This window comes from Panthera uncia, chromosome D1 (genome assembly GCF_023721935.1).
Source record: "Panthera uncia isolate 11264 chromosome D1, Puncia_PCG_1.0, whole genome shotgun sequence".
Taxonomy (NCBI): Eukaryota; Metazoa; Chordata; class Mammalia; order Carnivora; family Felidae; genus Panthera; species Panthera uncia.
In genome coordinates this window covers 72335690-72406924 of record NC_064808.1, presented here as the reverse complement: position 1 = coordinate 72406924, position 71235 = coordinate 72335690, and the positions used below count along the sequence as shown (strand labels likewise).

General features: G+C 47.7%; 1 long non-coding RNA gene across 3 annotated transcripts; it reads left to right on the top strand.

The window, feature by feature from the left end:
- The first annotated feature begins 21386 nt into the window (after window positions 1–21386).
- On the top strand, window positions 21387–62472 carry LOC125938370 (uncharacterized). 3 transcript variants are annotated; one of them, XR_007462687.1, is made up of 3 exons: window positions 21387–25244; window positions 40942–41018; window positions 61710–62472. It is a non-coding gene; the product is annotated as an uncharacterized LOC125938370 (long non-coding RNA). The 3 variants fall into 3 exon arrangements; XR_007462686.1 differs by lacking the exon at window positions 21387–25244 and adding an exon at window positions 26722–29144; XR_007462685.1 differs by lacking the exons at window positions 21387–25244; window positions 40942–41018 and adding an exon at window positions 56549–56687.
- Window positions 62473–71235: the final 8763 nt, after the last annotated feature.

The window sequence follows — 71235 nt, the reverse complement described above, 5'->3', positions numbered from 1 at the left end:
GGGGGGGGGGGGGGGCGGCGGCGGTGAGCACTAGGGACCGGAGGCGAGTCGGTGCGGGGTGGGCTTTGCCTACCCTCTACCTCCCTTGGGACAGACCCTGAGAGAGGGGTCAGGCTCAGAGAGTTGGGGACACCCCCGCTGGCGTCTGAAGACCGGATGGGGGAGTTCCTGTAAGGACTGCGGGAGGGAGCTGATCGTCGCTTCCTCCACTGCTTGGGTCAGGTACCGCCCCTCCCCATCTGTCAGGTTCACCTCCCCGACTGCAGTGCTTTTGTCCTGGGGAAGTTGAGGAGGGATCCCTGAGTGGATGAGGTATTTAGGGGTTCCAAGGTGAGCAGGACAGGACGGTATGAAATCCTAACTGTCGCAGAGAGCTGGCTGATCTCCTCCCACATCCACCCACCCCATTCCCTCTCTGGAGGACGCGTCAGGGATTCCCTGGCTTGGGCTAGCAGGTCCTCAAAGCCCAGCAGCACATCTACTCAGAGGGTCCTGGATATCCTGAAGGGAAATATGAAGTGTCCCTTTATTCTCTGGCTGAGGCTCGTTATTTCAGAAACAAGTGGTTCTGGAGATGTGGGATGCTTTATTAGAACAACCTGTGTGGTGCCCCTTGGCAACAGCCATGACTCATGTTGGCTTTTTTTTCTTTTTTCAAATAAACTTTGTATTCAGCACACAAGTGTGCTAGGTCATTTGCGACTGATAGAGCTGGAGACCCACACTGTGGGCCTTTTGAGCCCTAGTTCTAGTCCTAGGGTATATTACCAAGGAGTATGATCTTTGATGAGTCCTCTCTGGGCCTCAGTTTCCTTTTCTCTGAAGTGGGGTATAAAGACAGCTAGACGATCTGATGGAGTCAGAAGAGAGACTGAAACGTTTCTCCTTGTGAGACTAGATCAGTCACACAAAGTCAGCCTCAGCCTATTATAAAGAAATTAGGGGGCGCCTGGGTGGCGCAGTCGGTTAAGCGTCCGGCTTCAGCCAGGTCACGATCTCGCGGTCTGTGAGTTCGAGCCCCGCGTCAGGCTCTGGGCTGATGGCTCGGAGCCTGGAGCCTGTTTCCGATTCTGTGTCTCCCTCTCTCTCTGCCCCTACCCCGTTCATGCTCTGTCTCTCTCTGTCCCAAAAATAAATAAAAAACGTTGAAAAAAAAAAAAATTAAAAAAAAAAAAAGAAATTAGGATGGACTTACGACAGATAAGATGCAAGGAAGATTGCAAAAAGCAAAAGAGAATAAAATCAACATAATTGGTACGAGATGTCTAGTGTGAATACTGTTGTCATGCAGGCAATTCGTGTACATGGCTGGCCAGCGGTCTTTACTAGAAAGTTGCTAACTCTTCTTTAAAAAAAAAAAAAAAAATCATGTATGTCTTACCTGCGGACCTGAATTTTTTCTTTGGTTTTAACCTCCAAGCCCGGAGTGGATGCTCTGTTTGGCTGGTTTTGCTGGAGCCTTATTTGAAGAACATCCCCAGGATGAGATCCCCAGCAACTCTTGTGGCCATAGTACTAAAGATCTCCTTCTGTCTGACACTGGGATCCATGTATCACCAGACTTCTGTCAGCTTTTTCACTGTGGCTTGAGAAGTCGTCAGCTGATGCCTGTTATGTCTGGCATTTCTGAAATTCCCAGATTTCTTTTCAAGTGAGTGTAATTCATAGACACACGGTTCATTAGATGCAGCACATTAAAAATAACCTGAAATAATAATGTGTCCACTCCATCCTTATCCCCCAGACCCCCTGGGCAACCTCTCACTAGAACTTCTAGGTCATCCGCTGGCTATCTTGTTTGGATGCTGGGCCAAACAGCACATTAATGATTAAGCCATGATGCTGGAAGGAAAGGAAGGTTTTTTTTTTTTTTTTTTTTTTTTTTTTTTTTTGTATTTTATCATAACCGAATGCTCCTTGTCCTTCTCTTCCATTAGCTTTCAAAATCCATATCGGGTTTGACCACATCATTTTCAGTAATCCTTTTTTTGTCAGTTTCTTGGAAGCTGCAGTTAGTGGTTATCTCTGAGTTTGAAGTGGTAAAATTATATCTTCTCCAACAAGTAAAGGCTTAACTAATTAGGTTGGATTTTTAAAATATCTGTAGTGTGTATATATATGTGTGTGTGTGCCTGTCTGTGTGTATGCTATTAAATTAATGAAAATTATGATGCTAATAATAGTAACTATTTGAGTCACTACCATTTATCAGACACTGGGAGGTGAGAAAACAAACCTCAGGAAGAGCATAACTCTGTAAGTGTTGTAGCCGGTTTGCACTATGATCTTTGAAACCGAATAGCCTTTTTGTAATAGTGGAGAGGAATTCTTAGCTATCCTACAGGGTTGTGATATTAAATGAGATAATGTATGTGAAAAGCAATGTGTGAACTGTAAAGTAGCCTCCAGCCCAGGACAGTATTTTAACATAAGCACTTGGGGACACTAGAAGCTTGAGGCCGTGAGTCTTGGTATGTATGTGGCAGGCCTGGGTGTGCCTCCTGAGCCCATCCCCTGACCCCTCTGAGCCTGGTCTCCTCATATGTAAAATCAGGATCACTGCGTTACATTAAATGAGATATATTGGGCGGGGGGGTTGCTCAGTAAAGGTTGGCATTCACCCTTTTCTCTCCCCTTGCTTACAGGCACTTGGGATAATGGGATTGATTAAATCTTCCAGTAGGAATTGTCCTCAAGGGAAAAAGGCTTTTATGGTACATTTGTGTACTTATGAATAATTCTTCCAGCTTTTGCCTTCCCACCCCAACGCCCAGTGCACACAGTGAATATTCCAGGCCCTGCCATCGTCTAAAAGGGAGAACAAAACCAGAAGCCAGAGAGGACAGTCTTTGATAGAAGGTTGAAGATGGATGAGGCTAGTTTCCCTTTGCCAATTTTGTGCCCTGTCTCCTTTTTATTCATTTTATTGGACAGGGAAAGGATACTGAGTTTGAGGAGGTTTCTAGCTGGAAGGAGGCAGTGGAAGAGGTATAGTGTAAGGTGGGGCCAGGGCGGGTAAGGGCTGGGCAGGAGACCGGAGAGGCGAATCTGACCGTACAAGCCGGAAAGTTGGTGTGGGGGAATCTCTGTTAGGTGTAGGATTTGGCTAAGTACGGGGCCAGTTTCCATCTCGTCCTATAAGGCTCTCTTGTGGGGCTTTGAAGTTTTTGTGCTCTAGGCAGATTTTGACCGGTTGTGGTGGCATCATAAATGAGTTTCCATAGTAAGTTGTATGCTGAAAAGGAAATTAAATTCCAAGAGGGTGTTTGTTGTGACTGATGCCAGACTTTTTCTGAGAATTTTATTAAGATTCAGCCCGCCTATAAAAGCACTTTTTAGTTCTCTGAAGATATTAATTAAGGAAGAGTTTTTTTTTTTTAATAGAAGTGTCTCCTTTGTGAGCTTTTGAAATGTAATCTTCCTAATCTTTGAAACGGATGAAGTCCAAAAAATCATAGAGCTATATATTTTAAGACATTTCCTCCCCAAAGTAATATTTTCCTTCTCTTCCCGTTCCTTCCCTCCTCTGGCATTATTTTGATAGTTAATTTTGGTTTCTTTCACATTTGGTTGTTGATGACCGTTCATTTCTAGATCTCTAATGTGCCTCCTTTGCCCCTGAGTTTGTGGGTAGTCGTTCATTATGATAGAGGTGGCAAAACACAGACTCCTGAGCTGGCTGGGAAACAGGTCGAGTCAACATCGTCATGGTTCTTGAAGAGTGAGGCTGTCTGTAACTTGGATTTAATCCTCACGGCAGCTCTGGGGGGTTGATTGTGCTGTCCTCAGCGCACAGATGAGGAGATGGGCCCAGGAACACGTGTGCGTCCACGTAGCCAGCCAAGGGTTAGCCCGGGTCTTCGGTGACCTGTGTGACTCCAGGACCCGTGCAGGCAGAGGCCTCACCATCTCTGACAGGGTCGGACTGTGTCCTATAGGCCGGGGGTTCTCATGTAGGGAGAGCGGGTCAGGTGGGGCGTGAAGTTGGGACTGGAGAAATGAGTCCATCAGAGTTCCTGGACTGATGAGTCCATCAGAGTTCGTGATGGGGCATGAACTGGAGACATGAGGACAGTGGCGGTGGTGATACTGAACGGGGACATGTCGGGATGATAGCGCTTTGTCCCTTTGGGTATGGACACTGAGAGAAGGAGGAACCAAATCCTAGCCATTCTTATCTCTCCTCACCCCTCCCCGTTGGAGCTCTGGTCCACATGCTGGGCATTGGAGACACTGACCCTTGGTAGACTGAAAGCAGCCTCTGCAGAAACCAAAATTGCCCCTTTGGTCTCTTTTGACAGCTAGGGAAAGGTGCCCGACTGAAACCTGAAAGTGCCTTCCCCTCTCTTTGCCCATCACCTAGCCTTAATCATTTCTGCCTTTCCAGGAGCATTTCAGAGGATGGAATTCAGGTTCCTCTGACACTGATACCATTCAGGGAAATGCTGGTTTGAGCATTCAAGCAAAGTGAAAAGCATCAAAGGGAAAAGGCCCCCAGAGAAGGAAACCTACCTGCGCCCCACTCTTCCCTGGTAGACTCAGTGGACCCACCAGGGCCTCCGTTCTGGCTGTTCCCTAGGAGTTGGTCTGCCTCTAGGTAGGGGTGACTTGTGGTCACCAAGCATGCAGGGGCTGGCCGGGGAATGGGAGGGAGGGTGGGTGAGTTCACAGTGGTGGCCAGCTCTGAGAGATGAGACCACCTCTCCCCTGAAGGGTGCAGACTCAGCAGGGAACCACGCCATACTCTGGTGAATCGGTGAATCGGAGACAGAGCAAGGGGAGATGGCTGGTCCTGGTGGCTGGTGTCCACATGTTCCTGTCAGAGGATGCAGTGTCTCCACGTCAGGAATATGCTGGTCTCATGCACTCTCCCTTATTTAGTGCCAGCCTCTATGATAAACTTGCTTGGGCTCCCGTTTTCCAGACTGCATAACACCCATGCCCTTTAGTTTCTTCTTGCTAGGCTAAGCCAGTTGATCAGGTTTGGGCTTTATTTGCGCTTTGTCCTCACCGTGAGGAGGCCAAGGGTTACCTTTATTGGACTGCTGCTTCCTGGCACCTGCCATCACAAGTCGTCTCTGCCTTGAGTCCCTGCAGAAGATTCAGCTCCCTGACTTTCTGCTTGATGGTCACCTCCTTCCCTCCAAGATGGAACCACTTTTCATTGCCCCGAGGGCACCTTTTGGGGTCCGCCTTAGCTGTGGACAGTTAGAGTGCCCATGAGTTTGTCTGCTGCACTAACAGGGTACTTGTTTAATGGAAAAACATTTTTGCCTGGGGATGGCAGCTGTCACACCTGCTTCTTGAACATTATGACCGAAGCAAAGCCCCTTTGTTGGTTTTCGTTTTGCTTCGTGTTTAGCTGTGCCTGTGTGTTTGGGGTGTGTGTTTGTTTTAATTATTACCGGGAAGCAAAAAAGATATTTATCAAATGTTTGGATCTACAGAAGTGCTACTGCTGGCAAGCAGAAAGAATAAATATATATTTAGCCGGGCTCCCATTGATTTATCTCTCCTTTTTTCCACATTGTTGCTGTTTTGTTGGCAGAACCGGCTGATTTGTATACCGGTTCAGTTTGGATTTCAGTAGCGAGTGTTGAAAGATGCTTGGGCTGTTTGCCTAAGTGGAGGGGCTCCAGGGAGTGAGTCTGGGGTTGACCATCTCGGCCCTCCCTGTGCTCCCAGGAGCCTGGCGCACGGGTGACTTTGTGGGGAAGGCGGAATTTGGCCAGGTCGCTTCCTCCTAGCAGCAGTCCTGGCCTCTCCTCTGCTGTCGGAAAGAGGGAATAGTCCCTTAGTTTTCTTTTCTCATCCTGTGGGGGTGAGAGGGAGGAAAGGGTTAGGATAGTGAGTTTTAGAGCCCAGCAGGCTCAGGGTAGGCTCAGCCGAGATGCAGCTTCCACAGAACTTTTACAGATGTTTCCCTTGTCTCCCACCCTTCCCTTCTTCCCCGTTGCTCCCGATCCAGTCTGCCCTCAGTGGCTTAGAAATTGGACTTGAACTTCCTCCATCAGTCTTGGGAAGACCTTGGAGCGGGGCACCCAAACTTGTTCAGATGGGTGCGGCTGTTGTGCACCAGAAGGAAAATCCTGTTTGGCCGTTGTTCTCTTTTAGTCAGTTGAGTTGCTTTTTTCTTAGATAGTAGAAGTGACACATGAATCTGGGAGGCCCTTGCACCCCTCCCCCACAGACGGCCTCTCTGCCAGGTCCTCAGAAATCACCAGTCTTAGCAGTTTGTTGTGTATCCTAAAACTGCCCGTCAGCCCACATAGACACAGATGCATGCAGTTTTGTTTCTTGTGTGAGCATACACTGATTCCACCCTATCTCCTCCCTGTATCTTTCTCTCTTCACCTAATGTATTTTCTAGATCCTTTTCTGCGTGTGGCTCTTCTCTCTTAGTTTGTCTCTTTTGCATCTACAAAATATTTTATAGCACAGCCTATGTCCTGATTTACCAGTCGGCCCACTATTCGTAGACGTGTAACCTAACTCATTGGTTTTGCTACTGTATCTTCATACGTACCTGTCGTTAGGCACACATACATGTGGTTCTCTGGGAGCGGAATTGCTGTGTCAGCGGTCGGACACGTTTAAACTGTTCCAGCGTGCTCTCAAGGGCTGGACTGGTCTAAATTACCAGCAGTGTAGGAGGCGGCCCGTTTCGCCATGCGCTGGCCTCCTTCCAGGTGAAAGAAATGGGTAGTGTTAGTAGGCATCGCATTGCTTATTGGTGAGGCGGTGAGACTCATCGTGTGGTGTTTGGATCTTAGTGGCCAAGTTCGTCGGAACCTGGGAGGGTGAGGGAGCCACGCTCTCAAGGACCGACACTCTGCTCACACTCCGGTGTGAGCGTCCGGCCAACAGGGGTGTCAACGTGGCCCTGGAAGCAGACGCTTCAGGTTGCGCACTCTCTCTGCTTTCCCCAGAGGCTCGGTTCTGTCATAGAGCACTTTCATTTCGGTGTAACCTGCCAGAGTATTTCCGCGAACCTCTCCCGGAGGAGGCAAGCGTGTGTAAGTGGCACCTTGAGACCGGCGTCTGCATTGCCAAGGCAGGGATTCGAGGCTGGAGAGCTGACCTGGGAGAACATTTAAAGATTGTGTGCCGGAAAATCAGCTGCTCTTGTTTCTGGAATGGCCTCCATGAATGTGGGGAAGCAAGATTCCGTGCACGGCGGGTCTTTTCCTCCAGCATGTGGTGGTCTCCCTCTGTCCTGGCTCCTTGTGGGGCTATCACGATGGTTTACCTCTTAGCGGGGTGCTTTGGGGAGAAGCCGTGGTTCCTTGGAAGATGTTCCGGGGGCCTGACCTGGTGGAGGAGGCATCTAGAGACCCCCACGAAGGAACTCACTGGGCAAGTCCCTGCAGGCCGAGCCATCTGGTGGGCTTTGGGAAGCTCTGGATTACTGGCTGACAGTGTTCTTTACCCGCCATTCAGAGGGGGCCAGAGAGGAATGATGGAGGAGGCAGCCTAGGGTGGTGCAGAGGCTCTACGGTCAGCCAAGCTCGGTGCCAGCCTCCGCTTAGCCACTTATGGCCGTGTGAGTTAAACAAAGTTGTATTTCCTCCCTGGGCTTCAGTTTGCTCATCTGTAAACCCGGGATAATATCAGTGCCTGCCTCACAGGGTTGTTGCGAGCATACAGAGAGTGATATTGGTAAAGCTCTCAGCACATTACCTAATAGGTAGTAAAAAACTGTGATATATGTCCCCTTTCCTTAATAAATGTTTATAAATGCATGAATGCATATTACATTTGCTAAATATAAAAATGCAACTGGTGTAGCGGTTGTAAAGGGGGGGTCAGGAGATCAGTAGTGGCTAGAACCAGATTGGGGTCACTTAGGGCTGTGGGAGTAAAGAAAGAGGGAAGACAGGGGGCTTTGGTGGGGAAATTTTGGTGGGGCAGGACACCAAGTGTGACTTCTCTCCTTACACCAGACCTGCTGTGAAACCCCAAAGCCCTCATGCAGAGACCTTTTTTTTTTTTTTTTTTTTTTTTAAGGTAGACTGAGTGCTGGGGGCTCCTTAGTCCAACTTTTCCCACTTGTCTGGGAGGAGGCTGAGTGGAGGCCGAGAGGTAAAACGTCTTCCCCATGTCACACTGCTGGTAATTTCAGAGTGGAGATGGGGTCCAGGTCTCCTCCTCTGTGGGGTCCAGACTCTTCCCCCTCTTCTCTACACTGCCACATACTGCCTGCTTCTAGGTGTGGGAATAGAGAGCTGCATTCATAGGTCTGCCATAGGCTCCTCCCGAGCCCCTTGTGAGATGAGTTCACTGAAGTACAGAGAGGGAAAGTCAAGTATGTTACGTTGCTAATGGTGCTGGCCCCCAGTTGGTGTCTGTGCGGGTTTCATACCCCTGATCACCTATAATTGCACTCCTCAGAGAGTGATGTCCACACACACACGTGTGTGTGTGTGTGTGTGTGTGTGTGTGTGTGTGTGTATGCGTATGCATGTTTGTGTATGACAGCAACTTCATTTGAAATCCCCAATATGCTTGAGGATTCATGCAGACCGGAGGTCTGAGACCTGCAGGTTGAGTATGAAAAAGGCTGTACGAAGACCGCCAAAGCAGGCGAGGCCTCAGAAGTCCAGAGGGAAAAAGGAAACTTCACTCTCGGGAGCCAGGCTTAGTGTATGAGTTTGTTGTCTGTAGGCCTGGGAGGAACAGAGCCGCCCGGCAGGGACAGGGATGGGACCTGGGCAGACTGCATGCTTGCAGTTTATGTTTACTTATTTTGGGGAGAGAGGGAGAGACAGAGCATGAGTTGGGGGAGGGGCAGAGAGAGAGGGAGACACAGAATCCGAAGCAGGCTCCAGGCTCTGAGCTGTCCGCACAGAGCCCGATGCGGGGCTCGAACCCATGAACCGCGGGATCATGACCTGCTGAAGTCAGATGCCCAACCGACTGAGCCACCCAGGTGCCCCAAATGCACCCTTCAATTTTAGGTGAGGACACTGAAACCCAGGGGTAAGCCACCCTGTTCAGGGTCATATCCCTCGTTGAGGGACAGCAAGCCCAGGGCCTACCCTTCCTGCCCCTCCACATGTGCGGTTAGTGATCACTGCGTGTGTCAGCTATCCTGAGGGCTATTGTGACACCGAGCACTGGAGGAGCTCAGTATCATTTGTCAAATGAGCAAACAAGGTCCCAGTTCAATTCTGGTCCTGGCTTTTCTGTCTCTAAGCAAAGTCAGAGCATTTGCCCTCTCAGTTTTGCCCTCTGTAGGATGGGTACAACATCTCTGCCTCTCTTCTAAGCTTATCTTCATTGACTCAGAATTCATTCAGCAAATATTTATTGAGGAGTGCTTATTGAGTGCCAGACCCTCTTCTGAGTACTGGGCACTTTGCACTGAACAAAAGAAGCTAAAATTGTGTTCTTTTCTAATGAGGGGCGACAGATAAGAAATGATTACAATTCACGGTCTGTGTATGACTTTTCTGGGGCTGCTGGGATCAAGCCCCACGAACTGGATGGCTCAAACAACGGTAATTCATTCTCTTACGGTTCTGGAGGCTCCGAGAGGGAATTCAAGGTTCTGGTGGTTGCAGGCAGGCTTTGGTGTTAGTTTATGGCAGCATAACACTGCTCCCTGCTTCTGCCCCCATGTGGCCGTCTCAGGTTTTCTGAAGAACACTAGTCATTGCATTGGGCCGCCTGCACTCCAGTGTGTCGTCATCTGAAATGATTACTTCTGCAAAGACCCATTTCCAAATGCAGTCATGTTCTGTGGTTCCAGGTGGATATGGATTTGGCGGGCGGAGGGGACACTGTTTAACCCAGAGCAATAGGTGAAGTGGCGATCACCACTGAAAAAGCAGGAGGTGTGCCAAGGACAGGGGTCTGGTGGTGAGGTGTCGATCAGGCAGGCCCTGCTGAGAAGGTGGTGTTTGAGCTTCCGTGTGGAAGGGGGGGGGGGGGGGCGGCGCCGAGCTGCCGTGTGGAGGGGCAGCAGAGGCCTTGAGGTGGGTACGTGCACCTGCCCGGACCGTGCGGGATGGTGCGGGGACAGTGTGGCCCGAGTGCCTCAGTCCTTTGTGCGCGCGTGTGTGAGACAGGAGAACGTGAGGGCCGAGGGGTACGTGGGGGCATCCAGGATCTCCTTGCAGCTCTTTGCCTGTCTTCGCGAGGACTTTGGCCTTTTGCTCTCTTGCGATGGGAGCCACAGTTGTGGTTGGAGCATGAGCTGAAGCAGGACTGACGCGGAGCAGCTCACATAGGGAGTGTTCCAGATTCACATGGCCATTGCAGGATGTGTGAACCCACCCAGATATTCTGTGGCAACTGTTTTCTCTGCGGTTTCTTTTTTAAGTGTCAGGGTTCTGTTGGTCCTTGATCCACTGCCCTTTCCAGGCTGTTCTTGGTCCTTCTAGATGTCTTTGACCCACCCACCTCCCCACACTTAAACCACAAGCACATGGAAGAGAAAGTAGGCAGACAAGGCTGGGGGTGGCCGGCCCTGTGTGTGTGTCAGCCCTGCTGGGAGCTGCTTATTCTCCGCTAGCCTGGGGCCTGCCTGGTGAACGCTAGGCCTGCGTTAAGGTGTTGATCACCCCGGCAGATTTAGAAAATGCTGAGGTCAGTGTGTGAGCTCAGTGTGTTCAGCTCCGCGGATCCTTCCGTGGATAAAGTCACCACGCTGTGAAAAGAGTCGAGTCAGCTCCCTTGGGCAGGAGGCCGCATTTGGCCTTGAAAATACAGGGCAGGGAGGCATGCCCAAAAGTACCTGTGGAGAGACAGACGAGCCATCCTAAGGTCCTAGCCCAGGGGCCTGGGGCCCTGGCTGCTGCTTGCTCTGTAAGTGGCCCACAAAGTTTTACCCATTGTTCTTCTTATTTGCCATAAAAACACTTAGGCCTGCCATCTGGACATCATAGAAAAGGAACTCCAGGCGGTGGCTTGTCTTCAACACGCCTGGCCTGATGGCCCGAGGCCTGTGCTGGTTTTTGGTTCGCGGGGCTGCTGGAGGAATCCTACTTCGGATTCTTGGCGTCAGAGCCGAAGGGAAATCTCCTTATCTGGCTGATATTTAATTTCCTCTTTGGGCCTCGCAAGGAAAGGGCCTGGCCTGTATGTGATGAGGGGCCCCCGAGAAGTGGGCTGTGCACGGGCGGCCCGATTTCAGGCCCTCTTCCCTGCCTCCACCTGCCGGGGTAGTGCCCCAAGCAGCCCACAGGGAGGTCACCTGGGAGGCGGGGGGTGGGGGTGGGGGGGCGCTGCCTTCCCTCTGGGGAAGCACCACTTCAGAAGATAATTCTGTGTGAGCAGAGATGGTGATCAAACTCCCCAGTGCCAGGAGCAGCCACTCTTCTGTAGGATTTCAGGAGTTGCCTTTGGGCACCACTGGCTCATTGCCCCCATCACCCCCCTCCCCCTCCCTTGCCAAACAAAACATACACCCATACAAAATGAAAGTTGCGAAGTCTCTTCCTGGCTAGAAAATGAACATTAAAAGGTGTTTTGTGAGATTGTAATTCCTCCTGCAGAGTTATTTCTGGGGGTGCTATCCCCAGCACATCAAAAGCACTTCCTGGGAGGAGGTGCCTTTTAAATTCTGCAGCCTTCTCTGCCAGACGCTGCAGGACGTTTGACTCAAGTAGCACCCCCAGAAAGTCTGGGGTCTGGCCTTGCGAGAGGTGGAGGCCCTGCGTGAGTGGGAGCCGGAAGAGCTGTTCCCATGAAACCGCTTCCTTGTCCTGTTTCGGGGCAGGGGGTGGGGGTGGGGCTTTATCTCTGTGCTGACATGCCCCAAGCACAAGCACGTACTAAGTAAATACTTGTTGATGGGCAGGATCTCCTGGATGCCAGCCCTGACCTCTTTTGCTGGGCTCTGAGCAGGCAGCAGTGTGCTGTGAGTTAGCCCAGAGCCCCGACATCTCCGTCTACTGGACCGTCTTACAGCCATGGCCTTGGGGACGTCGTTTGCTTGCTTCCTTGGGCCTCAGTTGTCTCATCTTCCACCCGGGGGTTGGATGAAATGGTTGGAATGAGAGCCTTCTTGGCTCCCCTCCTTTGGTGCCTTCCTGCCCCCCCTGCCCCTGGGATGCAGGGGTCCTGGACTGATCTGCCTGCACCATTCCCCCTGGTCACAGTGGGAGCTCCCTGGGGACAGCAAGAACATGAGCTCTTTGTCCCTGAGAGCCCGACATGTGCAGCACTTCCATAGAGCTCCCGTGTGGCCTTCGTCCTGCTTGGCCAGACCCCCGCAGCACTCACTTTCGGGGTGAACTTTGATGGGGGAGGGAAGAACAGCTGGCAGGGGATTTGGCCTGAATCTCTAGCCTCGCTCTGGAAGCAGGTGTCTCCAGTGGTTCACCATGAGTTCCTCGTTCCTGTCTCAGGTTTCGTGCAACCTTTACCCTCACTTTGAACAAAGTCCCTTTATTTCTGGCTGTTGTTATGAGAATTGTTTTTGCAGTTACTGGTAAGGCAGAAAAGAATGGATCATGACTACAGAATTGTATAAGTTTTACATTCCAAATTTAAGAACTGTCTGTGCATAGGAAAAATACTTTGTGGAACTTTATTTCGGAGATTATTCCTGGATTTTGGTATAATAGGAAATGTTTTTAACCTATTACCTTTATAATAAAAACTATTAAAATTACGATAAGTAATAAATAAATTAGAATTTAATATGCGATAGCCACTGTAAGAACTTGCCATTATATCTTATTTAATTCTCACTATGAATCTGTAAGATCCTTTTTTTAAAAATACACGTTAACCTGGGGCGCCTGTATGGCTCAGTCGGTCAAGGGTCCAACTCCTGATTTCAGTTCAGGTCATGCTCTCATGGTTTGTGGGATCAAGCCCCACATCAGACTCGGAGCTGACAGCACAGAGCCTGCTTGGGATTTTCTCTCCCTCTCTCTCTCTGACCCTTCCCTGCTACACTCACTCTTTCTCTCTCTCAAATAAATAAATAAACATTAATAAAAACCCCGTTAACCTATTTTTTAAATTGTGGTAGAATATATATAACATGAAATTTACCTTTTTAACCATTTTTAAATCTACAGTTCTGTGGCATTAAGTACATTTGCTGTGGGATCCCTTTCTTTAGCTCCTTAATGTTATAAATGAGGAAGCTAAAACTTAGAAAGCAAAGTTGCTTGCCTCAGGTCACAGAGAATAAGAAGTTCCAGAAGTAGGATTTGAACCCAGGACTCTGAGACTCAGCGCTCTGGGATTTCTGGTTAGTGGTTATTGGGCTCCATGGTTTCTTACCTTGCCCCATGTTCACCACTTCTTTGCAGAAAACCAGCTCACTCATGTGCATCTCTCGTTGAAAAGTTCTAGCATTGGGTTTCGCGTTTTGTCAGGGAGGTAGCTGATCAGTCCGGCTCAGTGTGTGTGTGGCTGATGCAGGTGCCACCTGTTGATGGACACTAGGGTTGATGAAGGTTGAAGTGTATATGCCACTGTGTTGGGAAAGGGTGGGTGTTGGACTTCTTCCAGAAGGTTTTTGTAGCGGGGGCCCCAGGGCTCGGGTACCTGGCCTCATCCGGTCTGAGCTTGGAGTTAGAAGGTCTCTGCGTTTTAGTGCTTATGTTGCCTTGTGGGTGACATGCTTTGGCCTCAGTTTCCTCATTTTTTAAAAAACGTATTTACCCATTTTTGAGAGAGGGAGAGAGGGAACCAGCAGGGAAGGGGCAGAGAGAGAAGGGGACAGAGGATCTGAAGTGGGCTCTGTGCTGACAGCAGAGAGCCTGTAGTGGGGCTTGAACTCAACGAAACCAGGAGATCATGACCCGAGCCAAAATCAAGAGTCGGACACCCGACTGAGCCACTCAGGCACCCCAGTTTCCTCATTTCTAAGTGGGTGGGAAAGACGCTTGTTTGGCTTGCCTGCCACGATTGTAGATGATTACATGCCACGATGTGGGGGAAAGTGCCAGGTAGACTAGGGGGCTGTCAGGCAGCTTTCTATAATGGGCATTTTGAGTGTACCCTGGTAGAGGGGAGTGTCTGGGGCCGACCCTGGAGCCCTGAGGAGGATGGATTGGAAGGTGAAGAGTGGCAGGTTTGCCTTGCTCTGTTTTCTTTCGTTTTTGCCATCAGCTTGTTTCTATCACTATCGCCTAGCTGGTGAAGCACCAGTGTTCCATTGTTTGCTTAGTACTACAGGTTGGCGGGCTCCGAGATTTTCTAGAGTGTGTCTCTCTCAAGGCCCTTGGATTCACCCTCCCCGAGACTCCCGTCTCTGTGGTGAGATGAACTGTAACGTCAGAGATCATTTTTGTAGCCATGTGATCATTGAAGGTATACAGCAACGTTCCCTGGGCCTTGTCTGTCTTCCTCGTCTTTACAGCAGATATCAGTTTGTCTTTCCATCCTCCGATCTTGAGTGGCCAAGCATATGGGCTGGGATGCGGAAGACGCACTGGTGGGGGAAGGAGCTCACTTTCTCATGGCAGGTGCAGTGTCTGTCCTGGCCGCACTAACACACTGTGCACTGTGCAAGACCCTGGGTGCAATCTTGAGGTAAAGAAGGTGCGGTCTTACTCTCAAAGAAGCCACCGTCTCATGGGGAAGATACATATACTCAGGACACAATTATGAGGGCGAGCATAGGTAGCTTGACGAGTAACTGTCACGAGAGGTATAGGCTTTTGTGTAAATGAATGAAAATGTATTGTTTGGGACTGATCAGAGGTGACTAGGTTTCCTGTCTAGCCATCCCCACAATAGTTTTTTGAGTCATTGCTGTGTCCTTGCATGTTTCATCTGATAAGAAAGCCAGGGGTCTGTGCTGGGTCTGCCAAAGTCGTGGCCCTGTCTCACTGTCCACTTGTTTCTGGCTTTGAGAACGGTCCTCGAAGACTAAGTAGGTCACGGATATCTATTTTGAACCGAGCGTGGCTGGACTGCATGGCCATTTAATTTCCGGATCAAATCCTGTTGGACTTGTTTATCCAGGAGACTGGCAGCGAGCACTCTCTGGTTGGTTGTGCGGTGTATTTATAAAGTGTGAAGAGTCTGGAGGTAACGAGACACTCCACTTATCTATTCCTGCAGGAGAGCGGTGGGTCCGTGGAGAGGTTTCAGAAACCGTCAGGAAGCCGAGGGCATATCGTCGTTCCACCCCGCTTCTTTGAATTTTCTGAAAATTGTTGATCCTCACGAACTTCATGGAACCTTTTTCTTTTAAGAAATCCCATTTAATTTTTACCCCGTGTTAGTTGGCCTCTGCTTTTGTTAGTAATGGCATCCAGTTGCTTGATTTGCTGTGTGCTGAGCCTTTCATGTGCATTACCTCATTTAATCCTTACCACAGCCTTGGAAAATGGATATTTTTGTGCCCATTTTACAGGGGAAGAAGCAGAGAATCAAAGTGGTGTGGTAATTTGCTCGCAGACCAACTGTGTAAGTAGCAAGGCCGGAGACTTGCACTCAGGGTCTTCTGGTCAGGATCTGGCCTTTGCACCACACCACAAGGGTCTCAGGAGCCCGCGAATGGAAGACATTCCTGTCTGGGAGCAGGGGAGCAGCTCCCAGGTCTGTTCCGTTCGGAGGGGAGATAGGACTTCCCAGCTGTGCGTTGGGGATGTAGGGCCCCCAGTGCAAAGCGGCTTCCATGCAGAACTGGAGTTATGTTTTATTCTGCCACTTGGAGATAACTAGACCACAGAATTGTCAGTTTTTACTCTTTGCTGGGTTTTCTCCTGTTTCACTTCTTCTCTAGGTGTTCTTGCCTAAGACCTTGGGTGAGTGCCATGAGATGGTGACATCCGTGACGGTGCAGGTGGTCACGGGGTCCTTTTAACCACCTCCTCTGCGTACACCAGCAGTTGACCCTAATATTCCTCTGTTGTCAGGATTGCATGCTTTCTCTACATTTTTGAGACGTCAGCACAAGCTCTTGGCTGTGTGTGTGCTGTGTCTTTCTCTCCGGTTTCTCCTCCCTAAGCTGTTCACAGAGTTCTGGCGGTAACGTTGCTGCACGTGGTCGTCTACATTTGCCGGTGTGTCCGAATGTTTAGGTGCTTTGCAGAGGCATTGCCTCATTGAGTATCCCCAGCAAGCCACCGTCACCCCATTTTACGGGTGGGGATTCTCAAGGGATGCCATAGACCTGAGACTTTTAGGTAACACACCTCATAGCTTCCTCTGAAAGTTTCATAGATAACATCAGAGGAGTGTTTATTTAAAATCAGTTGTACTCTAGGGGCACCTGGGTGGCTCAGTCAGTTGAGCGTCTGACTCCTGATTTCGGCTCAAGTCATGATCCCAGGGTCGTGGGATCGAGCCCTGCATCAGGCTCCATACTGAACGCGGTGCCTGCTTAAGATTTTCTCTCTCTCTCTCTTTCTCTCTCTCTCGCTCTCTCGGCCCCTCTCCCCAACTCACACACATGTTCTCTCTAAAATAAAAAAAAATAAAATCAGTTGTATTCTAAAGTGAGAGAACCCCTTCAAATGCTGTCTTGCTGGCTGGTACATGCTGGGGTTTCCTGTCAGGAGTCCCTGGCCCATCCTAGTTTTCCTCCCTGCCATTTCCTGCCTTTGTTTCTTAATCTGAGTCTATATCCTATGAATTGGGGATAACACTAATAGTATTCTAAAAGATGTAAATGAGACAATGCACGTAAAATCACTCAGGACTCAGTGAGTGGATTATTACTTTTGGTCTTAAAAAAATTTTTTTTTAAGTGTTTATTTATTTTTGAGAGAGAGAGAGAAAGAGCACACAAGAGTGAGCCAGGGCAGAATCTGAAGCAAACTCTAGCCTCTCAGCTGTCAGCACAGAGCCCGACAGAGGGCTTGAACCCACGAACTGTGAGATCATGACCTGAGCCAAAGTCGGATGCGTAACCGACTGAGCCACCCGGGTGCCCCATACTTTTGGTCTTTAAACCACAGTGGCTTGGAGCTGCCACAGAAGCAGAGGCCTGAGAAACTACCTCCCTCCCCACTTTGGAGCCTTAGTGGCTGACTTCTCCTGCAAGCCCCTCCCCCAAAGTGAGAAGCAGAGGACAAAGCATAAGGAACCCTAAAGAACCCTGATTATAGCTAGAATCTTTCGAAGATTTTCCTATTCTTATTGGTTTCAGGGAATGGTAGCTGGTGATTTGGTTCATTTTCTGGGAACCTGAGCTCTGGGAAGTCCACTTTAACTACACAGCCACTCTCAAGTGCCTGGGCCCATTTAAAAAAATGGAGAAATGCTAAAATAGTGCTTTAGAAACAGGTATTTTAAGTGTGTGCATTGGACACATCAGTACTTTTAGCACGCACACATTCAGTGACTATCTAATTTTCCTGAGACCACTTAAAGTCTAAATTTGACACCTTCTGGCCTTGCATCTTGAAGGCCTACGGAAGCATCTAGCAGATTCAGCTTTGCATTTTTGACCACCTCATGGGAGGCCTTCCATCCCACCCCCACCCCTTGTAAGTCTGAGGCCAGACAGGTATAGGGCAGGTTCCAGAGGAACCAGAAAGGTGACTAGTGATTTTCGATCTCTGGGGATTCTGATTTCACATATCTGTCACATTATGTTGCGCAATCCGCTTTACTTTCCAGCCTCAAGGAACTGCAGCCTTGTCAGGGAGATAGACCTCGCGTTGTGGCAGCCCTTGTATTTTTGTGGGTGCCGATAAGGATGCTCTTCTCCAGGGCTTAAGTCTTGGCGTGGTGGTGGGCGTGGTGGCGGTGGTTTCTAAATCTTCATGCATTATAAACTAGAAATTTGCAAGCCGTGGTTTTTCTTACTGGAAGAATTGCAAATAGAATTAAGGACAGGACTTTCCAGTATGAGCTGCTCTCTGCTTGGGCTCGCAGACTTTAGTTACACCATCTGGCACAGTGGGTTACAGTTACCTGTTTGCCTGTCCATCTGCCCAGCTTGATGGGGCAGGGACTTGGCCTGTGCCCTGTTATAGCCTAGGCATCTTACGTGTCTCACTTTATGTGGAAACACAATTGCTACCTACGCAAAAGATTTGCGGCAGTTGGGATCACTTCACGTGGTGGAAAGGAGGCTGTGGGGCTGATTGTCAGGTCAGTGGCCGCTGTTGATTTTGCAGAATTGGCTCTGTACCACCAGGGGGCGTTGGGAGCTGTGTGGCACCAGGCAGGCCTGTCCACACACCCGACTTGTCTACCTTCCCCACCCATGCCCCTAGTGCTTCTGTTGAGGGACCCGAAACCAGTACCCCAGTACCAGACAGGCGGTTGGTAACAAGGTGTGAGTGGTGTTATCTCCTATTCTATAGGCTAAGATCTGGAGAAGCCACCCAGCTAACAGGTAGGCAAGTCAGTCCAGATTCCTGGCCTTTAACTAATCCGATATACACTACTGCCTCTGCCCTGAGGACATATCCAGGCATACACGATTAATTAACCTGACAGCCCTAGAAATTTAAATTAGATCTAAGGAAGAACTTCCTAACTTTTCTTTTTTTTCTTTCTTTTTTTTTTTAATTAGAGCTAAAATGAGGCATTCTAGAACAGGGCTTTTCAAGCTGTCATCCATGATCCATAGTCACAGAATCAATTTCGTGGGTTGACAGAAAAGAAAAGAAAGGAGAAGGAAAGAAAAGAAAAGAAAGAAAAAAGGCCAAGTAAAAACTATCAGTACATCACAGATGGTAAGGCTGATGTGTGTTTGTGTATTTCTGCTTGCGAGTCATGGTCAAAAATGTCCTAGAGAGATAGGGATTATAGTTTCGATCATTATAGATTAGATTGTTAGGTGCCTGGGGGCAGGGGTCTGTTGTTTTCTCTTTCTTTTTATGTTGCCTCCATCCTTAACCCAGTGTTGAGTACATGGTCAGTCAGTCTGTTTGGGGGAACTTATTAAATTTCTCCCTTCTTCCTTCAGACTGGAAGAAGTCAGAACACACACTGCCCTGTCCTCACAAGGAAATGAGAGCAATGGTATTTCCCAGGCTCTGTGTGCGAGGAAAGCAGAGAGACACCGAGCATGTGGTAGTTAAGAGCTTGACTCCAAAGTCTGAGTTTGCATTCTGGGGGGTGCCCTGTCCAGGTGTGCGGCTTTGGGTGGCTTCTTTACCCCTGCCGAGCTTCACCAGCTCCATCTGTAAGGGCACCCACCTCCGAGGTACCGTGAAGATTAGAAGAGGAAACTCAGCGCCTTTAGCACAGTGCTTGGCACCTGATAAGCAGTTAGGAAGTTTGTCTGCTGCTCATTTTTGTGGTGAATATGACGAGAGGCTAAGTGACTCACGTGGGGTCCATGGCAGGAAGCCCCTGCCAGAGCTCCCGTTCCGTGATGCTTGTAGATCTGGAACTGAACTAGAAGCCCCTGCCTGTGGTTGGTCGTGTGGTGAAAGGAAGTGGATGGAGCAGTGGCAGCAGGTGTCTGTGTGTGCAGAGAGATGGTCGAGACGGTCTGGTTTTGTAGCTTAGAGAAAACGGCATCTGTCATGTGCAGTGAGCTAGGACTATATATATCATTGTGGAATCTGAGATTATAAGTGGTATTTCTTAGAAAAGCCAGGTACTTTTTATGTAATCAAAAAGCAACAGTTTCAGTTTAATAGTATGGGTTTTGTTGTTGTTGTTTGTTTGTTTTTAACCACACACATGCATGCAGCTATTTCCTGAAGCCGAACATAGCCACGTGTGTGATTAAACTGGTGCTTTTGTGTCCAACGATAGTGATGTTTTCAGTGAAAGCTCCAAGACCTGGTAAATACAGATTTCTGAACTCACCAACGGGCCCGGCAGCGCCACTGCCCAGTCAGAATTAACTGTTGGAAAGTAAATATGTGACATGTTGAACGTGCAAGACGTTGGGCAAAACCCAAAGGGACTTGCTTTGGCATTAGCCTTAATTCTCAAGTCCGAGTTTGTTCAGTTCTGAGTACAGCCTGGGGAGTCGTGAGCCTTCTTTCTCCCTCAAAGTTATAATATTTTTACCCTTTATATCCCTTAGTGCTGATTGCTTTCGTATTTTGGGAGGGAAAGGTGGTGGAAAATTATTCAATGATCGAAAGTTTCGGGTTTATACTTTAGCTGGAAATGTGACTTTCTCCCTTGTTTGGAAACAGTCGAGTGTAACAGTTAAGAGCACAGACTTCAGCTAGACCTACATTTCTAGACTGCCTGTGCTGCTTTCCCCCTTTATTTTTTTCCAGCTTTATTGAGGTGTAATTAACAAATAAAAATAGTATATATTTAAGGAGCACAGTGTGATGATTTCATATATGTATACGCTGTGAAGTGATTACCACCATCCAGTTAATTAAGTAACACATTCATCGGCTCCCGTAGTTACCACTTTTTTTCTTTGTGTGGTGAGAACACTGAAGGGCTACTCTTAGCAAATATGAAGTGTACGACGCAGTGTTATTAACTGTAGTCACTATGCCGTACGTCAGGTCCCTACAACTTACTCATCCTATAAATTAAAGCTTGTACTCTTTGAGTGTCATTTCCCCATTCACCCCAGCCCTCGGCTCCTGGCAAGCCACCATGCTGCCCTCTGCTTCTATGAATTCCACTGTTTTAGGCTCCACGTATCAGTGAGCTCATATGGCTTATTTCACTTCGTGTGATGCCCTCCAGCCTAATCCATGTCGTCACAGCCTGTGCTGTGTGACTTTGGGCATGTAGCTTAACCTGCCTGCATTCCATCTGTGAAATGGGCTAATGATAATACTACTACTGGGGAGTTTGCAGAGGCTTAATTGGGTAATATATGCAAAGCCGTCATGGTAACGTCTGCGTATGAACTCTTTAGGACATGGGTGCTGTCATCACCACCATCATCATCATCCCAAATATTAGCAGAAGGTCTTTACAGGAGACCAGGATTATAGACCTGGCTCTGCCATTGTTAATAGCTGGTCTTGGATACATTGCTGAACCTCAGTGTTGTTTTCTCTAGAACGAGGGAGAGGCCCAGATGCTTCAGGCTCCTTCTACCTCGAATGTTCTGCTTTGTGTGCTCTGCACTCTGTTTCTTCTGAGGCCTCAGGATGTGATGCTGGCTGCCGGGAGGGTGAGATCCCATTTTCTGTTAAGGACTGCAGCTCTCTGCCCAGTGTTGGTCCTCATAACCTTTGTTCTTCTTTCCTTGATTTTATATTCTCAGTGGATCTCCCTTTCCCTGGCCTCTGCAGAATGACTCCATGCTTTCCATGCTTTTTCTAGTGGATTCAGACCGTGGGTATGCCTGGTGGGCCGGAGTTAAGTCTCCATGTGGCAGAACCTCACACCTTGGGGAGGTTACAGATAAGGGTGATCCCTTCCCTTTGCCGTTGGATTTTGAATCCTGTCTGTGTTTGTCCTTTCCATATTCCCCAGCATGAGCGCTGGGGCTGCCTGTATGTGAGGTGGGCCAGGGAAAGCCACTCATGAGAAAGGGAGGACTTTTTGATGTGTACTAAACTACTTTCTCGCTTTGTCTCCCTTCTGGCCGTCAGTTTCATTGGAATTTTAAAGGGCTTACCCAAGCTAATCTTGGTGTGATTTTCTATTTTGCACGTGCATCTTTGCTAGGCGCCCCGCCCTTTTGAAAAGGTGGAGCTGTGGAGTTCACCTCTGGCCTGCCGCTGGTGTTTGAGGTTTATCTCCTTGTTCTCTGGGACAGGCGTGCGCAACGAATTAATTGAGTCGTTTGCAGCCCACTTCCGGCCTAATTGAACACCTGCCCGGCAGCTGCTGCCAGCGCGCCTGCCCGTTACCTGGTTTGCCAGCCGTCCCTGTCATGTCAGTGTCTTGCTTGTACCAGAAGATTCGGTTTTGTCACTTGCAGTTAGCTTACTGTGTCCTTCAGAGAACTGCTTTCTTCTTCACTTAATTTAAAGGTGCCAATGCATCCTCTTCTGGGACAGTCCCTCTGCATTCCCATCTTGCCACTGTCCTCCTGGTTAAGATCATGGCTGAATGGCAGCCTCATGACAGCTGCTGCGAGACCAGATGCAGAGAGAGGGTATGTGTGCATCCTGGCGTGGTTCTCATGCTCGCCTCCCTCTCCCTTGGTCCCCAGACTAAGTTTCTACCGAGTCCTTCTTAAAGTAGTGCTCACGGTTTAGAGGTAGTGAGAAATACTCTTTTAAGGGAAGGGACATAAGTTGCTTTTTCAATTAAGCCTTTACTTTGTTAGAGCCGTTTTAGGATCACAGCAATATTGAGCAGAAGGTACAGAGATTTCCCACATACCCCTGCCCCCCCATGCATGACCTCCCTCATTACCCACACACTCCCCCAGAGTGGTACGGTTGTTACAGTCGGTGAACCTACATGGACACATCATCATCACCCAGAATCCATAGTTTACCTTAATTAATTAATTACTTTTTTAAAAGTTTATTTATTTTATTTTGAGAGAGAGAGAGAGAGGGCATGAGCAGGGGAGGGACAGAGAGAGAGAGGGAGAGAGAGAATCCTAAGCAGGCTGTGTGCTGTCAGCATAGAGCCCGATGCGGGGCTCGGTCTCGTGAACCGTGAGATCATGACCTGAGCTGAAGTCAAGAGTCGGACACTTGACTGACTGAGCCACCCAGGCGCCCTCATAGTTTACCATAATGTAATACTCACTCTTGGTGTTGTACATTTTAAGAATTTGGACAAATGTATAATGACACAGATTCAGCCAATGACATATATCTGGTATTTTCACTGCCCTAAAAATCCTCTGTGCCCTGCCTATACGTCTCACCCCGACCCCTGGCAACCACGGGTGTTTTAGCGTCTCCATAGTTTTGCCTTTTTCACAGTGTCATATAGTTGGAATTATACAGTGTGAGGCCTTCTCGGATTGGCTTCCTTCATGTAGTGATATGCATTTTAAAGTCCCTCCGCGTCTTTTCATAGCTTGCTAGATCGTTTCTTTTTAGTGCCGAGTAATATTCCACTGTTTGGATGTGTCCGTTTCTTTATCCACTTACTTGCTGAAATGGATGAAGACTTGGTTGCCTCCAGGTCTTGGCAATTATGAATAAAGCTTCTAGAAACATCCCCGTGCAGGTTCTTTTGTGGACATAAGTTTTCATGTCTTTCGGGTAAATACCAGGGAGTGTGATGATTGCTGTATCATAGGGTCAAAAAACGTTTAATTTTGTAAGGAACTGCCAAACTGCCTCTGTCTTCCAGTGCCAAACTGCTTGGTATTCCCACCAGCAATGAGTGAGCATTCCTGTTGTCTACAGCCTTGCCGGCATTTGGTCTTGTCGGTGTTCTGGATTTTGGCCATTCTAATAGGTGCACAGTAATGTCTCATAATTGTGTTAATTTACATTGCCCCAATGACATATGATGTGGCAAGTCTGTTTTTGAAAGAGTGCTGACTTTGTTTGACACTAGAAGTTTATGTCTTTCCAAAGAGAAAAGTGGCTTTACTAAAAATGAGAGCCAGAGCAGAGAAACCAGTCTTCCGTGATAACAGAAAGCCTTCCTGTTCATGGCCTATGTTGGGTCTTCTCAACTCTTTTCTTTGGTTCAAAATCTCATAGCCAGCAGCATGGTTTTCAGAGGAGCCCTGGCTTAAGTGTGATTTTGTTGTTAAAAATATTGTGGAGGGGCGCCTGGGTGGCTCAGCTGGTTGAGCGTCTGACTTCAGCTCGGGTCATGATCTCACAGTTCGTGAGTTCAAGCCCCGCATCTGGCTTGCCGCTTGTTAGCACAGGGCCCATTTTGGATCTTCTGTCCCCCTTCTCCCCTATGCCCCTTTTCTGCTCGCACACGCACAAGTATGTGCTCTGTCTCTCTCTCTCAAAAATGAATAAATATAAAAAAAAATACTGTGGAGACACAGCACCCTTTGTTAACTCTTCGGTAGAATTGTGTATCTTAATTTTCTCTTCATGGTGTTCTTGGCCTTTCAAAAGCAAGTGTACTATTGGGGCATTTGGGTTCCTTCTGCCCAGATTTGAACTTATGCAAAAATGGAGTAAGACAAGAAAAACATCTGTCTTTAAAATTCTTTGATCTCATTGTGGTTTTACATTTGCTTTCAGTTTCCTTTTGGTGTTTCTGTGTAGAATTTCATATTTTAAAAGTATTTTAGCGGGTTCTTCAGAAAGTTACACTTAGAACTACCATAGGGCCCAGCAATTCCACTCTAGGTATCTTTGTGAACTGAAAACAAGGACACAGATCTTTGTCTACAAATGTTTATAGCAGCTGTGTTCATAGCACCCACTATGGAACAACCCAAATGTCTGTCAACAGATGAATGGATAAATAAAGTATGGTATATCCATGCAGTGGAATATTGTTCAGCTGCAGAAAGGCATGAATTACGGATGTGCTGCAACATGAATAGATCTCAAAAGCATTATGCTATAAGTGAAAGAAGCCAAATATTGGCCAAATATTGTATGATTCCGTTAATGTGAAATATCCAGGTGGTTGCAAGGGATTGGTGGTGGGGAGACCTGGGGATTGACCCCCTAATGGTGCAAGTTTTCTTTTGGGGTGATGAAAACATTTTGGAACTAGGTTAGGGGCAGCAGTTGTACAACATTATGAATCTCCTAAACACCCCTGAATTGAACACTTTACCTTGAATGGTTAATTTACGGTCCATGAATTTGGCCTCGAGTAAAAAATTAGGCGGGGTAACAGACAGAAAGTGCTTGGCACACAGTAAGCATTTAATAGATGTTAACTTCTAATTGATTTAACTAACTTCAGTCTTGGTTGGAGTCTGGTTTCATTTCTGCGGAAGGAGAGAATGCGGTGGACTGAGGGAGAGACACAAAATGCTGGAGGCAGAGAAATGAGTTGATTTGAGTCAGCTAGGTTGTTGTTAGACTTTTGAGGAAAGGAGACAGAAAGTCCTGTTTCCCGGATTTCTTCTAGGTAGCCACTTGCAGCCTGTGGGAGCTGGTGGAAACTCACTCCCACCAGCTCGAACAAGACAAGTTTGGGAAGCACTTTGAAAAGCATGTGGCAGGTGGCAGGCAGCGAGGGCTACAGAAGCAGTTTGATTAAATTAAAGAAGAAGGGGAAAAAAAAGCCAAACCCAAGGGAGTTGTAACAGTCCTCAGGAGGCAGCTAGAGGGAAGCACCCCCTGCCCGCCTCCCCTCCCCCCCCCTCACCCCTGCTTCCTCAGACTTGAGAGAGTGCCCTGAGGCCAGCCCGCCTCCAGTCTCTGCAGAGCCCTGGGCCTCTGGGTTCCTCCTCACAGGCTTGGTTTTGTGTGTCTGAGTACTGCTTTCTTCCTCAGAAGAAGGGACTTGAGTCATCCCCTGGGCCCGGATGAACCTTCCTGCGGTGTAGAGGACCTGCGGAGAGGCTCTGTCCCTCAGCTGTAAGGGGTGAAGGGGAGGTGGGGGGTTGGCCAGGAGGTGGTTGGGGGGGGGGGAGCTAGGCTGACTTTCACTGATGAAGAAATACAGTTTTTAGCTCTTCTTAGCACAAAATTGTGACGTGCAAAGCTCTGGTTTTAGGACGTTACTCGATGTAAATGGGTATATTGACCTCTCTCTTTCTAATTCTGTTTGCACTAAACATCTTTACTACACAATTAGCACCTTATTATGTACTGGCTTTACCAGTAGCGCCTGAGTAGTGTCAGCCCTGGTGTAGAAAGAAGAAAGATCGTTGGCCTTGGGGTCTGAAGAGCAGTAGCTTAGCAGTTGCGTGTACAGGATTTCTACTTAGTTTTAATATTTAATCTGTTAACTCTTACTGATTTTGGACCTGGCACCCCCCACCCCCGCCGCCCTTGAGGCCTGCCGAGTGTCCTTCCTGATTGGTCCCTTGTGCCCTGGACCACTGATTGACCTGACTAGGCCAGACAGGCCTCGCTCTGAAGTTATTTTTTTTTTTTTAAAGTTTTTAAAAAATTAAAAAAATTTTTATTTATTTAGTAATAAGGGCAGAATTTATTGTGAGGCCAGGATGTCCCAGAGGCTCTAAGACCATAATTACGGCCATGTAATAGGATGTAAAATGGGGTTTTTCCACAGAGCCTCCAGTACTGGGGTATCCCCTACCGAAGTGAGGCAGCCTCCTGTGTGAAAAATACAAAGGAAAAGCGTGGAACTGGTTTTACCACTCTTGGACCCCTCAGTCAGATCAAAGGTATTGGGGGTGGGAGTCAGACTGTGGAGAGGAAGAGGATTTAATGGAGAGATGTCTTTGGAGACATCTGCCATCTGTCCCATTGTACCCGCCATCATACCACCCAGCGTCTGCCTGAGGAGAGCAGAGAGGCCTTGTGGGCATCATTTCAAGCTCATGTCCCAGAAGTTTGGAACTTGAGGCCCAAGAGCCTTTCTCTCTGAGGTGGTGAAGCCGGAATGGGGCTCTGGAGCTCTGGTGGCCCGGATTTCCTGTCTGGAGGAGAAAGCTGGCCTGCCAGGGGGGTAGGAGGAACCTGCAGGCAGAGAGAAGCAGAGAGAGGAAACATCTCTGTTCATCTGCAAGTCCCCAGCTACCCTTCCTATGACAAAGTTTCTCTTTTGCCTTGGCTAATTGGAGGTGTTTTGTTTAGTTGCTTACAACCAAGGGCTCCAAATAATAGACATGGTGATCTTCAGCAACCACTGGACTTCTCTTAGCTCATCTTTTTCCTCATGTGTGCAATGGCAACAATAATTGCCTCATAGTTACTGGAGTGTTCAGATGCAATAACACGTAAGTGAAAACTTTGGGGGAATTGTAATGTAGGGAGCACAGAGGCTGTGACAGCTCTGTGATTTATTTTATTTTATTTTATTTTATTTTATTTTATTTTATTTCATTTTATTTTGTTTTTTAATTTACATCCAACTTAGTTAGCATATGGTGCAACAAGGATTTCAGGACCTTAATGCCCCTTACCCATTTAGCCCATCCCCCCTCCCGCAACCCCTCCAGCAACCCTCTGTTTGTTCTCCATATTTGAGTCTCTTATGTTTTGTCTCCTTCCCTGTTTTTATATTATTTTTGTTTCCCTTCCCTTGTGTTCATCTGTTTTGTATCTTAAAGTCCTCATGTGAGTGAAGTCATGTGATATTTGTCTTTCTCTAATTTCACTTAGCATAATACCTTCTAGTTCCATCCGCGTAGTTGCAAATGGCAAGATTTCATTCCTTTTGATTGCCGAGTAATACTCCAATATATATGTATACACACACACACACACACACACACACACACACACACACCCCACATCTTTATCCATTCATCCATTGGTGGACATTTGGGTTCTTTTCATACTCTGGCTATTGTTGATAGTGTCTGTGATCATTTTATTAACTACTTGACACTAATGAATGACTTGATTGTTCTGAAGCTGTTTGTTTCATTGTTTAACTTAAACATTCTTTCAGAAATAAAAGGTGCCCTTAGCATGTTCCATTTTTTTAATCATAGAATTAAAACAAGCGTAACCTGGACTTAGGTATTTGTAGAAGTGAGTGAATGGGTCTTGGTAAATTATGGCCTTTTCAAGCCTAATAAAAGCTTCCTCTGAGGTGAGCTCTAAATATGTCTTGGTGAGCACTGAGTATGGATTCCATATCCATGGGCTGTTCTCTGCACTTCTGTGCCAGGGAAAATAGTGCTGAAATTTTAGAGTGATTACACATTTATTTGGCTTTGAAATTAAGTCGTCTTGGGTTTGAATCCCGAAGTTTCCACTTACTAGACTATGTTGTCCTTGAGCCTCAGTCTTGTCATCTGTAAAATAGGAATAATCCAACCCTGCAGATTGAGAATTATAGGAGATAATGTACTTATCTCCTATAATATCACATATCACATATCACATACATGTCTTGTATGTGGTAGGGGCTGAGTAAATGGGGCTGTTACTATTAAAAAATGAAAGTTTTAGTTACAGTCTCAGCTAAAGGGGGTGAGACTAGAAAAATATGAATTCGAATTGACATTTAATAACAAAATCAAATCAGCACTATAAAAATCAATTTATCAAGTATTATTGGGTGTCTCGTCTGTGCAAGGGCTGTGGGTGCGGTGTAGATCAGAAGGTGTATAACACCCTTCTTGTTTGTTGGGGGAACAAGTCATAGAGTTGGACTTTGGAGGATGGCAGAGGATTGGAAACTGGGAGGCATCACACAGAAGGAACTAGAGCTGTTGGAAAAATGAGGCGAGAGAAGCGATATAAAGAATTAAACATTTAGAGTGATCTTTAGAAAAGGCCAAATGATATATACACATTATGCCTCATTCCCCCTATTTTATGTTTCCTTTGTCTTCCTGATTCCATCCCAGACCTGCTTACTATTTCTGATCAAGATGGTGAAGATCCAGACCCGTAGCGCATTCCAGACTTGAACATTTTTTTGAAGACTCATTTTCTCTGTGAACGGTTGGCTTTTTGTTGGCCCACACCTTTCAATGATCAGAATTCTCCTGGCACATTCTGCCTCCCCCCTCCCGTTTGCTCTGCTTTATTTTGGTTTCTTACAATGTAAGTGGCCTTTTGGGAATTTTATCATGTTGAATCATGGCCACTCATGCAGCAGATGTTTGTTGAACACCTACTATAGGCAGCAGGCAAGTCAGTGTGCTAGGGAGGCTTAGGGACTAGAAAGATTGATGAGACAGGGTGGTCCCTGCCTTGAAGTAGCTCACTTAGTGGAGGGAACAGATGGGCAGATGGACTCTAATTAAATGTGATTAGTGCTTTATGTTGGTCAGATAAGGAAAGACATTTGGCAGGAGCCCCAAGTCCCCAAGTCCTCCTGCAACCACTTGCTGCTGTGCTCGCTTCATGAAGGTCCACCTCCCTCAGCACAGTCTGCAAAAATGCATTCTTTATTAGGTCTGCAGTTCTGATCAGAACTATCAGAACTAACAGTCTGCAGTTCTGATGTGAGATTTCTCTGCGTGGGTCCCTGCTTGGTGAAGTGTTTAAGTGAAGGTCCCTTTTGTCACCCCCACGCACATCCTCCTCCGGGCAGGAAGTCTAGATGGGAAGAAAAGTCTAGACCCAGGAGTCTGATCTCTTCCTGTCCTCCCACACACTTACACCTGCATCTCCCCGGGCTCCCCTGTCTCAGAAATGGCACCACCATCAACCCCGAGGCCCGCAAGCCCTGTGACACCTCCCGCTCTCTCCACCCTATACCTCATTAGTCACCAAGCCCCGTCAGTTCTGTCTCCTCCTCCTGCTCTCCTCCGCTGCCACCCCAGCCGGGGCCTCCATCTCCAACTGCGGGTCATGATTCCGGTTACTGGTTATTGGGTTCTGAAGGTAATTTAGAGTTCTTTACCAGCCGAAAGTGTGTGTGTGTGTGTGTGTGTGTGTGTGTGTGCGTACGTACATACGTACTGGGTTGTAAAGTGTCTTTCCTATTCTGTAAGTTACGGTAAAAAAAAAAAAAAAAGTTGTGAAGTTTCTGTTTGACAGACATCTGTACTTTCACGTTGAGCTGCAGCCACAATAAACAACTTCTTATGAGGCAAACTGGATGATGTTCTCTAGAGCAGAGTCACATACTCTTAGGAGAGGTACAGTCTGTGTAGTCACGAGGTCTGTGCAGCCTGGTCCCTGCCGGCCTCTTGAGCCTTATAGCTCTTTCTGTCTCATGGGATTTGAGACCCCTTGGGGCCTCTGCATATGTTCCCCTGACCTCTCAGACTCAGGCCCCTCATGACCTGCCCCATGGTACCCGGAACTGCAAGTTCACAGCACTTACCAGCACTTACTACGTCTATAAAGAAATAGTTCTTTGCTCACTAGACATCTGTCTGGGGGCAGGGACACAGGCTGGCTCACATCCTCCGTCCCGAGGGCAGGGTGTGCGATGTCAATCAATGGATGCCTCCTGGGTATTCTGTTAGCTGTGGATGGTAAAGAAAGGCAGGAGTCTTATGTTTGGCAGCATTGACTGTATCTATCAAAATATTCCTCACTCTCTTTTTCTTATCCAACCTTTCCAGAAAGCATTTCTTTAATTGGCCATGTTTATTCATGTCGATGGTTCAGAATCTTGTGAGTGGGTTTTTTGTTTGTTTGTTTGTTTGTTTGAGATTATCTTTTAATTCAGTGGATTCCCAATGTCCTGTTCGAACTGGGTGAAGAGCTGTTGGCCCACATCTGTTGGGCGGGCCCTCAGTCCCTCTTGGGATGGGCAGTGTGGTCTTGTGAAAGAGTCCTAAGCCCCCAGGTCAAGTGAGAGAGGCCTCGGCCACACTGGTTCTTTGCAATTCAGCTGTGAGACTGCTTCCTAGGCCACTAAATGGGGGTGATGACAGCATACCCTCTTCCAGCCCGGCTGATCATGGCAGTCAGGGGGGAGATCAATCATGTGAAGGGTACATGACGTAGCAGTGTTGGCTGTTCAGGAAGGTGGTTTGGTTGTTTGGTTTTTGGTTTTTTTCTCCCTTCTTTCTTGGATCTCCTTGTGCTTTGCTTGACAATGTTCCCTTGTTATTGGAGAGATCCTACAGGCCCAGTGGTATCAGGCCCAACCAAGGTCAAGGGCAGTTCTCTCACCTGTCGAGTGAGTGTAGCCTGGGCCATAGCCATTCAGATTCTTTCTCTGTGTTCATATGCTGGTGATTTTTTAAAACCTTGATATTTGACCTTGGGGATTTTATGGCTTTGATTAAGTGCAATGACAACTCTGTAGTCCGCTTTGGCCCCAAAATCATAACTAAAGTGAAAATACTCACAGCTTTTTGTTTATTGAGTTTATATGCCAGATGTGTGCTCAGAGCATCTGCGATGCGTTACCTTTCCTCCCACCCACTTGGTGGAGTAAGTGGCAGATTCCTTATTTTGCAGAACAGGAAACTGAGGTCCAGTGCATTCAAGAAACTTACCGAGATCTTCTAGTTGGAGTTTTGTACAGCACCCCATTCTCATTTTAGTTACAACTACCCTGTTATCCTTTTTTAAAAATGTTTATTTATTAATTTTGAAAGAGAGAGAGAGAGACAGACAGTGAGTACAAGGAGGGGAGGGGCAGAGAGAGGAGAGGGAGGATCCCAAGCAGGCTCCACACTGTCAGCACAGAGCCCAATGCGGGGCTCGATCTCCCGACCTGGAGATCATGACCTGAGCCAAAATCAAGAGTCGGACGCTTAACTGACTGAGACGCCTAGGCGCCCCTCTTTTTTTTTCTTTCTTTTTTTAATTTAGCTGATAATTATCATAAACTCCTTGAGAGCAACTTTTGGTAGTTGTGTTTTGTCTATTCTATACTGTCTGTGTTCCTGATTGGTGTAATCCAGCTTTTTCTGGGTGAGACACTTGCTCAGGAGGCCTGGTTGTCTGGTCTGAGCCTTCCCATCCCGTACTGGGTGCTGCAGGGCTGTCCTTGGCCACGGGGGAGCTTCCTGCCCCATCTGTTCCTGCCCCACCCCCCAGGTGGTGGAGTGCGTGCCGTGCCGATAGGATGGAGTGCACACTCTGGAAATGGGAGCTGGTCTCCCCTCTTCCTGACTTTTTATTTCTAAATGCTTCTGTTGGTCTTCTCTGGGCCGCATTCATTTTCCCTCTTTACTGCTGCAGTTTATTGCTCTTTGCTGGCTCCTTTATTTTTATTTTCTAAACTTGCCTGAAATGCATCTTGATTCTGGCATCTTCAGATGTTTAGAGCCCTGCACTTTGTTGCTGATGATTTCCCTCATTTTGCAGAATTCCATTTGGTTGCAAGTCTATTTTGCAAGACTCTGCTTCTTTCCTTTCCATCATTAAATTTTAATATATTTTTTTCTGTTCCTGATCTTTTATAGAAATTTGTCTTCCATTTGTTTAGATTGTTCTAATGGCCCTTCCGTGTGTTACCGTTGGACTTCCCATCAGACTGACTTGTTTTGGGAATTGTACGTTCACAGAGCAGAGGGCCCCTTTACGGTGTCCTTGCGCTTTCTAAAGGGCAAATCTGTCCATATCATGTGGTGCTCTACACCGTTCACTGGCTCTGATAAGATCAGTTCTGAACACTTCATCACTGTGTGGGAGACCATGGGTGTCCTTCCCTGCTGCCTCTTCATCCACACCTCACCTGCCGTGACTCCTTGCTCCCCCGTATACCAGAGCAGCAGTTCTCAAACTTCCTGTTTCATAACCCCTTTAAAAATTCTTAGCAATTAATGGCTTCCCCAAAGAACTTTTAGTTATGTGGATCATATCTAGCAATATTTATTATATGAAATCCAAATTGAAAAGATTTAAAAATATTTGTTAAAATTAGTTTAAACATAGTAGTAATAAACATGATAACATAAATTTTTCATGAAAAATAACCATTTCCAAAATAAAAACGTTTAATGAGAAGAGTGACATTGTTTCACATTTGTCCAGATCTCTCTGATGTCTGCCTTCATGGGAGGCAGATGGATTCTCATAAATGCTTCTGCATTCATTCTGTTGCAATATGTTGCGTTGGTTGAACTGTACAAAGACAATACAGCCTTACACAGATATGTGGTTGGAAAATGGAGGAGTATTTTAATAACCTTTTCAGTTAGCTGTGGTAGTCTTCTTTTTTTTAAATATGAAATTTATTGTCAAATTGGTTTCCATATAACACCTAGTGCTCGTCACAGCAGGTGCCCTCCTCAGTGCCCATCACCCACTTTCCCCACCCTCTCACCCCCCATCCACCCTCAGTTTATCCTCAGTTTTTAAGAGTCTCTATGGTTTGGCTTCCTCCCTCTCTTTTTTTTCCCCCCTCCCCCTCCCCCATGGTCTTGTGTTAAGTTTCTCAGGATCTGCATAAGAGTGAAAACATGGTATCTGTCTTTCTCTGTATGACTTATTTATTTCATTTAGCATAACACTCTCCAGTTCCATCCACGTTGCTACAAAAGGCCATATTTCATTCTTTCTCATTGCCACGTAGTACTCCGTTGTGTATATAAACCACCATTTCTTTATCCATTCATCAGTTGATGGACATTTAGGCTCTTTCCATAATTTGGCTATTGTTGAGAGTGCTGCTATAAACATTGGGGTACAAGTGCCCCTAAGCATCAGCACTCCTGTATCCCTTGGGTAAATTTCTAGCAGTGCTATTGCTGGGTCATAGGGTAGATCTATTTTTAATTCTTTGAGGAACCTCCACACTGTTTTCCAGAGTGGCTGCACCAGTTTGCATTCAACTGTGGTAGTCTTTGAAACTACAACAGAGCTTGACAAGTGATAGTTTCCTAAAGGTTTGTTGCAGCTGAGAATCTGAAACCATATCAGTGAACTTTTCGTACTTTGTAATGTTAAAATCTATTGGTCCATCTTGCACTTTGGAAGGATCTTTTATGCATTTTGAAACATCATATGTTAGCCATTTGGAAAATATCACTTTTGATGATGTTACTACCACTGTTATCTGAAAAGTCTAAGAATTGGGATGCTCCAAAGCTCATAGTGACTGACACAAGGTTTTAAAAATGTTAGTTTTTGAACTCAGGGTTGATGGGGGGTGGGTGATGGGTATGAGGAGGGTACCTTTGGGGACGAGCACTGGGTGTTGTATGGAAACCAATTTGACAATAAATTTCATATATTAAAAAAAAAGTTAGTTTTTGCTTGAAAGCTCAAAAAAAATTTTTTTAGCAACAAACATCATCAACTTTCCTTGAAATAACGAGCCTACTTTGTTCATTTTTGAGAAAATTTCTACAGGTACCCACGTCTGAATAACCATAGTTTTCCTATTATTCTTTCAAATAAAAATGGTGCTCCATGAGAAAGAGTGGCTAATCCGACTTGCAGCTCAGTCACACAAGTGCTGTTTTCTTCCCGATAACCATCATACTTTGGCTGGCAGCAGAAGGGCTTTATAGGTCTTACTATTTTGTCAGATGGGATATTAAAACGATGTGTACTAAAGAGTCAGTATTTGATCAATTAATAGTTTTTACTGCTTCATCAAGGACACTCTTAGGTGAAATTGACTTTTTTTTCGTAAACTGTGAATGTGTGGCAATAGGGCAAAGAGTGTCTGCTAATATGGTCCGATGCCACTCCGTGATTCTTGCTAAGGCACCAGCAGTTTTACCCGCCCTTTCCTTTGCACCATCAGTGCAAGTGTCAACAGAACTTGAAGGTCGTTTTGACCTTGCGCCACCCACAAAGGTTCTTGGACCATACTTTGAAAAACAGACTGTCTTCATTCATCTGTACACAACGGACTCTCTTGCTTCCCATCTGCCTGGAACACTTGTCTTCACCAACTCTCCATCCTTGCGTGCAAGTGTATATACACACATACATACATATACATGTTTATATATATACACACATACCCAGCTCTACTAATCATGTGTTCACGGGTCTCTCCCAGTAGACTGTAGACTGTGAGCGAGGTTTCATATTTATCTTGGTGGCGGTAGCTCCAAGTACTATACCTATTAAGTGCTGACTCGTTCAGTGTTGGCTCTTTTCATCATCATCGTATCATTATTGCAAGGGCTTAATAAATGTATTTGAACAAATGAAGAGTTTGGGTTAGTATTTTTCCAGAATTTCTTTAGAATATTGGTTCAGTAAGCGTTAAGCTTGAAGGGCATCTGTGGTTAACTTGATTTAGGGATGCTCAGGCAGGTTTTTAGTCGAAGGATTTCTCAGATCCTTCATTGTATAATGTGCATTGTGAATCTTGAAGGGGGGTAGAAGGCAATAGACTGTAGTATTTCCCAAGTTGAATAACATGTGAATGTCCTTTTCTTGGCGTATCTCTTAGAAATAGGTTTCTTATAATTTTCCTTGGGAAATCATTGTGTAGCCTGACTTTTCCACTTTTACAGATGAGGAAACTGATTACCTGTGTTCATTCATGCATTAATTTATATCTCAGATAGTTTATAAGTACCTTCTAAGATTAGGTGCTAGTGGATTTAGGCATGCAGTGCAAGCAAAAAAAAAAAAAAAGACTTGGAGAAAATGCTCATATATTATTTGTATTGAGTAGATGGTCAGGTCGGAGATTCAAGTATGCGTCAGCTGGTGACCCGAAATTACAAGTGGTATGACAGTGATATGTAGGGAGGTACACAGCACTAAACCACTTGCTTTTTATCTTCTCCATTTTCAAGGCTCAGCCCATCCTGTTTAGGTATTCCTGTCTACACTTTGCCACTGCCGGTATCCCTGTGATCCAAATGACTAATGAAGATCATTAGGATGTGGGCTGTTTGCCCAAACGTATCATCTGAGAGGATAGTGTGTCCGAGATGAGGTCTTTTAAAATGTCAGCCAACCTCCACTTAGTGCCTGGCACATAGTAGGTGTGTGTTTATGTTGATTGTCTGAACAAAGAATGAATGCACGTGCCCTGAAAAATCTGAGACTCAAGGACAGATTCCACGCTGTGGTCTCATCACCCCAGTGCCTGGACTCGCTGCACTGTGCAGGGTGAGCTGAATAAAACCAAATGATGTGCTGTTCATGCTTCGCTGCTCTGATCTGGCGCTTTCTGGAGGGGACTAGTGACTCTTCCCTTCTCTTAGGCTCAAAACAAAAGGCACAACATATCCTACTTTCTATTTTGATCCAGTACTGCCCAGACATGGGGGAAAATGTTAATACAATCTTTATGCGAATATATTAAATCAAAGGGCGTGATATTGATATGGTAAAATTGGCCTTTGGTCTTCTGATTGCCTGGACAGATGACAGCAGGAGGCTTTGGAGTCAGGACTTCAGTAAGAAGCTTAACCTACTGTTTAACTTGCTGTTTCATTCTATGAAGTCACCTACAGAGAAATCAAACATTTACATGGTTATTAACCAGTGCCTTTGGTTCTTGGCATGCAGCTCACACCACTTTGGGCTGGATGAGCTCTGGGAATGCAGAGAAGTCCCCCTTTTCCCCACTCCCCGCACCCTCTCATATGGCTCGATGGGCAGGAAAACATTCACCAGCTCAGATTATCCTTTTGTTTCAAAGCCTGAAACTTTTTCAGCCACATTATGTTCCTACCAGAGTCTGAAGATTAATAGGCTTTAGAGAGGCCGAGGGTTGAGTGGAGTCACTTCAAGAACGGCTTGCATCTGGATTCCTGATTTTTCAGGTGTTGTTCTGAGACTGAATTAAGAAATGTTCTACTTGGGGAGTTTTGGCCCTCTTGATTTCTAATTTTTGTGATTGAGTTAGAGGTGCAGAAATATCATATGAGTTGCTAATTTAAAAAAAAAATAATTTTATTTCCTTTGTAAAAGTAATTCACGCTAATTGTAGAAACTTGGAAAAATATCAAAAGGCATAATGCTGAAAATTACCCATAATTCTAGTACTCAAGAGATAATCACTACAAACCATTTTGTTGTATTTGCATGTATTTTTGTATGCATAATTAAGATCATTGTGTATAAATTTCAATTTCTACTTTCTCTATTTAACATAAGAATATTTTCTCTTGCATTGAGAGCAGTACAACATAGGAGCTTATGTTAGTTTCCTGTGGCTGCTGTAACAAATTGTCTCCAGTGGGGAGACTTAAAACAGCAGAAATTTATTCTTTCACATTTCAGGAGACCAGAAGTCCAAATCGAGATGTAGGCAGGGCTGTGCTCCCTCTGGAGGCTTGAGGGAGAATCCATTCCTTGTCCTACGCAGCTTCTGGTGGCTGCTGGCATTCCTTGGCATGTGGCCTCATCTATCCCATATCAGCCTTTGTTTTTACATGCCTTCCGTGTGTGTGTGTGTGTGTGTGTGTGTGTGTGTGTGCGCGCGCGCGGGAGTGCGTGTAATCTCTGCCTCTCATGAGGACACTGGTGATGGCCTCTAGGGTCCACCCAGATAATTGAGGCAATCTCTTCATCTTAAGATTCTTATCTTTTTTAAATGTTTATTTTTGAGAGAGAGAGAGAGAGAGAGAGAGAGCGCGCGCGCATGCATGAACAGGGGAGGGGCAGGGAGGGAGGGGAACAGAGGATCTAAAGTGGGCTCCGTGCTGACAGCAGAGAGCCTTATGTGGGGCTCGAACTCATGAACTGATATCGTGACCTGAGCTAAAGTCAGATGCTTAACTGACTGAGTGACCCAGGCACCCCAAGGTTCTTATCTTAATCCCATCCGCAGAGACCCCTTTTCTTCCTTTTTTTTTTTTAACGTTTATTCATTTTTGAGAGACAGAGATAGAGTGCGAGTGGGGGAGGGGCAGAGAGAGAGAGAGAGAGAGAGAGAGAGAGAGAGAGAGACGCAGAATCCAAAGCAGGCTCCACGGTCTGACCTGTCAGCACAGAGCCTGATTCAGGGCTGGAATTCGTGAACCGCAAAATCATGTCCTGAGCCCAAGTCGGACACTTAACCAACTGAGCCACCTGGGCGCCCTAGAGACCCTTTTCTATAGAAGGTAACATGTACAGGTTCCAGGGTTAGGTCATGATATCTCTGGGGCCAGTTTTTAGCCTACCACAGGGTTTAAGAGCATGGACTTTGGAGTCAGACTGGGTGGGCTCAAACCCCAATGCTGTCTCTTACTAGCAGGATTTCCATGGGCAAGTGTCTTAACTCTTGGTGTCTCCATTTTCTGATCTATAATGTGGGAATAAGAAGCTTGTGATAATGCCTGGCCCATGTAAGGATCAGCTGTTATTCTTAGAAATGTCATTTTCATGAAAAGTTCTTTGTAAAATGTCATTTTAATGTCTGCATAAATCCTTATTTATGAATATACCATAATTTATTTAATCATTTCCTTTTGTTGGTTATTAAGTTTATTTCCAGTTTTTTTTTCTTATCAGTGTATAACACTACATGGATACCTTTGAGCATTAAGTTTGTCCTCGCTTCTAATTCATTCCCTAATGCAGAGTTCTGAAAATGGAATTATAATGTCAAAGGGTTTGTACTGTTTAAGCTGCTTAATAAAAATTTCCAAATTGCTTTCCAGAAAGATTGTGCCTGTTATACTCCTACTAGTAGTTGAATGATGAGAATGCCCATTTTACTGTGGCCATACCTGCATCGAGTGTTATCATTTTAAACATTTTCAGGTATTTTTGACATCGTCTGCCCTTTAAAGCTGAAATGTAACATAGCAAAGGGACTCAACATAATGGTTCCTTTAGCAAGGAGTATTCTTGCAAGGCAAGAAAACTTCTAATGAGAAATGATGCCCTTGCTTTGTCAAGTCTCCAAGTGCTTTCTCCATTTTGTTATGAAGCCTGAGTGTTTTCCTGAGTGCTTTTGAGGTTACAGGGAGGGGTGTTGGGGAGAGGATATGTTACTGGCAGGACAGTGCTAGGTTCACAAGGATTTTAGCAGAAGAGTTTCATTTCTGATCTCAAACGTGGACATTGAAAACTCTGAAAACACTTGAACAGAACACAGATCAATTTAATTACTTTACAGCTAAAGCTGCTTGAAGGACAGAAAGCTGGGATAAGGAAGGGCCAGCTATTCCACTGCCTGCCAGAGAATGTGGGAGACCAGCTTGGGAAGGGCTGACGGAAAGTCTGTACCTGTTCTTGTACCCCTGCCTCCTGTTAGCCTCCTTCCCTTTCCTGGGGGCTGCCCATTGCAATCTGATCTTGTCCAACCCAGGCCTCAGGGCTGTAGAGGAAAGTGAAAGACAGGGTGGGGTCTTCTTTCCCCCAGTGGTGATCTGATACGAGTGTTCAGTGCATACCAGGTACAGCTGGTCACGCACAAATTCGGCAATATCCATCCCAGTTATGGGGGGGTTAAATGGTATCCCCAAAGGTGTGCCCAAATCTTTCTTAGAAAAAGGGTCTTTGTAGACGTGATTGAAAGAAGGATTTGGAGGTGAGACCATTTTGGATTATCCAGGAGGGCCTTAAGTGCCATCACAAGTGTGCTTATAAGAGAGAGAAAGAGGGAGATTTCACACACACACAGAAGGCAGTGACACGGGGGAGAGGTGCGGCCACAAGCCAAGGAATGCCGATGGCCACCAGAAGAAGCTGGGAGAGGCAGGGCATAGATTGTCCCCTAAAGTCTCTGAAGGGATTGTGGCCCTTGCCTCCACTTTGATTTCAAGCCCCGAGGACTGTGAGAGAATAGATTTTTGTTGTTTCGGGCCACCCAGTTAGCGAGAATTTGTTATGGCAGCTACAGGAAACTCCTGTACCAATCTGTGCTTCACTCAGCAAGGATGCCCCGCTCATCATGTGCTTGGCTGTGTGGAAGTATCGTATGTTGTCCCAGCTTCTCAGCGTCTCTGATTTCTGTGCTCACCTTGTCGTGAACCAGCAGCGAAGAGTTGGTGGATGACCGCCTTTGAGTAGCCGTGGGGTCTAGTTTCCCTCGTTTCATGGATGAGGAAACCGACGCCCAGAGAGGAAGTGGTGGGACAGAGATGACTGGTGGGAATGGAGAGACTGTGGGGGGCTGTGGTAGCGGCCTCCTGGGGGCCAGGCCTGGGCTCAGCAGCCTGTTCTGACGGTCAACTGGTGTCCCTGCTCCTGCTCAGTGAAAGCCTACTCCCGGTAAGCACCTGGAGTGCTGAGCTGCTTAGAAGGTCCAGAAGCCAGGAGAATCTTGTGAAGCCTTTGCTGCCGTTAACCAACAGCAGCAGGCAAAGGATTCTGTCAAGGGTAAAGGTCACGGCTTGCTGTTGACTTAATTTCTAGTCTCTGTGGTTTGGGTCATGTTTTCCCTCTGCAGCCCATTTTTAAACTTTCTACATTTTCTGAGTGGTAATTATTTCTTAGAGAAAGAACATGGGATTAGACTACAATCATCTTGACTTCTGCTGTTTGAATGCAGTCCATCCAACTGAACTCAGCATTCAGGGCCCCTGAAGAACCTTCCCCTTTCCACTCCTGCCTCTCACCCCTCCCTTTCCCACATCTTTATCTCTGAGCGTCACCAAGATCATCACTCCCTGGCAGAGGGGGAGGAAGAGGTTAGATTTATGAAACCTTACAGTGGGTGAATTCATGGTTGACCAACTCAAGAACCAATGGAAAAATACGGCAAGGGGATAGTAGGCATACATATTTGAAGCTTTCAGAAGTTTACATTCATTAAGATAGACTATAAAAGCAGCACAAACAGCCTTATCAGTCCCTAGTATGTGAGCTAAGTCATCTGGTCTACCACTCAGCGCAGCTAAGCCACCAGATGACTATAGCCACATATGTAAACCAGGCAAGACCAGAGAAAAACTACCTGGCTGAGCCCAGCACTAATTGTTGACCCACCAAACCATGAATAATAATAATGTTTATTGTTTTAGACCAAAAAAAAACCCACGGTAAATCAACTTTCAAATTATTACACTTCTTATAGTTACTCAATTGTTCCTTATTTGCTATAGAAACTTTTCAGTCTCCTACCTCTGTATTTTCAATTAAATTCTTACTTGCTTTGCTTTGTTATGGGAAATGCCCATATTAAGAGCCCCTTTCCCCCAGTGTCTGGGCCTCCATCTTAATGTTTAATACAGCTGGGATTTTATGAATTATATCTGTTGGATCTCCTCTCTGGGTCTCACACACCCCTCTCATCCTTCGCTCTCAGCTATTATGGGACAGTACTTGAGAGTCCCGGGTCACTTTCTCCCATCTTCTTTTATTTTTCCCGAGACTTTGTTCCAAAAGCCTCTGTTTCTTCACTCTCTGCTCTGTTCTTTTTCTGGTCCTGTCCCTGGATCCATCATTCTTAAATCGTTGATTCTCGGTCGCAAGGAACAGAAATGCTCTCAGGCCAGCTGACCTCAGCAGAGGGTTTGTTGTAGGAATCTCGGGAATGCAGGGAGCATAGTGTGACCAGCCTGCTGGGGACTGGAGCGGGAAGGCCCCTTAATCCAGAGGCTGCATGTTGTACAGTCCTGCTCACCTCCTGTGTGTGTGTGTGTGTGTGTGTGTGTGTGTGTGTGTGTGTGTTTCCCTGGATAAGGGCTCACCACTGCTCGCCTAAGTTTGCACATCTTCATCCTCAGATGAGCAAGGGAGGAAGCAGTGTAGCTGACCCTGGCAAGAGTCCCTCCCCAAGCCAGTCAGTTTGGGGAGGGGAGCCACAAGACCACCCTCTCAGCGTGGCCTGGGGGGGAGAGTATCCCCAAAAAGGGGTCTGTGTAGGGGTAGCTCCCCAAAACCTATGATACCTCTTATTTTGATTTCTCAACAGGAATAACCCAAGTCACCTTTACTGGAAATCAGTTTGCTGAAAGCCTTGAAACTGCAGTTCTTGGAGTTGAAGAAAAGGTAAACAGAAGGAAATTTGTACCTACTAAAGTTCTCTTATGAGGGAAACCATTGTTGGGGAGGGATTACTGTACCCCTCATTCCTCAGACATGCCCAGTCCTGTATGTACTGTTTGCCCCCATGCTGTCTGCCTGGCCAGGTTCCTGTTGATCCCTGAAGGCCTTTATCAGGTGTCACTTCCCCACAAATCAGGCCTTTTTTATCCCCTCCCGGCTGATAGCGCTTCTCCTGTTTTGGAATCCCTATATCCTATCTCCTCACTGGCGGGTACCATAACGAGCTTTACATTATCACTTGTGCCCCTCCCCCGTCCCATCTTCATCCGTGGCTCCTTCTCTGTGAACCTCCCGTCACCACCATCTGGGTATTTCCACACCTGATTATAGTTGCGTGTTTGCACGTTGGCCGTAATGAGCTCTTGGAGGGTGCATCTGAGTTGTGCCTGGATGCTGAACAGAGTCTCATCTCAGCCTTCCCCACTAGACAGGCAGTTCCTGTATGGATTCACTCTGCACCTTTACCACTCCACCCTTGTTAGGGGCCTTCACTATCATTTTCAAATTGATTCTGTTCTTTGAGCATCCATCAGAAATTGCTACTCTCTAGATGTCCTTTCTCTTTGGGCTACTGGTGACATGAAGCTAATAGCAAAGCTTCTGTGTCTGATTTTTAGTTTTTATGGGCAAATATGGGCCCACATTAGGAGCAGTAATCCAGAAATTGAAAGGGAGGGGAGGTGTCCTCCCATCTACTGGATGGCAGACCTCCTCCTCCATCCATCTGTATGATCTTCTGAGCTGCTTCAGTCAGCAGACAGTTGCATCTTAACCCACGTCCCTGCTCCAGACCTTTTGCTTTAAGCGAATGAGTCAGCAGGTTCCTTTTCCCAAACTGTTTACTGCACTGCTAAGTCTCCTCAAGAAGTTTCTTATTGATCTTCCCAGTTTATGGGTCACCGTTCACATAGAGTGCTTGCCTGCCCCTCTCCTCCCCTCCAGTAACCACAGTGGTCTCTTACCTTTGCACGGGGTGCTTCAACACAGTGCACCAGGTCGTCTTCTCCCGCCAGTCCTAGGGAACAGGCAGGGGCAGCTGGAACCTTCTCACATTCAGTCAGGAACAGGCTCAGAGCAGTTAGATGTCTTGCATCGGGTCATATTGCGGGCGTGAAAGGAGTTCAGCTTTTCCCTCCCCTGCACCGTGTCAGCCCTTCCCCTGGAAAGCCACTGCTGCCATCACAAAACCTGGGGCCCTGTCTCTTCCACAACCCCAGGGTTCCTCCCACCGAGAGGACCCTTGACCCTCTGTTAAGACATGAAGCCTGACCCTGGTGTTCCCCCCACCTCAGCTGGGCCACTTTCTTAAAAAAGTAGTTCTCTTCCTTCCAGGACCCTCCAGTCAGTCCTGTAAGTTTTATTTTTGTTTGGGCTTATTTAAAGGCAGGAAATTTAATTAGTTTACATTGATACTTACTCTAGGAGTAAACTGAAAGACACTAACAGGGGTTTCATCTCACTGTATCTAATGATGTCCCCCCCCCACCCGCCTTCTCCTTTAAATAGTTGCAAATGCTTCTGTTAATCAAGGCGGCAGAGCACAGTGCTTTATTGCCATGTGGAATTGTTTAGTTCACTGTGATTTTTAAAAAATGGCTCAAATTTTAATTAGAAGGCAGATTGTTAAATGACATTTGATTTGTCCTTTGATGGGGGACTTGGAAAACAGACCCATCATGATAGGAAAGCAGGTTCTAGTCCAGAAGGAGGCATATTAACTTAAGAGCAGGATGTGATTTCAGTGAGTCATTGTTTTCCTAAAATAGGCTGTCTTCTCTGGTCTTTTGTTAAGAGAGAGAGACCTTTCTCTGCATCTGATACCACCTTAGATTAGCATTTCCCTAGGAGAGAGTCTGACTTGGAACCCCCTATACAGGGTGGTACTCCCAGTGGTATAACCGGCAGGGCACAGGACTAGCTACTAAGACCTTCTGCTGGGACTCCGTGAAAACGTCACTATCGAGAAATCTGCAAACCTATTAGGATGCCTGTAATTGAAGAAAATATTGGTCTACATACTTTACTTCCTTTTGTGGTAGGATGCAAAATATCATTTATCATGTTACTGTTAAAGTTACTGCTTTCCTGGCCCCACAGCTGGTATCGGCATCACTACTGAGGGTCATCATAGAAGTGGCCTGTGTGGGTGAACTTGGCACCATAAACTCCTTATGTGGTGCCCCAGCACAGTAGCAGGACATCCAAGCACCTCGGAGGGTGGTGGGAAGGGTCACCAGCGAGAAAGGCCCAGGCATCCATCGTTCCACATGACTCCTCTGTGCTTTATAGGACATTTTATACCTACTACAGCAGCTAGGTAACTTGAGTGTCTTGTGGGTACTCCAAGCTCACCGGGTCCAAATTTTATCTCTTGGTCTCTTTCTAACACAGCCCCTTTGCAGACTCCCCTAACCCCCATCTCATTAGAGTGTGCAGCTGTTAACTCGCTTTTTCAAGCCAGAAACCGAGGAGTCGTCTGTTAACACTCACCTTTCTCTGCCTCCAGATCCCCAAGTCCTTGAGATGCCCTTAATGTAGATCTCGAATTCATCTGTTGCCCTCCCTTGTCCACCCCCGAAGTCCAGTGACACCAGTAGGCCTTCACTGCAAAGGCCTTTGAATTGCTTGCCCTGTTCCCACTTTCCTTCCATTCTGCTCATCACTTTGGACCCAGCGTGGTCTTTAAAATACTTGTCATGTCACCTCACTCCTTGCTTAAACCTGCCAGTGACCTCCTCCTGCACATGGATGAATCCCAACATGCCTAGCATGGCACACAGAGAGGACTGCATGGTCTGGGCCCCAGGCCTGGCGAGAGGTCTCACAGCATTGGTGACATCACGTTCAGGTAGCTTGTGAGACGCTTTAACCTTTCACTCTTGACTTCTTTGGCAGGCTGCAATGATTCTGATTTTCCAAGTCATTTTTCAGGCTGGCAGCTGGCAAAGGTGTCCTTAGAATGGATGTTGTGTTCTGGAAAGTGATACAGGGAGTGATTTCTTCCTCCAAACCCCACAATCTCAACTTTTAGAATACAGAGGTGGGCCACTATTTCATTTGGAACTTTAATAAGCAAATAACCAGTATGTAATCGGCTGGAATTTTAATACCCCTGCTACTCTCCAAGTAGCCTTCCTTCCAGATATTTCGATGTAAAAACATGTGCAGCCTTTAGGTCCAGAAATCATGATTAAAACTTGGTTCTAAGTCAGCAGAAGAAAAGACTGACATTCTATAGGGGAAAAAAGAAACTAAATATTAGTGCACAGCTTTTTCTTTTTAAACACCTTTCTCCTACGCTGAAGCCTACTTGTTTTCCTTACCTTAACCTGAACTTTAAAAAAATTTTTTTTAATTTATTTTTGAGAGAGCGAGAGCAAGCACACATGCTCATGAGCAGGAGAGAGGGGCAGAGAGAGAGAGAGAGAGAGAGAGAATCTTAAGCAGGCTCCATGTGAAGTCTGATATGGGGCCCGATCCCACGACCCTGGGATCATGACCAGAGTAGAAGTCAAATCGGATGTTCAACCAACTGAGCCACCCAGGCACCTCTAACCTTGAGTGTTTGAACCATGTACACACAAACACACTTGAAAAGGGAAATCTGTCTTAATTGAGTGACACTCTCTGCTCTCCTCAGGCCTTCCATTCAAGGTAATTAATGGGAATCCTGAAACCCCAGCTTTAGTTCTGGTACACTATGACCTCAAATTCAGACAACTTTTCTGTGATCTTGAATTTGAAACTTTTAATGATACCGGGTTGATAGTTCACTCTGATGTGTTGCAAGCAAATGGGAATACCAGGCAAGGTGATGCTAATACAGTGTGATGGGCACTATGATGTTGTTACCAGGTGTCATGGGAGCACAGAGATGAGCCCCTTATCCACCTTAGGGCCTGAAACGTTGTGAAATACTCTTAAGAGAGCATGGCCCACGAGATGGGTCTTGAAGGAGGAGTCTGCCAAGTGGGAGGAGTGACTGGGAGAAAAGAGGTGGAAAAGGGCATTTCAGACAGCGGCATGGATGGAGGCCCGGGAGGTCAGCAAGAGCATGGCACAGCCAGAGAGCTAGCTGTACAATGGTTGTGGCCCCTGCAGGTAAAGGCATGGGGGGTGGGGGTGCTGAATGGTGTGCCGGGGGCCTGATCGTGTGGTGGAACACCCCCGCGGGAGTCTAGACCCTGTGGGTTCCTGGATCAGATCTGTCTTTTGCAGTCGGGATTCTGTAGGCTTGGTCTCTACCTCCAAGGCCTCTTGCCAGTGGCGTTGGTCCAGTTCAGAAGGCCACACACAAGGCCTTTTATCAGGTTTTGTGGGTATGGGACTCAAAAATTCCAAGTTTAAGGTATGTTGTAGGCTGTCCGCCAGGAATCGCAGAGACATTTTTAGAAGTTCCCGAAGTGTGATCGGCGTTAAGTTACAGCCCCTCTGGCGTTTATGGATGCCCCTTTGGGGTCCAGCCGCCTCCCTGTGCTGGGAAGCGGTGCTCTTCAGGCTCCTGTGCAGCACAGACTCACAGGCTGTCGGATTTCCTGTAGATGCTGGAAATGCCACTGTAACCGGGCAATGTCAAAACCGTCTTGAATGACCGGTAATTTGCAGTTGCTGGGAACCTAGGTGTTTAATTAACAATGACTCCTAGGTTGGCTTTCTCATTGTTAGTTTAGCATGATTTGGTTGGCGGTTAACCTTGGAGTATACAGTAATGCATATGTATACCAGGGATGTGTTTTGGCCTAAGAGTTTCCAGCAACTAGGCTTTAAAACATACACGAGGTTGAGACAAGTCATCCCTACCCCTTTGCTGAAGAAGATGCATACATCTCCTGCATTTGCTCGTGGGGACGGGCAGGTTGTAGCATCCTTTCCCTGCCTCCACAGGCAGTGATTTTAGAAGGATTTAGACATGTTTGTACTATTTAGGGCTCGAGCAAGCAGGAAGGTAAGGCAGGGATACACAGGCTACGAGGCTGTTGCAGAAATGCTCATGAGCGAAGAGGGGAGCCTGACCTAATAATGGTAGTGGGGGTGGAGAAGGGGGGATATGTTTGAGAGATGTTTGGGATAAGGGGCTGGGAGTACTCAGGGAACAAGTTGATACTGGGACTTGGGGGTCAGGGAGGTATCCCGGAAAACCTCAAACTTCTGGTTTGAGCAACATCACTAAGAGGAACGGGCTTCTATCATACAGCGAACACTTACGGAACCCTTCGTGGGGGAGGCAGACAAAGAATGATTCACTCTTTGAAAAGGCAAAACGAAAGAAGGGCCATTTTCAAGGCATAAGAGTAGGCAAAAGGGTAACTAATTTTGGCTATGGGGGTCGGGGACATTATCTGCACAGCAAGAGTGTGTAAAGCTGGCCGAGATGAAGAGACCTGGGGGTAGGCGCATGTTGTTTTGTCTCTGCGTTCAGAGGGACAGAAGTGTGACCGCTTGAGGTGATGTTGGGGGTGGGGTTGTGCTCGGCATTCAAGGCCTAGAAGGCCAGGCCAAATGTGCACTGTGTTTTGTTGGCCCTGAGGGCCACTGTAGGCTTGGTATAGCTAGAGGACCAAGATCAGACCTTGGATTAAGTGAAGTTACTCTGTCTGGAGACTGAGGAATCAGAGGTGGAGACAGGAAGACATGTGGGTAGAAGGCAGTGAAGACTTCACGACAGCGAGTTGTTGGCTGGGTTTGCCTCAGCTAGCAGCAGCCACACGGCAGTCTACAGGGACCCGGCACCTTGCGAGCCAGTGGCACTTTGTGGAGTCTGCAGACAGGCCACTGGCGAAATCAGTCAGCCTCGTCTTCAAACTGCTGGTTCTGTGCCCTTTGCCCAAACCATCCTCACTGACTGTTCAGTTTGGTAAAACAGCCTAAGGGTCAGCAAAAAAAAAAAAAGTCGCATTTAAACTAAAGATCATTTAAACTAAAGATCAAATATTTATCCCTTTGTTAGCGACAAACTCAACTCCAGCAGGCTGAGGTCATTGTCCGATGGGGTCGTTCTCCTTCCCCTACCCCCAGATCCATCCTCCTGGAGCCTCCAGAGAACATTGATATGCTGCTGCCTAAATATTTAGCAGCTTAGTTTATGGTCTGCCTTTTGCAGAATATTTGAATTTGGGCAGCAATCAAGGCCTGCAGTGAAGCACAAATAATAGGCCTTGAGACATTCGCCGGTGGGTTTGTGGAGCCCTTTCTGGATTGAGCTTCTCGCCCCTCTGCTCTTCCTCATGCTCGGGGTGGGGGTTGGGGGGAGGCGGACAGGAGCTGCATCATGCTTCAGGTGAACTTCCCACACATCCTTCTTTGGGGCGGGGGGAGCTCCTGCCTCCGGGTCTTTGCCCTCCCTGTTCCCTTCCCGGCACCCCCCTTCCCCTAGCTGTGCTCAGGGCTTGCGGTACTTTTCCTTCAGGCCTCTGCTCTCTGCTCAGATGCAGTCCCTTGTAACCCTCTCTGTCACAGCAGGTCCCCTACTGTCATCGTGCGCTGGTTTGTCTTCCTCATGGCTCTTTGCTCCTTGACATATTACATCTTTGTCTCTTGTCTGACTCCTGCCCGTAGAGTGCGTGTTCTGTCGGAGCAGGAACTTTGTTGTGTTCATTACTCCTTCCGCACTGCCAAGACAGCACCTAGCTCGTGGAGGTTGCCCTGTACCTGGGGGATCAGCGACCCCTCAGGGGGACCAGTCCGTTAATCAGTGTGCATATTCCCAACATGTAATCGGTGCCTGGTACCTGGTAGGTGCTCAGTAAGTGTTTGAATGAATGAGTTGGGGAGCGGGTGACTCTGCGTGTGACTAGCTAGTGCCCCGCGCTTGGGTGCTCAGCAAGGGTTTGGCGGATAAGTAAATGAATGGATGCGAGAGCTTGCCCGCCTCTGAGACCGACTCTCTCGATGGGGGTGAGCCCTGAGATTTGTTATTTGAGGACGGCCCAGACGTAGTCTTGGGTACAGGCAGTCGCTGTTTGTACTTGAAAATTCAGTCAATACCTCACTCTTTCTCAGTTTGTCTGCCATCAGCCAGGCTCTGTAATTAACTTGCTGTAATTTAGCTTAGAGATGAATTTTTCATTTTAAAGATGCCATAAACAACCAGCGCTTATGATATCTGGGTTGTTAATGAAGTTCATGCCTAACAGAACACGAGGACGGTGTTATGGGCTGAGGAAAGAAAGGGCCGTTAGCCCACACCTGGCCGTAGAAGCCAGAGGACAAGCAGATGAGTGCTGGCAGGCTGTGGTTCTCTATTCCTGGGGTGCTTCAGAGCGTGGGGGCATCCAGGCAGAGCCCCGCTGTCTGTGAGGGGTGCATCTTCCTTGGGGTCACATTTTACCCAGAGATTTGGAGAACGTGACGTTTCAGGAATATTGAAAGAGGAGAATTCCACACTGCTTAGTGGTTAAGAGCAGGACTCTGGAACCAGACTGTCTGGGTTTCACAGGGTCTCACCACTTACTTGTGTTGTGGCCCTGCCTGGGCAGGTTCCCTGACCTCCCCAAACCTCAATTCTCGTCTCTCAGATGGGAGCCTGTGACACAGGCAAGTCTCCCACGTGGGGACACTGTCAGCATTCAGTGACAGCCACCGCAGGCTTTCATCACAGTGCCATGCACATCTTAAGGGCCAACGTTATATATGATTGCTTGACATTTTTAGGTAAAAGAGGACACAGATGAAATTTTATTCTTGCAGTGGCTCTGCCCCAGACCTGGCCTCCAGGGGTGAATGTTCATTCACATCTGCCGTATCTGAGATGGAAAAGTTGGCGAAGCACCACCTTAAAGAGACTGAATGCGCACCACTGGCTGGGCTGTTCGTTTTCATGAATTTCCCCCCCCAACTTGCCTCCTTCTTAAGCTGTCACAGAGTTGGGCTGTCGTTCACAGAGTGGTAGATTAGCGATGCTTACGTTTAGTAACTGCTGTCTTAAAGTACCTAATTGAACAGCAGATGAAGTGAGGGAACCTATAGGTTTGGATACAGAATTGCCACCTAAGGAGTCACTGTGCTGGGGAGTTACTGCGCTTACAGGAACCGTAGCCTTTCTGAGTGCTGGGACAGACCTGACTTGGTGCTCGCGTTTCATCCATAAACAAGCCTGTTACCCATCAAGGTGAAGACCGTCAGTGTGGAACCCTGGTCCTTTGCTTTCGTCTGATTTCTGAATCTCTTCCCATTAGTCTCTTGGTTTTCCCTCGCGATGGAGAACTCCCTCCTCCAGATGTAGGCATCTTCTGTCCTCCTTTCAGGTCTGTCTTCCAGAGCACAACTAAACCTGGCCCTTCTTCAGCATGCAACCTCGGTTCTTTGTGAGCCACGGACCTCCGGGCCTAGCGTTCACACAATTTCACGGGGAAATGAGATTTTTAACCATTTTAGCGGCCCTCACTGCGCGGAGGTCTTCTCAATGCAGTGTTTCTCAATCTGTCTACCGATTGTACAGACTGATTGATAGTCTCTTTTAGTGGATTGCAGTGGGCATTTTTTTTCTGGTGAAATAAAACAAAACAGAACACATCAGAGTGGTTGTTCATAATAAGCTTATGTATTACCTTGTAAAACTTTGTTTCAGTTTGTGTGGTGTGCCCCATTAATTATATTGCTTTCTGTGCATCATAACGATTTCCGAAGCCATCGCTTTCAACCCCCTTGCCAGAATTTCAAGTTACTTCTTTTCTTTTCAGTTGTCTTTTTTTTTGTCCTTCCTGTGGGTGGATTTGCTTCAGGTCGGCTGGCTTAAAACAAAGTTGCCAGTCGCTGTGAATGTCAAAGTCCTCATTAAAGCAGGACAGTAGGCTGTCCAGAGTTAAATGACAAGATCCATCAAAGGGCCTGCTTCCTCCCCTTCCTCTCCTTCAGTGAGAGGAGCCGGTGGTTGAACACCTTGAGAGCCTCGTGCCATTGTAGGGCAGGGTCTGGAAAACCATGGTTTCCTCAAGGCTAGAAGAGCTTCCTCTGTCGCTGGTCCTTGCAAGGAACATGTGGGGACCAGCCTGCATTCACGAGGGCTTCTTTGCTTTCCCAGAGACAAGCAGGAGAGGTGTCATCTTGTCACATGTTGTCCTGACAGACGTGACTGTAACTTGAACTGAAAGGAGATGGGGGACGTGACTCCAAAGATGGAGCAGAACTGAGACTGAACAGGGTTTTCAGAACCTGCGTTCTGGGTGTATTAGGGGAAGGGGGCGGTGGGGAGGCAGGTGTGCTGGGGGAGGGGCTCCCCTACAGGCCACAGAAGCCCCTTGAGCAATGGTGGCGTTCTGGGCGCCAGGGCCTATGCCAGGCATTTGCTTTTGCAATCACACGCCGTCCTCGTGTTGTCCTTCTCTCACTTGGTCCTGACAGAGCCCCCACCCTGGTTCCTTGTAGCACCCTCCACCTCTGTCCCCCCGTACCTGCACCTGCTCTGTTGGTACCACCTGACTGTCCGCGCTCTAAGACCTGTGACTGCAGGTGGGCCACATGCTGCTGCGGTTACATGGTAGCCCTCTGTTGCATTTGTCCCCCTCGGGGACAGCTATTTCATAGCTCCTCTCTCTTCAGGCTTCTGACATCCCCTCCATCTTCCTGCCTCCTGAGCTGGCGACCTTCTTCCCGTTATCACGCACAGCCAGTGGCGGTCATGTGGGACTTGCACGTACTCCCAGCACCACGTCAGTGGCCCGGAGCCCGCTCTGCCTCCCCCGGGGGTGCGTCCATCACTTCTTTCTCCTTCCTTCTCCTGGTGCACTTCCCCTTATAGTACGAACATTCTGTAACTGCCTTAACTACCTGACAGACAAACAGAACAAAGCTCTTGTCCTCATAGCCCATAATTCTGACCCTCTTTTGATGATGATGATCATGCTTGCTAACCTTCCGTAGTACTTAGTAAGTACCTGGCATTCTTCTGATCGGTTCATTGGGTACAATTTTTGTCCCCACTTCTCAGATGAGAAATCTGAGGCACAGAAAGATTAAGCGCCTTGCCCGAAGTCACAGGGCTGGCAGATGCCAAAAGTGGGGTTTCAGTGCCGACCCTCGGCCTCCAGGCTCTGTCCCGAGAAGACTTGCCTCCTGCTGGCCTCCGCTGTCTCCACCCCTTTCCTCTCTGGAACCAACTCCTCTTGCTGCCCCCTCCTCACCTCTCCAAAATCTTCCTGGGACCAGATGAGATGGTCGGCTCCTTGTTTCTCAGAGCGCTTTCCGTACTTGCCTCCCAGGACACCATACTCTTCCTGGTCTTCCTCCTTTCACACATTTTTCGTCTGTTTTGCTGGTTCCTCTTCTGTCCTCCCAGATCGAAGCATTATGTTGCACCAGAGCTCCGTCTGGCCCCGGCCCCTGTCCCTGTCTGCGCTCGCCTACCAGCCTTGTGGCTTTCAGCCCCGGCAGCCTCACATCCTTGCCTCCAGCCCAGCTCTCGCCCTGGACCAGACTCCTGTATCCCACTGCCTGCTCGCTGTCTCCGCTAGGGTCCCAAACTTGATGCGTCCCAGCTTCCCGTGCCCCTGCCCCACCTGCCTTGCATCTTTTCCAATCCCCGAATGGCCCCTCCAGCCCCTCCAGCCTTCTGTTCGTTCAGGCTTTAGTCCATTTCTTTTTTCCCACTCCAGTTCCAGTCTGCTGGTAAGTCATGTTGACTCTGCCTTCAGAGTGCACGCAGGACCTGACCGCTGTCCACCCCATCTGCCCCTTCCCTGGACCATGCCACCGTGTTTCACATGAACAGTGCGCTGGCATCTTCACCAGTCTCCTTCCCGCCGCCCTGTCCCCCTGCAGCCAGTTGTCCAACAGTGCTCTTTTTAAATGCAGGCAGAGCCCTGGGGTGTGTGTGTGTGCGGCTGGGGGTGGGGGTGGGGGGGCAATCTCATCCTCCTCCTGCTCCCATTGTGGCCTCTCCTCTAAATGCTCCCTTCTGCCGTCCCCAGGATGCTGGCCGCTGCACTGCCTCTCAGATGTGCTGGCGGTGGCGTGGGGGCTACCCTTGGGCCTTTGCACATGCTCTGCCCTGTCTGGAAGGTCTTCCCAGGAATCTGCACAGGTCACTTTCTTACTTCCTTCGAGTCTCTGATCCAAAGTCACTTTCTCCTGAAGCCTTCCCCAAATGATTACTCTAAATGTGCAGCCTCTGCCCTACCCCCTCCCCTGTATTTTCTGCACAACACATAGCATCCTCTGACACACATTCTGTTCATTTGTTGGTTGCCTGTCTCCCCATGTCCTTGTAAACTACCTGAAGGCAGCGTTTTGCCTGTCTTGTTCATAGCTGTATCCCCTTAATAGCCCCTCACATACAGTAGGTGCTCAAAAAATATTTGAATGATAGGTACTTTTATCCTTGGTTTATAGAGAGAATAATTGAAAGTCTGAGAGTTACTTACCCAGGGCCATGGACCCTAAAAGTGTCAGGACAAGGATGGAAACCCTGACATGAGCTTAACTGCTTTGTAGCCTCCTTTTTCTTGTTAAATAAGGACAGTAATATGTGACACACAGAGTTATTGTGGGTATGAAACGGATAATGCGCAGGAAAGCACTTGTAAACCCTGGGGTGCCAAAGGACTGGTACTTATCTATCTTTTTGAGAACCCTAGCCTTTCACATCTGTTCTTCAGCAACCTGCCCAAAGGCTCTTTTCTGTTCTTGGGTTTTTATTTAGGAGAAGCCGGTACTGCCTTCGCCAAATTACCTACTTTCTTCTTCCTTCTGCCCTTGGTGAGAGAACTCTGTGCCTGTGCGTTCGTGTCTCTTGGCTTCTATCGGTAGTTCGGATCCCCCCCACCAGACCTGTGGCCTGTCAGTGGCTAGGGGACCGGTGTGTGTGTGGGGGGGGGGTGGCTGGAGCTGGCATGCATGTGGCTATTACTGTTCATGTCTGTGTTCCCGGGGAAGGCGCTTATGTTATCAGCAGGTACTTAGCGGGTGTCAGGAGTCCCGTCTTGCACAATCCTCCTGGCAGCCTGCCCACCCCCTGCCCCCACTCTCTGCGGCAGACTGGAGTGAAGTGATCACAGGCCCATTATGGCTAAATACCAGGCACATAAAATGAAGCAGGCACACTTGATGAAACACAGAGCTCCCGCTCTCAGGCGCGCAATTTATGTTTCCCTGAACCCAGGGCAGCTTCCCCAAGTCTCCTAGCATGGGGCACGAAGCAGTTCAGCCCTTCCGATGCTCCGTTACAGTAACGACACAGCCACGAGAAGGGGTGGTAGGAGTCCCCCCACATATACCCTTCTTACGTGTTGTCTATTCGTTTGAATGCCTGGTTTTCAAGTAGGAGAAAAATGCATCCATTTTCTCAGCGAGCACCTCAAACTGCCTTTTCTGAAGACGGGAGAGCTGCGGCACTTTAGGAAAGGTGACCAGCATGGAAAATAGGCGGGCAGTCTTCCGGGGGAGTGGTCTTCCCTGGGGAGCCACCACCTGGGCCTGGCTTCCGCACTCGCATTGATTGTGAGCCGAGTGGGGGTGCCGTTGACGCAGTTCACAACTGCTTAACGCTGTCACCAGGCCAGGCCATGTCGTGCCGTTCTCCACCGGCACCTCTCCGACAGCCCGTGACATCAGGTGAAAACGGACTGCAAAGAAATCAGGCGACGTCAAATCAGCCGGGGCCCACGGTGAACCCTCAGGCAGGATGTGCTGCGGGCGTAAACTCAGGCCCACCGCCCAGCCGGGGGCGGGTGTGCAGGCATACTTTTCAGGAAGGAGGGCAGGCTTTATCCCCTGCTGAGTGCGACAAGCCCGGGATGGCCTGTGCTCCCTCTCAGTCACCCTCCCCGAGTCCACGGCCTGCAGAACCGTGGGGCTGGAACCAGACGCGGACTTTTGATTCTGCACCCCATCCCTCCACGTGCTTCTAGAGGATGCCGGCCACTTGGAGGCAGCTGCAGTGGTGGGGAAAAGCAGTTTCTGAGCCAGAGAGCGTTCGGTGAATCCCAGCTGCACTGCTGACTGACCGCCTGGGGCCTTCTCTAAGCCCCGGTTCCCTGGTCTGCAAAACGGAGTTACAGCCAAAGTGAGGGTTGCGTGTTTGTGGGTGACTTGATCGTGTTCGGGAAGTGATAGCTGCTGTTCCTCCCTCGGGGTGCCTCGGAGGCGTAGTGGGGTCACACAAGGAGGATGGGAGGACTTTGAAATTAGGTCTGAGTTCAAATCCTCTTTCTGTTCATTCATCAAATATTTACTGAGTGCCTGTTATGGATTTTACACTGGGGTTGAGGCCGTGCTGGTTCCCTAATGGTATTTGACCTTGGGGAAGTCACCACACTTTTCTGAGTCTCCGTTTCTTCACATAAAATGGGGATGAAAAATACCAATCTTGCGAGACTGTGTTGAAAATGAACTGAGCGTTGAGAAGTGGCAGCTGGCTACTTTATTCTTTTCTATTGTAACTTTTTTCTACTGCGCTGTAGAATTTTCTACCGTACCTTTGTGGTTAGTCGGTATGATGAACTGCTTGTTAGACTATTCCAGCTTGGATATTTGATGCAGCGGGTGTTTGCTGAGCACCTGTTATGTAGAGGCACCATGCCAATCCAGGGGAATAGTATTGCTACCCCATAGGAGCGCACAGTCTCCTGGGCACATCAGAGCCCCAGCTGGTCACCAGCCACTGGTCGGTGCTGCCATAGGGGCACAAACCGAGTGCTGGGACAGCACTGAGGAAGGAGCCGTTGCTTCAGCCCGGGGAGGGGGCCGACCGAGGGTGAGAGAGACTCCAGCAGGCAGGGGACGGTACAGGGGAGAGGGCCTCCAGCAGAGGCACCACCGTGGCACAGGCGCGGAGGCAGGAGTGTGCAGGGTGGGAGTGCAGGTGCGTTGGTGGCTGTGGCTCACGCCAGGCGTGACAAGGCTGGGGAGATGTGTTAGGTCTGGGTTGTGAAGTCTCAGAAGTCCTCAGCATTGTGCGTGGAGGCCAAGACGTGGAAAGCTTAGAAGAGGGCAGAAGGTGGTGTGCCTTCTTGCATGGGGCAAGCACAGCACTGTCCAGGACAAGTGCTCCGTGAGCCTTTCGTGGCGTTAAAATGTCTCTCGTGGCCACACTAAAACAGGGAATACAGAACAGGTGAAATTAATAATATTATCCTCTTAAAAAATGTTTTTAAGTTTATTTTTGAGCGATAAAGAGAGAGAGAGAGAGAGAGAATGAGCATGAGTGGGGTAGGGGCAGAGAGAGAAGAAAGGAAAATCCCAAGCAAGCCCTGAGCTGTCAGCACAGAGCCCAGTGCGGGGCTCAAACTCATGAACCGTGGTCATGACCTGAGCCAATATCAACAGTTGGATGCTTACCCAACTGAACCAGCCAGGCGTGTCCCAATAATATCATTTCAACGTGAATATGATCTTATTATCATCATCCCAACACGAATATTCTTTCAACATGAATGAGAGTTTATCAAAATATTATATTTTGATATATTATCAAAGTGTCATTTCAGCATGAACCAGTGTAAAAATTTAAATGACACATTTCACATTATTATTTTTTTCTGGTGTGTATTTTACATTACAGTACAGTCAGTTTGGACCACAGCCACATTTCAAATACCGGAGGCTTGTGTGGCTAGCGGCTGCCGCATTGAGCAGCAAAGGGTTAGAGGTTCTGGAACGTGGGGAGTGGCAGTGATCTGTGTAAACCAGAATCTTCCCTCAGCCTGAACCAGCCTTCTCCCATCAAACCTTTGAACAAACCTGTCCACCACCAGATTGGTGACTCTGGTAGTTCTCAGCAGCCAAAAGAGAAAAAAACTGGGGGATTCCATCACCCACGGGCTACACGCTACGAAAACAAAAACAAAAAGCAGAATTCCCCGGTGTTTCCTCCCTTTACGTGTATCTCCACTGGACAGACCCCCCTGGAGAGCAAGGCACTATGTGCCGTTTATTGAACAACTGGTGGCCTGTTAATGTACTGGATGTTCGGATGACACATCCTCCCTAATTTTGTCAGCACCTCTACAAAGCAGGTTTTCTTATTCCATTTTACAGAGGAGGAAAATCAGGACATGAGAGATTAAGTACCTTGCCCAGGGTTGTATGACTGGACCTGACAGAGCTGAGACTCAAACCTGGTTTCACACCCTGGTTTACCTCTGCTCTTGGCTGTTTCTCTAATAGAGTTCAACTCTGTACGTGATGTGTACATACGTATATGTAATACACAAGTATATGTACGTATACATATATATATATATATATATACACACATATATATGTACATAAAGGCTATAATCAGATAAAAATCGCCAACTTGAAATGACTCTGTAGAAAAAGAGGTGTTCCCATGCTTCCTCTCTGCCTCTGCCTCCTGCCCACACACACTGGGGCCCAGTTGGACGGTTGCAGCGCTGACCAGTTGCCCCGGACTGGCATTGGTGGGGGAGGGGGCAGAGCAGGCGGAGTGTCATTGGAATCGGGTGGAACCCAAGTGTTTGTGAAGTCTTCCGTTTCCCTGGCTAGGGGAGTTAGAGGCAGTGGGGGGGGGGGGGGGGGGGGGGACCAGGTGGCAGTCACAGTTGTGAAGCTCGAACTCGGCTAGTGGCTTCTCCTTCCTGTCTGGGCTGCTGGCTGGGAAGAAGCCAGACTTCCCAGTGTGAGCTTGATCTTCACCTTCCTCTCTGTGAGGGGCTGGTAAGCGCTGAAGTGGTCCCAAGTGGGGAGTGGGTCAGGAAGGTAGGTGGGTGGTGACTGTTCGGGCTTTGCAGTCTGACAGATGTGGGATAGACCTTCTACTCTGCCACTCCCTAATTTTGGGACCGAGGCAGTGCTCTGGGTTCCTCACTGGTGAAACTGGGGTGATCCTTGCAGCCAGGGCTCTTTGCACTGGAAGACAGAGGTCCACTGGAGCCAGCTCATGAAAGAGGTGTCCACCGTGAAATACAGAAGCACAGCAGTGTCCTGTGAGGACCAGAGCCTGGTAGAGCTGGAAAGACAGGAGTGTGGTCCCCTCTGCTCCTGTCTCCTCTGTCCCCCACCCGGCTTTCTCTCTTGCCTTTTGCACATGGCATCAGATGGGTTCCCAGGTGGCTACGTGTAGTGTCCCTTAGTGTTTCTTACTCTGGATTTCCCAGGTGGGGGCTGATTGACCCAGCTCATTTTCTCGAGGCAAGCCACACATGTCAGAGGTCCTGGCCAAGTGTGGTCGAGCCAGTCGTGACCCAGCAGGCCACCTGGTCCGGTGAGCCGAGGCCAGTGCATGTGAGGTGGTCTGCCGGCTCAAAAGGAGGCGGGGCCTGGATATGAAGCATCTATGAACTTCAACGTTACGGGCTGATGTTTCCCTGCTGAGTTTGCTTTTTTGCCCTCCAAGATGGTTATTGCCTACCTGCTCTTTCCTCAGACCTGCCTCCCAACTCCCAGCCTTGAAGCTGAGCCCTTTCCTGTTTCAATAAGAAAGCAGGAGCCTCTCATTCCTACCGCACAGTACAGACCTGCCTCCTCCCGTCCCCGTCTCCTGGTGGATTTGAAGCCGTGCCTTCAGTTCTCTCAAAGGCAAAGTGGTCCTCGTGTGCTCTCTTTTCAGCATCAGGGCTTGCCCCGTTCTGCTGGTCTCCCCAGACATCCTCCGGTTTCCCTCCCGGCTGCACATGCTCTTCCAGCAGGGCCCCAGACCAGTTGTCTGCACAAGCGCTGGTCAGAGTGCTGGTACGTGAACCATTTATCGCACGTTGTCACAGGATTCAGGAGTGTGCGCCAGAATGTAAGTCAGCTGTGTACCACGCCTGATTTAGTTCAGCTGACTTTTTTTTTCTTCATAGCAAAACTTTGTCAATGAAAGAAGCAGAGTGTCCCTCTGCCTTCTGGCCCAAGCTTCTCCCTTCTCAGCCGAGTTTGTGGGTGACACTTTTAATAGCCCTACTGTGCGCCCTCCCCGCTCTGAAGTCACTCATGTCACATCTTCGTGTTGCCAAGGCCCGTAGATGCTTCTCGATCTTCACCTGGGCTCTCGGTAGTGTTCTGAAGCAGTACCTTTCTTGACTCTCTCGGCCCCCAGGACTTTATATTCGGTTTCTCCCCTTCACTGGCCTCTTCTCCCCAGGCCTCTTTGCTTGTTCCACAACTCTCTGTCCTCTGTCAGAGGCTGCGGGGCCCAGGCCGGGCCTTTTCTCCATCTACCTTCAGTGAGCTCACCTTGGCTAATAGCAGATGACTTCCAAATATAGATCTTCAGCCCAGCCGGAGCTCCTGACTCATTGCTCCAGCCGCCTCCTTGATATTTCCATGGCGATGTCCAATAGGCATCCTCACACACGGACAGAGCTGAACACGGCACTTCCCGGTCTTTCTCAAGCCCACCCCTTCCCCCACCCCTTCTCCCTCCGCTCATGAGGCAGGACCACTGCCAGCCAGCCGCTTGCACTCCAAACTTTAGGTTCACCTGTGATTTCCCCCCTTTCCCTCAGAGGCCACATCTAATCTGTAAGTAGGGCCTGTCACTTGTGCCCCCAGAGTACGACCCACCGACTCTGTCCCCCCGGGCACCACTCCCTCTCCCAGTCTGAGCCACCCCCTCCCATGCTGGCCTGCTCCCTGAGCCTCCCTTGTTATTCTGCCATGCCCCACCCCCCCACCCCCCCCTCGCTCTCCACAGAGCAGCCAGAGGGAGCTTTTGAAAGCCTGTGCCTGCCAGTGTGAAGCCCTTCGGTGCCTCCTGCTGCTCTTGGGATAAGACGAGGCTCCCTACTGTGGCCTGCATGCCCCCCCCCCCCCCCCCCATGACCTGGCCTCTGCCGCCCTCTCCAGGTCCAACTGCTACTCTCCTCCTGCCTGGTTCCTTCCACTTCTGCTGTGCTTCTGTCCTGGCTGGTCCCCTCCCCTCTCCTCTGGTGTCATCTCAGAGACGTTTTTCCTGATTCTTGGGCCCCAGAGAGAGTGTGGGGCTGTGGCTTGAGATCCACAGCATAGGTGAGTGAGAGCAGGGAGGCTGCCTGCTGTAGCCTGACGAACAGCCGGGCATTCAGACCTGCCTGCTCGTCCTTTAAATCCTGACCAGACCTGCACTGTCCCCAGCAACTTGAGGCTTTTTTCTAAGCTCCCAGGAACTTCTGAGTGCGTCTTACGGATAGCAGGAGCTGGTCACCATGGAGGCTGATGCCTTTGAAATGCTGATGTGGGAGGGCCAAAGCCAGGGCCTGGGGCCCTTTTTAACTCCAGGCTTCCAGGGGTGCCTGCCTGCGGCCGGGCCTGTGAGGGGCCCTGTGAGCAGCACCCGCGGGTCCTCTGTATTTCACAGGCCCGACAGGCCATTAGCTCCCCCCTGCCGGGGAATAGCTGCAAATCCGAGTGCCGCTAATGGCTTGTCTCTTTCTAAACAAACTTGTGAGGCCCCGTCAGGGAGAGGACGAACTGCGGTTCCTAGCTGACAAGCGGTGCTGTCCACTGCTCTGCTGGTGTTCTCGTCTCTAAAACGGGGGATAGTAAGCCTCTTCCATCCTGTGCGTTCCAACTTCACAGCCCTGTGGGATGCACCCTAGCAGCATTAGCTAACGTGCATTGAGTGCCGTCTCCACGCCACGCACCGTGTTACGGATTCTTGTCTCGTCCTCACCATGGCCCTGTGAAGGGCACACTGCCATCATTAGCACCTCTCAGGTGGTAGCCGGGGCTTCGAGAAGCTCAGTGAGGCTGCCCAGGGTCGCAGGGCCGGTGAGTCGTGGGGGAGAGGAAGCCGGCTCCGTCTGGCTCAGCGGCCTGTCCTGCTTCCCTGCAGGTGGTCAGAGCACCGTGCACTTGTGCGTTTTCAAGTCCTCACGGTCAGCCTTTGCGAGAGAAGCTGTTCTCATTGTTCAGATGAGGGCAGTGAGGTCTGGTGAAGCTAAGTGACTTGCTCACAGCCATGCAGCCAGTAAGCGGTAGGTACGTCCTGGGTTTGAAGCCAGGTCTGTCTGAAAGTTCTGTGAAAGATTTGAAAGGGAGAATTGGTAAAGCCAGGGATTCCTACACCTGTCAGGTGTTAAGAAAGTACTAATGAGTAGTTTTCAAATCCTAGTGGAAATTGTACATTGGCCAAAGTAGGGCTGCCCTGGAATTAAGTATTTGCTTTTGGCTGGCCTTGGTCATCCCAGTGTACTAAAATTAGTCATCTTGTGCTGTAAGAAACTCTGCCTGATGTGGGTAATACAGAAAAAATTCCGGGGTCCATATGAGATGAGAGGAGTGGTAGGATATATTAGGGTCCCTCTACCAACAGTTGGATCTCATGTAAGACGTCTTCTGTCTCAGAATCCACGTTTCATATTCTGCCGCTTAATGTGGTGACTTGGGTGTAAATGCTGTCTTCTTGTCAGCATGGTGACAGGCCGCCCACTGCCCTGGGACAAAACTGCACACACAAGGTCATGTTACAAGGAATATTGGCGTGTGCTGCCCTTCTGCCTCTGAGAGCATCGAACTCCATGCTAGTCCCAGGATACTGTGATGGACAGATGTCTTGTCTGGTCCAGTATCCAACCTCCGCTTGTTTTTCGCTTTAAGAAAACACTCCACCTACTATAGAAATTGAAAGGCTGGGCTGTGGGCGTATTGGGCCTCCGCTTGGCTCGTCTGACGCACACAGGAGCTGGTGGCACAGAAAAGCTAGGCGCTCGGCAGTCCATCCTAGACGGTGACAGCAGCCACACCTAGTTTCCAAGGACAGTCGCGGTGGCCTCAGCGCCTCCTGCTGCAGTGGCAGTGCCCAGGTGGTGCTGTGGTATGAGTGGGGCTCTGGTTATGGCCGCCTGGCTCCCTCGTCCTGCTCGTGGCCAGAGCCCAGGCCTTTGCTTTTCTGGGGATCCTGAGACGTGCCAAAGGTCTCTGAGTCAACTCCCCCGTCTCAATCAGTCAAAGGGTTGCTGCCACTTCAAGCTAAGAATCAGACTTCTATGGAGCTCTTGCTGTAAAGTTGTCCGTGGGTTTTTCATTTGTTCCCAGGTCCCTGACAGCACTGCTTCACTGTCTGAGCCCCTCCTCCGGGCACAGAATTCACGAGAATCCGAGTGGGCGGCAGGACCGCAGGCTCAGCCAGTCTCCATTGTCTGCCTGACCCAGACAGCACTGTGCCTGCAGCCGGTGGTGCACCCCCAGACCGAGGGTGCTGCGAGGGTGGGACTTAGTCCTCCACCTCTTCTGCAGCTCCTCCAGTAGTGCCTGGCACATAGTAGGTGCTCGGGAAGGTTTGGACGGATGGACGAACCGGGGCAGAGATGGAGAAGTCAATGCCTCTGGGCCCTCTGTAGCCCTAGCAAGGCTGACCAGGCCCGGGGCTTGGGCAGGATGGAGCCATGTGCCTGGCATCTGCAGGCTGCCCAACAGTAAAGATCAGCGGGGGAGGGTGTGACACTCGGAACAGTGAGGAAAGTGGGTGGGGCCTCGGCGGGGAGAAATGTGCTCCTCTCATCCGAGCGGAGACGGCGCGCCGTCCCTGTCCCACATGCACAGAGGCCCTGTGTGAGCATGCCGGAGACCCATTCACGGTACGCCGCCAGGCCAGGGACCCTGGGGTCCATCCAGTTTGTCCTCAACCCCACCACTCAGAGGCTCTGACCTCTGTTGTGTGACCCCTGTTGTTCCTAACCCCTTGTCTTCTAAATTGCAGGTATGTCTCCTGGGTTAGCATTTGCCTTTCAGTTTATAGTTTCGTTTCCTTTTCACTCCGTTCATTTTCAATCACAGTTCTCCCCACAGGAGGTTGTGCACCTTGACCAGAGGAGCGTGGCCTGTCCTTCAAAACCCTCTCCAGACGCCTTCTAGCCTCGCCCGGGAAAGATGCGGCAGCTCAAAGGCAAGCCCAAGAAGGAGACGTCCAAGGACAAGAAGGAGCGGAAGCAGGCCATGCAGGAGGCCCGACAGCAGATCACCACGGTGGTGCTGCCCACGCTGGCCGTGGTCGTGCTTCTGATCGTGGTGTTCGTGTACGTGGCCACGCGCCCCACCGTCACCGAGTGAGCGCTGTGGGCGGGCTCCCCAAGCAGGGAGTGGAGGCCGGGGAGGGGGAAAGCCAACGAAACATGGCTTTCGTGTCCCAAGATTTTCCTGATGCTGAGCTCCGAGCAGGGGCACCCTGTCTTCTCTGGTCTTTGACTTGATTAAAGTTTCTCCAATTTCCCTGGGAGGGAATAGGGAACGTTTTATCAGTGAACGTGCCATACACCTTATGGTCCACTTCATGTGCCTTTCAGACTTCAAAGCGGTGTGTGTGTGTGTGTGTGTGTGTGTGTGTGTTTCTTTGTCTCTCCTAAAATCAGTATGTAGCCCACCTGGTGAGAGGAGGAATCTCTGGGTCATGAATCAGTTGGAATCAGTGCTCACCCCATCCCCATTGTTTTGAACATGACTCTTTTCCTACATGTGTTCACAATTTCCAAAGGGACTGTACTTCTCTGTGCTTAATGTGATTTGAAATATGTCGACTCAAAAGTGAAATATTTATTTTTTTGAATAAAGGAGATAATAGCCTTAAACTGGATGTTGATCTTGCTTTGCCAGGAGGAGGCCTTGCTCTCAGGGAAGTGCAGGGTGGCACTGTGTGTGTGTGTTTCTTCACTCTGCTCCTTCCCCCCGGGGACTTCTTCACCTCTCCTTCAGTCCCAGCTTGAATCCCTTTCAGTAGCATTTGTGCTTTCTGACTGGAGCAGTTTAAGATTGGGAAAACCTTGAGAGGGGCAGGAAGGGTACATTCGTTGGTCTGTTTTAGCAAAGTAAGAGTTCTAACTGGAAATGACTACAGATGCTCTTTATACCAGTTAGAAAGGCAACCCGAAAGTGGCCCTGGAGGTAAAGGTCAGACTTGGTTCTGTTCCTGCTGAAAGGATGCAGATTGTTTGCAGTCCAGCTGAATTTTTGATGCACATTGGCCCTGCTAGAAGGTTCTGCACTGTACTCTAAGGGCATTGTTAGCCCGGCCCTGGTTCCTGAGGGAGTGACCCCTTTTTGGAAGTCAGATTCATGATGACTGTTCCGAGGGTGTCTGTCCTCCTGTCATTGCTGATTACACAGAGATCTGTGGGGAGAGAAGTGCTTTTCTAATCACCGAGGCTGCATGACTTACTCCCTGATGGCTCAGGCTGTTACAGGGGACTTGGGATGTCTGGGAGCAAGTTCCTCGGGAAGATGAAGCAGCTGTTGAAAGGAAGGACTCCAGCCGATGCCCCACGATCCCGGGACTCGGCGAGGCTGACAGAGCTTTGTGGGCCACTCTGTGAGAGCTGGTCTCAGAGGGAGACGCCGTGCGGCCTTAGGCACGCTCAAGTGCCCGTCGCCCTGGAAAGAGATTTACTAAAATATTTATCAAATGCTAGCATAAAGTTTTTCATAGTTCTATTTTTCTCTCCCTTGTCTGGTTCTCTTTTATAAGCCTCAGTGCTTGTGGTCTGGGAAAGACTGAAGGCCGCTGACTCAAGGACCTGCTCACGCAGGGGCACAGCGAGGAGGAGACATCTCTGTTCTTCACGGTGGCCACAGGGCCACTGAAATGCAGAGCTCTTCACCCTCCTGCCCCAAGAGTGGGTGTCGAGGCTGCCACAGGGACAGCCTGTCCAGTCTACCAGAAAGAGCCCGGGCTGCATGTCACAGATTGCCTGGTCTGTATCTTGTCCCCAGCCTATGCCAAGAACAGTGGAAACTCACTAAGCCTCAGTGTCCCTGTCTGTAAATCACTGGTCGAGTCACTTCTAGGGAAGGGGGCCGTCTAATACAAACCAGGCTTATGGAGCAAACCTGGGTTTTTATGCAGGTTTTGTTGCCAGAACCCCCGAGTCCCCTTCCTCACGTGAAAATGGAAGTTATCTTGCTTCATAGGATTGATGGGAGGAATCAGTTGAAATAGTACATTTGTAAAACCATGTCTGATACCTGGGACGTTTTGGCTACTCCACATTTTCCATGGATTAACTCATTCATTTTTCATACAGTCCTATGAGGTAGGTACTATTAGTACTTAATTTGACAGGAGTAAACTGAGGCAGGCCAAGAGACTTGTCAGTGTCTTACAACAGGTGAGCAGTGAAGGAGCTCAGGTTTATTTTTATGCTTTCATTATGGGAAATTTCAAACCTCTACAGAAATAGAATAATATGATACATCTCATGTTGTCATTGATGAGTTTCAGCAAAGCTAGCATGTGGCCACTCCTGCTCGTCTCTCTCTGCTGCCCCCACACCTAGGCACCCTCACGTGCACACACATGTTGGGTTGTTTTGCAGCAAGACAGCTCATGAGATCAAGGCCCAGACAGTCAGGCCCTGACACCCATGCTCTTCATCATTAAGATCTATTACCTCTTAATAAATACTAATTTCCTTCTGTCCACTCTCCCAGTCTAGGGAAACCTTTCCTACCCACAGATGTGTGAACAGCCCTTACTGGTAACAGTAGACATGAACAGCTTTAGACACCATCTGTAGACACACAGGCTGTGAGTTCAGCTTTGTCCACTGGGTATCTGACACCCCGATGAGTATCTCATCTGTCGCTCCCTGAGAGGAACCTCAACCCCGTAGCAGTCGAGGAGGCATATCTGTTCCACGGGTTCCTCATTGAAACATTTTGGCAATCTTGCTTAGGGCATTTTGGGTATGGTGTGAGAGAAGCATGAATTCTGGGGAGTTAGAACTCAGCCACTTTCTGGCCAGATGACCTCAGTCGGGTCCCACATCTACCAAGTAAGGTTCATTTTACTATGTAGAGGATGCTGGGAAGATAAATAGGAAAAGGGCATGACACCACGCCTAGTACGGTGTAGATGCTCAATAAGTGGCCATTCCCTTCCTCCTCGTCAAGCCGCCCAGAGCACACATCAAGGCCTGCCTCCCATGGCTTTACTTGCCAGGCCGACCCCATACCATACACTGTGTAACGGATCCTTTAGGTGCTCTGGCTCTTACGTTCACTCACTGTTTTCCTCTTTGTTGTCTGTCAGGAGGCCTAGTGGATTGGATCTGGATTTTCAAGAGAAGGCAATTACCAGACAGGCTTGGTGAAAGCAAGACTTTTAAAAAGTAACCAACTTTGAAGTGAACCACCTCATGGCAGGGAGGAGATGCCAATTTACCACAGGTGGAATTTAACAGTTCCCTGGGTAAATAGGACTCCCGTGTGGGTGTCCTGGTAATGATTTGAGGCACCAGCTTTCACATTATTCAAAGTTATTCAGTGGCTTCAAGGCAAAACTGAATGATTTATTAGGAGTTTCACAGGAAGTCATGCTGGGGTTCTGCAACAGGATCTGGGCTCTGGGCTTTCAGAGTCCTCATTACCCAGCCTCGTGTTTCTTGAAGAGCAAATTCCAAAAGAGGAATCGGGTTAGAAACAGAAATAGAAGCCATTGTCATTGGTTTAAAAGGTGCCACTTGATGTGTTTTAAAAAACCACGATCCCAAGATGTATTTGTGTTTCCGCTTGTTCTGAAGCTACCAGCTTTAATTCTCTGCCTTGTCAGTTCAGAACAGAGCAGCCCATGCCCACCTTTCCCCCATGCATCCTTCATGAGGACACAGGAAGGAGCTGTGCAGTTGGACTCATCTGTAAATTGGAGATGGGAGCACCTGCCTCAGGGTGGTTAGGAAGATTGAAGGCATGATTGTCCTTCCCTTTCCCCCAAAGGGTCTCACATCATTATTTACCTGTTAGAGGGAGAAAAAGAAGGAAATCTCTTGAAACTGTGGCTCTTACCTTTCTTTTTGGAAGTCTGCCATCGTGTGTGTGTGTGTGTGTGTGTGTGTCTGTATATATTTGTGTGTGTGTGTGTGTGTGTGTGTGTGTATTCCTTTACAGCTCTGTACTGAAAATGTCCCAAATGGTCCGTCTGCTTGAAGATGACTGCCTTACTTTGAATGCAATTTTTTCCCCAGGCGCCATCTCTAATTCTGTGTTCTCTACACTATTTGCCACAGACTTGCTTCAGCATTAGAAATGAGGTATAGAACCTTCAGATCAAGGAAGTCTGGTGAGTAGTTTCCTCTTGACCCAGCCAGGCAGGATATCTATGCTAGGATTGGGTGAGGGCTGGCACTCCCTTCGGGTCCTGGTGCCGCTTTCCCCCAGGCTTCACAGATCAAGGAAGAGCACTTATGCACGTAGGTTTTGCTTCACCCTCTCCATCGGGCCTCATTTTTCTAATGGGGCTTTGTACGGTTCACTAGCCAGTCTGTCGTCTGTGCTGTGTATTTTCTAATTACTCTGCAAGGAAAATGTCTCTGACTTCAGTGTATTTCTGTTGGGTCATCTGTATTATCTCCCTGACTGCCAGTTCTGTGGAAAGGAGCTGTCTTTTTATTTATTTATTTATTTATTTATTTAATTTATGTTTATTTATTTTTGAGACAGAGAGAGACAGAACATGAATGGGGGAGGGTCAGAGATAGAAGAAGACACAGAATCTGAAACAGGCTCCAGGCTTTGAGCTGTCAGCACAGAGCCCGACACGGGGCTCAAACTCATGGACCGCGAGATCATGACCTGAGTCGAAGTCAGACACTTAACCGACTGAGCCACCCAGGTGCCCCGGAGCCAGTCTTTTTTAAAAAGGGTTTAATCCTTTAAGCTGTTGAGTAATAACTTAAAGAAAGTAGACCGGAGCGAGCATTGGGATGCTCAGTAATGCCATGGGTGAGGGTCTCTCCCTTTCCCCATTGTTATATGAAGGCTGTCTCTCTCTGAGCCCTCCTAGGTAGGAAGGAAACTTTTCTCCACCCTGTGACTATTCCTTTTCCAACTGGAACAAATCACAGCTGCCCACACGCTGACCGCCTCAGTTCTTTCAGAAAGCATATTAAGCCTTTTGGGATTAGGCCTAACTCACAAGACCTAACTCATTTGGACTAGAATAAATGCATAAGGCTCCTTGTGGACTCCTTTTTGCAAGTCCTTCCACCTTGAACTACCTTTACTGCTAATTGCATTACTGGCTCAGTTGAAGGGCCACCCATCTATTCATCCTCCCAGATTCTCCAGAAACCTTGAGGTTTCCTGCCTCACATAGTCCTCCCAGACTGGCCATGGCAGCAGTTTTAACATTAGCAAAACAATGATAAGATGAACATGCCTTCAAGGGCCAAGGATGACGTCTACTAGTAAGATAATAACAAATGATATGATCATGGATATGTATGTTGCTAACAATATAGCTTCAAAATATATAAAGCAAGTGACTGGACACACTAGAAATTAGATCACCAGTGTTAGTTGGAGGTTTTGAGATCTACCTTTCAGAAGTGGATAAATTAGCTGAAAAGAGCAAAGATACAGAAGGTTTGAACGATAAAATCAATCACCTTGATCTAGTAGATAAATAATGACCTTTTCACTCAACAGAGCATGAATATTTTTTAAGAGCACGCATGGAACATTAATAAAAATTGGCTTAAAAATTTTCAAATTTGATGAAAAATTTAAACCCACAGGTTCAAGACGTTCAATAACTCCAAGAAAGATAAACGCACACACACACAGTCACACAGACACACACACCACACGTAGGCACCTCAAGGTCAGATTGCTGAGAACTAAAAATAAATTGTAGCAGAGGCAGAAACCAGCCTCAAACTCCTCATCTTTAGCATTTAGCACTCGAAGATTGATGCTGACAAAATTCTCAGGAGGAAGAAGCCCTACCCAAGACCTATTTTGTGATTTTCCTTTCTATCTCCATTTAACAAATATTTATCTGGGCGTTGAAATACACCAACGAACAGAACAGGCATCTATTCCTGACGTGTCCATTCTAGTAAGAGAAAGTATCAATCAAACTACCACTTCCGTATGAATGTAATACACATAAACATGGAGAAATGAAGGAATATATCGTGAGCATTTTGTAAAGAAAGCCACAAGTGGATAAAGTGCAAGCAATCGAGATAAACGGAGAAACTACCGCAGAAGAATTTGCTGTAAGACAAAGACAGGGTCACGTGTGCAAGTTACGCTCACAGAAATGCTGTAACAGAACTTGGAGGTTGGAGGAGAAGGTGAGAAGTGGCATGGGATTCTGATTTCTTACTCTCATTATTAGGAGTAAAAAGTATTTGAGGTTTATAATACACTTTATAAGGGTGAGGGCTGAAAAAATAAGTAGAAGTCATATCAGCTAATTTAGTGGAAGGGGGGTTAAAGCATATTATTATTTCGTAGTAGTTTGTGTGCTGTGTCATTAGAAGCTCAAAGGAGATCAATAAATACAGTAAAACCTTGGATTGTGAGTGACCTGTTCTGTGAGTGTTCTGCAAGAGGAGAGAACGTTTCTTAAATTTCACTTGATCAACGAGCGATGTCTTGCGATACAAGTAGTGCCTGACGCTGAATGTCATATGATCACAACTGAGCCAGTGGTTCTTGAGATTCGCTTTGATATATGAGTGTTGGATTACAAGCATGTTTCCAGAACGAATGATGCTCGCAAACCAAGGTTTTCCGAGAAGGTAACCATTTAAAGGTAAGACAAAATAAAAACCTTTAAAATGATCCAAGAGGCACCTGGGTGGCTCCAAGTGTCCCACTTCGGCTTAGGTCATGATCTCATGGCTCGTGAGGTGGAGCCCACGTCATGGTCTGTGCTGACAGCTCAGAGCCTGGAACCTGCTTTGAATTCTGTGTGTCCCTCTCTCTCTGCCCCTCCCCCACTCACACTCTGCCTCTCTCTCTCAAAAATAAATAAAAAAATAAAATGATCCAAACACATACATGAGCAAAGGAAGTAAGCCATATGTTGGAAATTATCTTAAAGCATTGATGGAAATAAAAAGTGTAAAATACAATGACAGAAACAAAACCAAAAAGCTGTTTTCTCTGTAAACGTAAGTGGCCTGGATGTACTTACTATTTTTTAAATGTCTCAAATGGGATTATCAAAGAAAACCCAAGTATACATCATATAAAAAGGATGCATCTTAAAGTGATTCAAAACCATTCAAAGTAAAAGGATGGGCAAAAAAATAGATCATGATACATACAGAAAGGCTAACAGAGTGCTGGGAGGAGAATTCACATCATGAAATATTTGTATCTGTAAACGTAAGAACATGAAATTGTTGGGGAAAGCAGAAGGAAGTGGTGTTCACAACCTCACTTAAAACTGGGAGCAAAAAGCACAAAAGAGATAAAGGATGAATGAGTATATATTTCATGATGGAGATCTAAAAATTATGCATATGTACAAAATGATCAAGGTTTTCTTTTTATAAACAATTTTAAATATATATATTTAAGTTTTTATTTTGATTCCAGTTAACATATAGTGTAATAATAGTTTCAGGTGTACAATTTAGTGATTCAACACTTATATACAATACCCGGTGCTCATCACAACTGCCCCCCTTAATAACCATCATTTATTTCACCCATCACCCCCTCCTCTCTGATAACTGTGAGTTTGTTCTCTATAGTGAAGAGTCTGTTTCTTGGTTTGCTTCTCTCTTTCCCCCGCTATGATTGTATGTATGTATGTACTCGATTACTATCTTTTTTTTCCCTCCAAGTTTTTATTTAAATTTCAGTTAACATGGTGTATTTTTGGTTTCAGGTGTAGAATTCAGTGATTCATCACTTACATACAACACCCAGTGCTCATCACAAGTGCCTTCCTTAATAGTCATCACCCATTTAACCCACCCCCTGCCCACCTCCCCTCCAGCAACCCTCAGTTTGTTCTCTATACTTAAGAGTCTGTTTCCTCATTTGCTTCTCTTTTTCCCCCCTAGGTTCATCTGTTTGTTTCTTAAATCCCACATATGAGTGAAATCATATGGTTTTTGTCTTTCTCTGACTTACTTTGCTTAGTATAATACTCTCTAGCTCCATCCACATCACTGCAAATGGCAAGATTTCATTCTCTTGGCTGAGTGTGTGTGTGTGTGTGTGTGTGTGTGTGTGTAAACCACATCTTCTTTATCCATTCATCAGGTGACAGATATTTGAGCTTTTTTTCCATATTTTGACTGTTGTTGATAATGCTGCTATAACCATTGGGGTGCATGTGTCTGTTCGAATCAGTATTTTTGTGTCCTTTGGGTAAATACCTAGTAGTGCAATTGCTGGATTGTAGGGTAGCTCTGTTTTTAACTTTTTGAGAAAGCTCCATACTGTCTTCCACAGTGGCTGCACCAGTTAAAATTATCAAGTTTTTCTTACAGAAATGACAGGAACTGCGAAGAGTAATAGACAGAAACATATTAGTAAATGGAGACTTCATCCACCATTTTTAGCCCATGACAGGGCAAGTGAATAAAAGATAAGGGTTTAGAAGACCCAAACATAATGAAATAGATCTGACTCATAGATGGCAAATTCTATTTTTTTTTTAATGTTTATTTATTTTTGAGAGAGAAAGAAACAGAGAGCAAGCGGGGAAGGAGAAGAGAGAGGGAGACACAGAATCCAAAAGAGGCTCCAGGCTCTGAGATGTCAGCACAGAGCCCGATGTGGGGCTCGGACTCACAAACTGCGAGATCATGACCTGAGCCGAATTCGGATGCTTAACTGACTGAGCCACCCAGGTGCCCCAACCAATAAACATTAAGTGAAAGAAGACATAGTTCACAAAAGAAAAATACAAATTGGGGGTGACTGGGTGGCTCAGTTGGTTGAGTGTCTGACTTCAGCTTGGGTCACAATCTCATGGTTTGTGGGTTCGACCCTGCGTTGGGCTCTGTGCTGACAACAGCTCAGAACCTGGAGTCTGCTTTGGATTCTGTGTCTCCCTTTCTCTCTGCCCCTCCCCTGTTTGTGCTTTGTCTCTCTCTCAAAAATAAATAAAAATTTTTAAAAAATTAAAAAAAGAAAAATACAAATTGCCAGCAGGGCCATGGGGGCAAAAAAAGCACAACTTTAAAAACAAAGGTATTTCTATTTAATAATAGGATACCATCTTGCCTGTCAAATTGGCAAAACCTAAAACATGCTCTAAATTCTTGCTTTATATACAAATACATTCCTCGATCTTTTGGGATGAGCACTGGGTGTTGTATGGAAACCAATGTGACAATAAATTTCATGTATAAAAAAAACAAATATATGCCTCGATAATGTGTCAGCACTACAAAATGTCAAGTGCAATAGATAACACAAATAGTTCTCAGTTCTTAATCCCCTCATGCAAACATCCAAGGTGAGCCATGACCTTGAGGAAGTGAACTACTTGTGTTATGTGGTATCCTAACTTTCAGTGGGTGCCGTGGCCCGAGGCAGGAGGTATGTCATCCTATAGGCC